The sequence below is a fragment of the Ambystoma mexicanum genome, chromosome 8, assembly GCF_040938575.1.
Source record: "Ambystoma mexicanum isolate Mex_15411 chromosome 8, UKY_AmexF1_1, whole genome shotgun sequence".
Classification (NCBI taxonomy): Eukaryota; Metazoa; Chordata; class Amphibia; order Caudata; family Ambystomatidae; genus Ambystoma; species Ambystoma mexicanum.
In genome coordinates, this window is record NC_090929.1 from 553,437,935 (window position 1) to 553,510,023 (window position 72,089).

Genomic DNA, 72,089 nt, shown 5'->3' on the forward strand with positions numbered 1-72,089 from the left:
GCAGTCACCAGCATTTTGTGGCTATGTGCCGACACATAGGACACAAGTGCATCAAGTTCCACCTCATTAAAGCAAGGCTTCCTTGAGGTACCGGAGTGTGTAGCCGTGTCTGGGGTCTCAGCCTGTCGTGCCAGAGCACCCTTCTTCCTCTTCTTTAAAGGTGGAGCAGAGCCAGAGTGGCTTACGCCGCTCTGGTCAGTAGGGGCAGAATCACCGGTGGACTGGGTAGTAGGAGTGTGGGAATGCACAATGACCATAGGTCTTGATGCAGGCATTGGTTGCAGGGTAATGTTGGCAGGGGGAACGTCAGTTTGATGGACCTGGACTGACACTGTCCTGGCTGGGAGAGTCAGAGCTGGGGCGGATGGAGCTGCAGCTGCCCCTGCAGCCTCCCCACCCTGCATACTTCGGGCAGCAGATGACATAGCTGCCCCAGATCCACGTGGCTTGGTGACAACAACTTTCACCGCCACACGTGGCCTAGACTTGCTGACCTGGAAGTCAGCCAGGGAGGCATCCTGTGCCAGGTGCCACAATGGGCTGGTCCAACAGGGGCAGAGCTGGGATGATGTCAGCCACGTTTCCCTCAACCATGGGGGGGACATGGGTGTCCCTGATTGTTCCTCCACACATGGGGGTATAGGGGCACCCTGCAAATCCCCACCACGTCCTCTACCGTGCCCACCACGCCCACCTTTTGAAGGACGGCCACCTTTGCCTCCCTTACCGCTTGGTCACCTCCCAACCATGGCACTGATGTTGTTGGGCGTATGGGAGTTGCAATAAACTATTGTCCTGGGCAATTGGGTGTCAAAGGGGTAGGATACTAGATGGAATTTGTACCCTAGTGCTCTAACAAGGCTGTCTGTGACCCCTGGGGGAAGATGACGTGTCACGCAACGCACAGGCAGCCCAAAATCAAAAATTAACATGCACGCAACCCCTCGTAGACCACGTGCGTGAAAAAATGAACCTGCACTACGCTGTGGCACCCAGAAACACAAAAATAAGCGTACGCGTAATACACGCAGCCTACAATGACCTCTGAAGGGAAACGCGACACACGGGGCAAGCACAGTTGATAAGTACGTGCAGAACTCACTGTCTGCCTATAAAAAGAAGGTGAAAAATATGCGCGTGTGCGCGTTGGCAACACCCCCCGCCAAAAGAAGAATTGTACGCTGTCTGAGGAGACAGGACAAAAGAAGAAGTGAACTCTGTTTGAGGAAACAAGCCTAACAAAAATTCAGAAAAGAGCTGTCAGAGGTAACAGGGAGTACGAACTAGAAACGCTGTGAAGTAATCGCGTGTGAACTGACAAGAAGTAGAGATTTCACCCATTCGCTCTCCACGAAAAGCACGTACAAGGAAATGGCGTCCTACACGTAGCTCTTAAACCGGCCCACACTTACACGTCAGAAACGCGTGTACGTGGGCGCTTTCCTCCAATTACTTCGTGATGACATTCGGACGTGCAGTTTTTCCACGTGTGCTCTGTCATCACGTGCTATGAGGGAAACGCCGCGCGCGTAATGTAACTTACGCGCTTATGCGCTAAGGGCCTTTGGTCCAATGAAATTGCATGCGTGTGCTGATGCGCTTACGCGCTAAGGCCTTTTCCTCGAATTACACCCTGACGTGCAATTTTTTCACGTGCCAAATCACTCCATAACAAGCTGGCCACACGAAAACACATGGAAGACCACGCTCCTGCCCAGAAGGCCGAATTACTGCCCCCCAGAGCCCCGAGCACGCTCCCATCTGCCATCTGCTACTGCCTGACTGCCTGCTGCCCACGTGCCCTGCCATTTGCTGCCTGCACGTCAGCCAGGGGTGTAGTTGCTGTGACCACCCCTGCTGGAACCGAAGACTCCCGACTGTGATTCCATCGCTCCACAGCCCAGCCCCAGGACCCAGTTGCCCACCCACTCCTGCCTCTGGAGTTGCCATGTCCAGCACAACACCATCTGGCAGCACTGGCAACCCCCAGCCAGAGAGGCAGAGGGCCACCAGCTTCACTGCCACCGAAGTTGGTGTCATGGTGGAGCAAATCCTGGGGCAGTATGATGCCCTCTTTGGAAGTTCGCACGCCGACAATGAAGGACGGACCAGGATCTGGATGGACATCGTGACTGCCAGTAACGCGGAGGGGGTGGCAGTCCACGACTTACATCATGTCAAGAAGCACTGGGAGGACTTCAGGTCCAGGACCCTCAACAAGGCCCGGCACTTCACTAAGGCAGCGGATGCCAAGGGGCGCCGGGGCCAGCTGTCGAACCATCAAATGAGGGTCCTGGAACGCATATGCCCAGCGCTCTACGTCCAGATCCTTGAGAGGCAGACCCGTCTGGAGTCGAGCGGTAAGTGTACATGCATGGTGATAGTATGCTGTGCGTGCCGTGGTGTGCCAGTAGGGTGCAGGTTGCACATCTGTTTAAGTAGGAGCATGTAGGGATGTGTATGAACATGGGCATGAGGCAGCCACATGTGAGTCCTCTCAGTTGTGAGACACATTGATGGTGTTTGTGTTGATAAGCATGCTGGGCAAATGCATGTGTGGGAGCACACATGTTTGAATTTCTGTGTATGTACATTGGCATGGTTGTGGCACGGATGGTGGTTCATAATGCATGTATCTGCACTGTGTACATGTGCATGTATGTGTACTGACAAGTTTGCAAATGTGATGCAACAAGGATGCACGTGACACTGATATGTAGAAGGATGAATGGCAGATGTGACATGTATGGCGATCTCATCACTGCAACAGTTGGAGGAGATGTAGACATGCATGTAAGTGTGGTGGTGTGTGTGCATGTCTAGTGCACTCCTTGTGTTTCATGTGATGTCAGGCTCACCTTTGGCTGTTCATGCTGTTGTATTTGTATGGATGGTGCTGCCTGGTGCAATATTGCTGTTGAAATGTTCATGTGTGTGAGTTAAAATGACATGTGTGTCGTGGAGTGTGATGCCGTGTCTGTAGTTAAACAACGCCACTCATGTGCAACTGTCATGTGTGTATCAGTCCATTGTACAGTGCCCTGATGCCTGTGTTTTATCTCTCCCTGTCTGCAGCGTCAACTGAAGAAGAGGGTGGAGAGGGTGCTGTGGAGCACAGCGGCAGGGATCATCCCGCCAGCCGGAGAGGCAAGGCCCAGCTCCCCTCCACGTTGTCATCTTGTCAGGGAGTGAGGAGTCCGGTGCCACGTCCCAGGCCGCAGCTGCTGAGGGAAGGTCCAGGAGGCGGAGGTCGGAGTTGGACTCCTCGGCAGCAGAAGGGGCAGCTGAGACCCCACAGGGTCCGACGGAGGAAGATGGCACGGAGTCATCCAGGTTGGTGGGGGGTTTGGTGGAGGAGGAGGCCGTGCAAAGGACAGACACGGGGTCTGGAGGTGCGGATTCCACTGGTGCTAGTGGTGCAGTGCAGGGACAGGAGGCAGCAGAGGCCACCGCGGAGGTGCCTGTGTTTAATCATGTCCCCAATCCTGTGACTGCATCATCCCAGACCAGCAGGGATGCATACGTCCAGACCCGTTTTCAGGGAGGGGATCCGCTTACAACAACTGGCCTTCCTCTCCCTGCGGATGTGGCTATCTGGGACCGGGTTGAGCCTGTCCTGGGTGGGCTGGCGTTGTGTCAACGGGCCATGCGAGGTGACCTGCAGTCTTTTCATGAGGAGACTGCATGTCATCTCGAATGGCTCGTTGACCGCGTTGACCTACTGGGACAGCTCACCAGGGCCGGATTCCTCCGTTTGCTGGACCTTGTTCCGACCCCCTCCTCAACTGAACCCCCTATGCGCCAGTCGTACTCCATGCCATCTTCCCACCCATATATCATCTGGGTACACTGTGGAGCTGACTCTGACCCTGCGGCCAGGCTGGTGGAGGACACATCCCTGCCACAGTTGGGAGTCGGACGTCCAGAAGGGGTAGCCACATCAACAACTGCACCCCAGCCGGAGGAGGATGTGCAGGCAGCAAGAGCCAGGGCACAGGCAGAGGCACAGCAGCAGCAGCAACAAGGTGGGAGCCATGATGGCTCGGGGCCTTCGTCATCGGAGGGGCAGGCATCGGCCAGAGGGCAGGAGGACCCAGGACTGGAAGTGTCTTCCGTGTGGCAGCGGTTAGGCCATGCTATAGATGCAGAACGGCAGCAAACAGAAGGGGCACGGCTCACAATGGTCAGGGCGGAGAACTCCATGCGGAGGGCCCTGAGGTGGGCAGAGTGCCTCGAGACAACTCGCAGGGAGTTGGAACAGGCCATGAGTGCCTCCCTCCGAGACCTCGGGGCCAGGACAGAGGCCCGCCTCCAGGACATTGAGCAGGAGTTCGATGATGCCCTGGCCTGGGACATTCAAAAGTGAGCCGTCGGACTAGCCCGCTGCCATTGTAAATAGTTTTTAGAGTTAGGTTTCCTTTTCGTTTTCCTTTTATTTGCGGTCAATGGACAATGCCACACACATTTGTATATAGATATATTTTTAGGTAGTTTCTTAGGTAGGTTTCATTTGTTTAGTTGGACTCATAGACCTTTTACATCGTTGGACAATGGATTGATTTATTTTTTGGATTTTTGCACATGGATTAATGGATTTTTTTTTTGACAATGGAGTGTATATAGTTACATCATGGATTCATTTGGATTTTGTTTTTTCATTATGGACATGGAGTAATGTTTTTTTTTTCAGGACAATTTATTGTAAATAGTTGGACTATGGATTGCTTTCGCATTTGTATTTATCATTATGAACATGAAACAATGGATATCTTTTTTTTACCTTTTTTTGGATTTGCGTTGGTGGACTGTTTTTCTTTCAAATGTTTTGCATTGCTTATCATTTTCATTCTTTCATCTTTTTCACATGTTTTTCATTTCATGTTTGATATTTTGGTATGCTTTCATTTCATTTATTTATTTATGTACATAATACATTTTCATATTTTAGTTCCATGTGTGGTATTTGCTCATTGGGTTGATGCATGTGAAATTGTGGTTTTACACAGGCAATGCCAACCAGTGTAAGTGTGTGATGGACATGTGTTGATGTACATAGTTGAGTTTTGATTTGTGTCTTGAGATAGGCATGTCAGTGTGGGGTGGATTGGGAAATCATTGCATCTCAAGAATGGGGTGGCGTGATGTGGTATTTTTTGGTGTAGAAGTGGGCCATGACTGTGCATCTTTATTTCGTGTAGGGGGGACATGAGTGGGACATGAGTGGGGGCCTGCTGGCAGGTGCCCTGCACTGCTGGGTGGTGGATGTGCCAGGGGACATGAGTTGGGGCCTGCTGGCAGGTGCCCTGCACTGCTAGGGGGTGGGGGTGCAGGGGGATATGAGTGGGACATGAGTGGGGGCCTGCTGGCAGGTGCCCTGCACTGCTGGGGGGTGAGGGTGCAAGGGGACATGAGTGGGGGCCTGCTGGCAGGTGCCCTGCACTGCTGGGGGTGGGGGTGCAGGGGGACATGAGTGGGGGCCTGCTGGCAGGTGCCCTGCACTGCTGGGGGGTGGGGGTGCAAAGGGACATGAGTGGGACATGAGTGGGGGCCTGCTGGCAGGTGCCCTGCACTGTTGGGTGGTGGGGGTGCAAGGGGACATGAGTGGGGGCCTGCTGGGAGGTGCCCTGCACTGCTGGGGGGTGGGGGCACAGGGGGACATGAGTGGGGGCCTGCTGGCAGGTGCCCTGCACTGCTGTGGGATGAGGGTGCAAGGGGACATGAGTGGGGGCCTGCTGGCAGGTCCCCTGCACTGCTGGGGGGCGGGGGTGCAGGGGGTCATGCGTTGGTGATCAGTAGTGCAAGCTGACATGTGGCTTGGCTGGGGGGCATGCCCATGGTGGATGGGCTGCCTGCGGGACATGACCAGGGGTGCAGGGTAGTCCCCTGTGGTGTGGGCTGCCTGCAGGGGCCGTGGAGGGTGTAGAGGGAACCCCCATCATCGAACTCCATGTCTATTTGCCAGAGGCGGCCTCTGTCCTGGCCCCGAGGTCTCGCAGGGAGGCACTCATGGCCTGTTCCAACTCCCTGCGAGTTGCCTCGAGGCACTCTGCCCGCCTCAAAGCCCGACGCATGGAGAACTCTGCCCTGACCATGGTGAGCCACGCCTCTTCCGCCCGCCGCCGCTCCGCACCTATCTGCTGGCCCAACCGGTGCCACACAGAAGACACTCCCATTCCTGGGTCCTCCTGCCCTCTGGCCGATGCCTGCCCCTCCAATGTTGATGGCCCCGAGCCATCATTGCTCCCATCTAGAGCCTGCTCCTGCTGCTGCTGTCCATGTGCCGTGTCTGATGGTGCCTGCACATCCTCCATCAGCTGGTCTCCAGTTGTGGTGTCCACCCCTGCTGGGCCGCTGACTCCCGACTGTGGCAGGGATGTGAGCTCCACCAAGCTGGCTGTGTTGGTCAGGCCAGGTCCACAGGGGGCCCTGGTGGAATCTGAGCCGGAAGACGGTGTGGAGAACGACTGGCGCATAGTCTCCACAGAGGAGGAGAGGTCCGCCAGAGTATGCGACACATGTAGGAACCCACCAACCAGGGCCCCTCCCAGCAGTGCCACGTCACGACGCTGCTCTCCGTGATGGCATACGTTCTCCGCCCAGGAAGAACGCACGTCATCACGAATGACACGCGTGCGCAACGCGACACCAACCAGGACGGAGCCCATACGTTTGTGGGACCCCTCGTCCACAGGTAGTGGAGAGGCAGATGACATGGCACTCTTCTCCTACCTGCGGACGGGCCTGGGACGGGGCCTCCTTGCTGGTGCATGGTGGTGCAGTCACAGGGTCAGGGACAGCGACAAGCACAGGCCCCTCCGCGGTGACCTGTGCTGCCTCCTGACCCTGGCCCTGGACTGCATCACTTGCACCAGTGGTACTATCCCCACCAGGCCCCATGTGCGGCTCAGTAGCGGGCTCCTCCTCCTCTGTGGAGACCACCAACCTGGATGTCTTCACAACGTCTTCCGACATTGGAAGCCCCTGTGGGGGCTCACCCGGCCCTTCCGCCACAGCCGTTGTGGCAGACGCAGCACCAGCCCCCTCGCTCCCGGATGATGGTAATTCCTGGGAGGGTGGCTGGGCCTTGCGTCGCCGCCCAGTGGAGGCATCCCCGACACTTGGCTCCACAGCGCCGTCTCCGCCCTCTTCTTCACTTGACGCTGCGTAGAGGGAGACATAGAACACAAGCATCAGGGTACAGTAATAAATACCCTAGACAGGAAGCAATAACACATGAGTGGCACTGTCAAATGTCACTTCCATTCTGTCATTCCACAACACATGGGTGAATGCACTCAACACACATGCAGAAACAGTCCTGGCGCCTGCAATCAACATCAACATCCATGTAGAAGGGCCCCTGTAAACCAAGATGTTGCCTTCAAAGTCACATGCATCCATGGCATTTCAAAGTCACACACACACTTCTCAGGCATACACACACACACACACATGTGCACCATACATGTATATGACATCAGCACCCATTCCTCACCCCCCCTTCATATCCAGGAACAGAGACAGCCATGCTTTCATGTGTGCATTCCGCATAGAGCTCCCCATGTTGCATTAAAACACATGCACCAACCATGTGGTTCACACAAGACTGGTCTCACATGAATGACCATAATGTCCCTGCACACACATATCCATACATGGCCTATGTCACACATACAGGCAAGCATCAGACTACCAGCACACTGCAACATGCCCTGTCTCACACAGCAATGCTTGGGCACTTACCTCTCAACTCCAAACGGGTCTGCCTCCGAAGGATCTGGGCGTGGAGCGCTGGGCCTATGCATTCCAGGACCCTCATCTAGATGTTACTCATGCGTGCCCGGCCCCACTTCGTGAGGCGCCGGGCCTTGTGGAGGGTCCTGGACATGAAGTCCTCCCAGCGCTTCTTGACGTGCTTGATGTTGCGGGTTGCCACCCCCTCCACTTTGATGGCAACCACTACATCGTCCCAGATCCTCTCCCGTCCTTCCTTGTTGGCGCATGATGTTCCGAAGAGGGCATCATAATGCCCCAGGACATGCTCCACCAGGACACCAACTTCGGTGGCAGTGAAGCTGGGGGCCCTCTGCCTCTCTGGCTGGGGGTTGCCAGTGGTGCCAGATGGAGATGTGCCCGACATGGCAACCCCAGAGGCAGGAGTGGGTGGGCAACTGGGTCCTGGGGCTGGGCTGTGGAGCGATGGTATCCCAGTCGGGAGTCTTCTGTTCCAGCAGGGGTGGACACAGCAACTGGATCCCTGCAGATGGCTGATGTGCAGGCACCAAATAGCAGGGCACGTGGGCAGCAGACAGTCAGGCAGCAGCAGATGGCAGGTGGGGGCGTGCTCGGGGCTCTGGGGGGCAGGAAAATGGCCTTCAGGGCAGGAGCGTGGTCTTCCGTGTGTGTATGTGTGGCCAGCTTGATACGGAGTGATTTGGCACGTGAAAAAATTGCACGTCAGCGTGTAATTCGAGGAAAGGCCCTTAGCGCGTAAGCGGGTGAGCACACGTACGCAATTTCATTGGACCAAAGGCCCTTACCGCGTAAGCGCGTCTGTGACGTATCGCCACGAGCGTTGCCTATTTCGCGTGTAAAACTTCACACGAACCCCAGGAATACACGTACCACACTCGCACATGGCCCTTTCACGTGTAAAACTTCACACGAACCCCAGGAATACACGTACCCCACTCGCACAGGGCCTTTCGCGTGTCAAACTTCCCGCGCACCCCCGGAATACACATACTCTGCCGAAATCGCGTGTGAGACTTCCCGCGAACCCCAGTTATACACGTACCCCACTCACACAGGCCCTTTCGCATGTGAAACTTCCTGTGAACCTCGTAATAAACGTACCCTGCTCCAATCGTGTGTGAAAATTCCCACGAGCCCCAGTAATACACATACCCCGCTCGCACAGGGCCTATCGCGAGTGAAACTTCCCGTGAACCCCAGTTATACAAGACTCCACCTATAGTTTGTGGCTGATATGACTGGCTTATGTACATCCAGTAATCTAAATGCCAGATTAGGCACCCCTTCCCTTCAACGTGCAAGGAAGGAATCACTCATTATATTTTATACACACACATCTTCATACCTTGTAGATATTTACTACTGACTTTCTTTTGTTTGCTATTTCAACTATAGTGGTAAATTGGTAAATGCACTACTGCACTGATATAAACATCCCCTCTGTGCTTCACTTACGTAAAAAATTCACAGATGCATGAATGACACTAAAGTCTCAGTTGTTTTTATATACACTTTGTATTACATGCCATTGACAAGCCGCAAAATCTTACCACATGATATTTACAGCATCACCTGCAAGATATAAATAACAACAGAAACAAGCATGTATTTTGCAAACACAAATTTATATTCCCACACATTGAGCATAGAGAGAGAAATAAACATGCAATTTTTTTCTAACCTCCCTGAACTGCAATAAATCCTAGCAACACACGTACTGCATTATATTTTCATCACTTGGCACTTATCTTACCAAGGCCAGTCAAATCTGAAGTTCCCACATGGCCTTGCTGTCTTCGCAGACACAGATTCAGTGCCAAACTCCCTCATATGTGGGACTGCCAGCTCTCTATCTCACAGCCAACGCTCAACCCACATGGAGTTCGGTAGATAAGGCACTGTCCGTCTCTTGGTCCCAGCACAAACTGCCCACTCCCCTCACTTTATATCTTAGGAAAACTCTCATTCAGCCCTCTGTTGATGTGGCTTGTCTGCCTACACTCCCTACCAATCAGAATAAAGGAGTATGCCCCGTGCTAGCCTTCATTTTTCAAAACAAAGAAGACTTTATTTTTCAAAGCAACTGTTTCATTTCCCTTCCTGCATTTTATATATGTCTGTTCTCCACAAGCTGAAGAAAACGCTAGTGTGCACTTCCTCATGGAAAAATTAATTTGAAACAGTGCACCCAAAACATGGATTGTATTTGATTGTGCATAGAAGACTGCATTATCATGTTAGAGAAGTGCCATGGCGTGCCACGGGTGCCAAAGTATCTTTACAGAAAGCCCAATGGTTGAGTGATTTCAGCATAATTTTCAATACATTTTCTGTTATATCCTGTCATTCCTAATAAGCTTTTAAACCTTTCATGTTTCTAGGATCTTTAATTTTTGTATGGCCTCCACTTTTTTCTTTTGTGGATTTAACCCAATGTTCAGTTATTTCATGGACTAGAAAATTCACCTTTTTCTTGCACCATTGGGCTTTCTGTAAACATACTTTGGCACCCACCTTTTGTAATTGGTCAAGTACATGTCTAATTTCATCAAAATGACTTTTTAAGTTTTCATTTTTATTAGGACATCATCTACATAAACTATGGTCCCTCTTTCTGCTGCATTGGGCATAGCCTTTCTGAAGAATATGCCAAATTCGCTCCCACTATTGACATACCCAAATGGTGTTCTAGACCAAGCGTATTGCGTTTTATCAAATGAAAATGCAAATAAATTCTGAATGTCCTCTGCCAATGGCACACACCAGTACGCAGATGTAAGATCTAATGTGGTAAATACCTTTGACCCATGCACTTGAGCAAGGCCTTGATCAATGAATGGCAGCGGCCATCTAGACACTGGCACTCTTTTATTTAATTCCCTCAGGTCTGCACACAGATGCCATTTACCATTTGGCTTTAATACACCCCAAATAGGAATGTTGGAGGTACTATGTTTGGGTCTGATAATTCCTCTAGACTCCAAGTTTTTAATTATCTCTGCCAATGACTCTAAACATGCCAGTGGCAATCGATATTGGTGCACAAATACGGGATTTCTACCACACCCCTCTGGTAATGTGGCAACATGTAAATCAGTTAGGCCGCAATCATACACGTCTTTGGCAAAAACATCCTTAAATTCCATAAATATTTTTCTCAATTAATTCTTATTCTCTTCGCTCTCACAGGCTTCTGCTAACAGGATTTGCTCCTCTACCATTTTTGAAAATTCTGGTAAATCCTCCAGTGGAGGAACCAAAGTGCTTTCTTCCAACTCTGTGGCTGTATCTCTATTCAAATCTGCCACTTTTAAATATTTTGGCATGTCAGACTCCATTTCAATGTGCTGATTTTCTGTTTCATTCTCATTTAATTCAAATACTATACAATTCTCCTGGTGACAGCACACTGTCCCATTGGAATCATATGGGTACACAGATTGAATCTTGAAGATTCATGGGTTGAGAATCCAGGTACTCTGGCAATACACCCTGTGCATCTACATATCTCTCAGGGATATTTCCAATCACCATGTTATTGAAATCTGCAGTATAATGTGATTTTTGTATGGCCATTCCTACTAAGGAATTCTCTTCTAACTGAATATCTTGACATCCTTTATTATTCACCATGATTTTGACGGACCCCTCCTCAACATCTATCAATGGGCTATATTCATAATCCAGCCCTTGCTGTTTCATGGATTCATTCAAGCACACAAATTGATTCTCAATTGTTACTCCTATATTGCTAATTTATACTGTCATACTGCTTAATCTTTGCTCACTACTAACACTATGTAAATTGTAACCTGCACCAAGCTGTACGTTTTCTTATGCCTTTGCGCCCTTATACTCTCGGGTCCGGTGCGCATAATAAATACTAAACAAACAAACAAACAAACAAATGCATCAGAATCGTTCATTTGCTGTCCACTCTTGCACTTTAGTGTTATAGAAACCTGCTTGGTGAATGCAGGGATAGTAATATCCTTCTTCACCTGTAATTCAATTGCATATGGTACCAATTGTCCACAATGATAAGCCTTTCTCTTGTCTTCACATTTGGCCACAGGCCCACCTAGCCGGGACCATATTTTTTGGTTAAGGAATTCTAACACCATGCACATCCTGTGCTTGATATCCTTGCCCAAATAAAAATCATTTTGTGTCCCACTCACTATCCATGCATTGTGGTAGATGCTTTTTGTCCAATATTAATCTTTAGCATGCACCTTCCTGCAATTCGATATTCAAAATCTGGACTGTCCAAATGAGAGATATATTGATTTTTAATTCTAAATTTTGGGATCTCCTCCTTTTCCATTATTCTCTACAGTAGTTTTTCATTAATAAAACTCCTTTCCTGTTCAAGCACCAAAGTGGCTTTTATCATTTTAGAATGGCCATTTATACCAATGTGAATCCATGGCTGCTCATCCTCCATATGTATTTCAGCAAGGGTGGTGATGTGTTTTTCTGTGTCTGCTTTAGGAATGGTGTTCTGTTTGCACTTCTTCTCTTTTAAATAGAAGTGCAATGTGTGTGTTCATCTATTTCAGTTTGCCATTTCTTCCTAGGGTCCAAATAAATCTGCATAGATTGTTTTTCCCTTTCATTTTGTGTTTTTTCCTGACACATCAAAATAACGGTGCCACCAGGCACACAGCTATTCTATAGGTACACCTCCACTACATCATTCGATTTGGCAACAGTATGGCATTCATTTACGCTGCTGTTTTGTTACTTTATTTTCTTAGGCCTTAATGGTTTTTTGGTTAAAGACCACAGTACCCCATTTACCCCATCAATGAGAGGAGACAATCTTTTCAGGCAATCTGTTCACATCAAGAATGGAATTTCACAAATAGATGTGATCATTACTTCCTGTTTCATTCTGTGTTTTCCTATCTTCATGTCAACCTCGGTGACACCCGCAATAAGCACCTCCTCACTGTTAAAGTTATGTACTGGGCCTTTACTCTGCCTCACTTTGATCTGATTCTGTGGAGACCTCCCTTCATTGATACTTTTTACCAATTCTTTGGACATAATTGTGGCCTGTGCGCCTGTGTCAATCATGGCAAATATATTGCACTTCTCTTCCACAGTGATGGGAACATAATATCTGGCTTCAACTTCCTCTAATACACACAAAAAGTGCAAATTCTTACTGATTTCAGGATTCACCTTTCTCAGACCCTTCTCACTCTTGGCTAAGCACATCGGTAAATGAAAGTACATCTTTCCCTCTTTCCTGTCCATTTCCATTTGAGAAACCTTACTCATCTCCCCATATTCACAGGTCATTTGGTGTGTGACCACTGTTCGCCCTTCCATCCGGGGATCATTAGAGTCAACACTACAATCCTCCAACTGAATATGCATATAAACATCACCTGATAAGCTGTCATTTTCTAAATCTGGCCATTTGTGGGTATTTGACATGATACCAGTCTTTTTAATTTCCTCAAAAATCTGTGGCTTAAAGAATTCTTCAGGTGACTGACCTGTACCCTCCTTTTGAGTACTTATTCTTCCTGTCTGTATTTTATTAGCATCTTGATTGTCTAGGGAGTGCATTTTAACATCCACACTTACTCCCTGATCAATTATTTTATACATGCATGAGTTGTCTTTCTTAAATCTGTCTCTTTGTTCTTCTGGAATTTCATGTTTTTCTCGTTTTCCTTTTTCATTTGTGCAAATTTCCAACGTTTGATTCAACTCCAGGTTAAACCAAACCTCTTTTTTAGATGTATTTGCAATTTCTGCCTCATGTTCATTTGCATGTATTTTCGTTTTTAAATCATTAAACAGCTCAGAGTCATTATGCTAAACCGGATCAGGGAAATCTGTCTTGTTATCATTGCATGTGTCCTGAATATTTAGTCACTTATTATCAGAAACCACCAGGCCACTTCTATGACCTTCTGCCCCTTCATTTGACGACTGTTTTTGAGCTATATAGAGTTTTCCTATTTGTTCACCCAACATTTTTACTTGGGCCACGAGGCACTGGAATCTTTCCATCGCTCTAGAATCTCCTCTTTGCGGCTTATGCCGATATTGGTTATTTTCCCCCTGGTTAAATCTATTCTGGTATCTCTCAGGAGAGTGATTCCTATTGGAGTTGTTTCTGAACTCTTGATTCATGTGGGGCGGGGAGCAGGGTGTACCTATTCTTTGGATGTAATCCCCTGCTGGCGATGATTGAATGTATTGATGTGGAGCATAGTTCATATTCTGCCTCATGTCCTGTCTCTAATTTTGTGAGTATTGTCCCCTATGCTGATTCCCATTTCCAGTAAATCGATCCACATACCGGCGTCTATCCTGTTTGTCATATATCATGGTGTTGGGGTCAAATCTGCTCTGTGTCCCCAATGTCTGGTAGGGACCATTACTTCTTTGATCCTGATTTTGTCTCTGATTATTGTTCATACCTGACATGTCGTATCGATATCTGCCCGGGACCTGCCTCCTATGTACCTAGGGCTAATGTAGCTCTCCCTATTACTAGGATCATGTGACTGAAACATCGGGGCAGAGGGCGGCATCCTCTGTGGAGTACCCTCTGTTCGGGTGTCACTTCATTTTTGCCTGGACTTTGAGCGGACTCAAGTGACATTTTAGCTGAACTGGTCTCCATTACTGTTGCTGAGGATTCTTTAGATTTTGATCTGTTATCTTTCATTTTATCACTCTCTCCAATCTGACAGTAGAGCACATCATATAGTTCTGTACTTTGGTGCACAATCCATTCAAGGGACTTCTCACGATCAAATTCCCAGACTAATTGTGATATAATGTCTTTCTGCAAACCATACAAATAGGCAGTTTTAAACTAATTGGAATTGGGATCAAAAGATACATCAAAATGAGAAAAAGCTCTTTTTAAGTCTTGCAAAAATTGGCGAGGGGATGTATTTGGCCCAGCTGTAATTGTGTATGCAACTTATTTTGCCTCTTGTAATGACTGGAATGGAGAAAAATGACATCTAATCTCTTTTTCAAATTCTGCCCATGAAATGTTCTGCTGTTTATTTAATCCTCTGATGATGTTTGCTGTGGTAGCATCCAGAGTTAAATGAAAGTATTGTCTGTATTGTTCCTTATGTATATGGAGGGCTTTAAATATATCGTGCAGTGCTTCTAAGTGGTCCTCTATACAGCACTCCCCTCCCTTTTTGAAAGGTTTGATCAGGGCTTTGATTGATTTCATTATCTTGATAGGACTACTTGGCGCTATGTTTGGGATTGCACTACTTTGTGGTTCAACCCTTGTCTCAGGTTTATGGGATTGGTGGCGACCCCCAATGGGTGTGTCAAACCCCCCAAAGGCGTTGCAACCAAACTCAGACACCGGCACAGCCACTGGGGCACTATCTCCCCATGTAGAGATGAAATTCACCTCAAACCCATTGAATGTGGTGCCCTGTCGTTTGTCCTGGGACCTGAATGTGCATATCTGCTGTTCTAAATCCCTGCACTTTTTAAGGAGTCCAGCTCCCTCCTTACGCAAGTAATTTTTTTCATCGCCTATCTTATTAATCACATTTTGCATATCGCTCATTTACATTTGGCATTCATTAAATTCTTTGGGCCTAATTACGAGTATGGAGGCAGCCATGCCCTAAATAAGGGCATGGCTGCCTCCATACCGGGTTCTAGCTCCGGGTTCTGTGAATGAGGAATTACTGGGTCATTCCAACCTTGGAGGACCCGGTAATTCCTCATTCACAAAACCAATCCCCATTCCCATTGAGCCCCCATGGGGCTCAATGGGAATGGGGATGGAGCTAATAACGGGCCCGTACCAGAACCCTTCAATACGGGAGTGCCAGCCTCATAATGAGGCCTTTTCTCTCGCTTGTCTTTTTCTTGAAACATTTTAGCTATCTCTTGTTCAGCATTTGAAGCTCACCTTCTTTCTCGAAATGTTCTTTTTGTAAAATTTGCATTTCCAAAATAATTTTGTTTTTATCATGTCTAATATGACCTACCATTACTTTCAAGTGTTTTAATTCCGGCTCACTATCCTCAAACTGTTTCTTCCTTTGGGACAATTGAGTGTTGAGTTCTTTACACTTTGATTGCATGTCCTTTTGACATACCTCCAGTTCTGCTCTTAATTTTTCCTCCTGTTCACTAGCTACATCTAATTCAACTTTCAGGATCTCATTACGAGTTTGGAGGCAACCATGGATCTATTAGCTCCATGTCTGCCTCGAAACCATGCTCCTTTTCCGGGTTCCTGCAATGAGGACTTACCGGGTAATTCCGACATAGGAGGACCTGGTAAGCCCTCCTTGCAGGAACCATTCCCCATTCCCATTTGAGCCCCCATAGGGCTCAATGGGAATGGGGATGGAGGTAACAACAGGCACATTATGAGTGTCCCGTTGTTACCTCCTTCTTCCCCTCGCGGGACCCGGAAAGGATGCCTGATTTTACCAGGCGTCCGACCTGGGTCCCGCGATGGGAACCTTGTAATCGGCCCTGACGGAATGAAGGGGCTGGTCCCGTACCAGCCCACTTCATTCCATGAGCACCTGCCTCGTAATGAGGCCCTTAGTCTGCTAATCAGCTTGGCATCATTTTCCTGCATTCGCAGGGACCTATGTAAAATGAACCATGGTTTGGCACATAGCCGTATCAGACAATCGTTCTCTGCATGTTTATCAGCAGCATTTAATAATCTCAGAAGACAGACCTGAGTTAAGCTACCTTCTTCAAAATGTTGTCCAATGGTTCTTAATGAACTTCCCCATAGATAGGGTCATGCCACTCTGTGGCGTTATTTGATGACCATGTTCAATGTGCATATAATTTTGCCTCCAGATATTGCACCAACTCTGGGAATGTGGCCTCCATTTGAGACATTCTGAGATTCACTTCCGGTGTCACACTGCTCTTACAAAATGAGTTCCCTTTAATGCACATACGGTAGTGTTAGACACACCTGCCACACCCAGTAGATGCCCTACAGTCTATTTTCCTGGCCAACTCACCATATCTGTGAGAGATTATGTCTTATTGGGGTAAATTTGGGATTTGGCAGTATTTTTCTTACCGTAAAATCTTGGTGGTAAATTGGCAGTACACTGGCCTTATATTTAGACATGGTTTGGTAGTAGTCTATTTTGGTGATTATATATTTTTAGCTGGTATTGGTGGTAATTTTAGTGGTATCTCATTTTGTGGTATTTTCAGAATTACCTCATTTTTATGGTATAGTGGTGAGCATGTTTTTTTTCTTTATACTACGAACCCCACCATAAACTAACCTTTCATTTCTATTTGAATGCCTTCTAGACGCCTGTAGAGAGCCACAGACTTAGAAAACTTCAGAGAACCCAATGAGTTTATTCAAGGTGCCACCTATAGTTTGTGGCTAGTATTAATGTCATATGTACATCCAGTAATCTAAGTGCCAGATTAGGCACCCCTTCCCTTCAACATGCAAGAAAGGAATCACTCATTATATTTTACACAAACACATCTTCCTACCCTGTACATATTTACTACCGGCTTTCTCTTGTTTACTATTTCAACTACAGTGGTAAATTGGTAAATGCACTACTGCACTGATATAAACCTCCCCTCTGTGCTTCACTTACATAAATAATTCCCAGATGCATGAATGACACTAAAGTCTCAGTTGTTTTTATATACACTTGGTGTATGGAATGAAACTTTCACAGAGAGACTATTGGGCACACTTCTAAATGCAACATTCACAGAGAGGCTTATTGGACACATTTCTAAATTCACAGAGAGGCTATTGGGCACACTTCTAAATGCAACTTTCACAGAGAGGCTATTGGTCACACTTCTAAATTCACAGAGAGGATATTGGGCACACTTCTAAGTGCAACTTTTTCACAGAGGGGCTAAAGGGCACACTTCTAAATGCAGCTTTCACAGAGGGGCTTTTGGACACACTTCTAAATGCAACTTTCACAGAGAGGCTATTGGGCACACTTCTAAATGCAACATTCACAGAGAGGCTTATTGGGCACACTTCTAAATTCACAGAGAGGCTATTGGGCACACTTGTAAATGCAACCTTCACAGAGAGGCTATTGGGCACACTTCTACATTCACAGAGAGGCTATTGGGCACACTTCTAAGTGCAACATTGTCACAGAGGGGCTAATGGGCACACTTCTAAATGCAGCTTTCACAGAGGGACTATTGGGCACACTTCTAAATGCAACTTTTCACAGAGGGACTATTGGGCACACTTCTAAATGCAACGTTTCACAGCGGGGCTATTGGGCACAGTTCTAAATGCAGTTTACACAGAGGGGCTAATGGGCACACTTCTAAATGCAGCTTTCACAGAGAGACTATTGGGCACACTTCTAAATGCAACATTTCACAGAGGGGCTATTGGGCACACTTTTAAATGCAGCTTTCACATAGGGGCTATTGGGCACACTTCTAAATGCAACTTTTCACAGAGAGAGACTATTGGGCACACTTCTAAATGCAACTTTCACAGAGAGGCTATTGGGCACAATTCTAAATTCACAGAGAGGCTATTGGGCACACTTCTAAATTCAGAGAGAGGCTATTGGGCACACTTCTAAATGCAACTTTTCACAGAGAGACTATTGGGCACACTTCTAAATGCAACTTTTCACAGAGGGACTATTGGGCACACTTCTAAATGCAACGTTTCACAGCGGGGCTATTGGGCACAGTTCTAAATGCAGTTTACACAGAGGGGCTAATGGGCACACTTCTAAATGCAGCTTTCACAGAGAGACTATTGGGCACACTTCTAAATGCAACATTTCACAGAGGGGCTATTGGGCACACTTTTAAATGCAGCTTTCACATAGGGGCTATTGGGCACACTTCTAAATGCAACTTTTCACAGAGAGAGACTATTGGGCACACTTCTAAATGCAACTTTCACAGAGAGGCTATTGGGCACAATTCTAAATTCACAGAGAGGCTATTGGGCACACTTCTAAATGTAACTTTCACAGAGAGGCTATTGGGGACACTTCTAAATTCACAGAGAGGCTATTGGGCACACTTCTAAATTCACAGAGAGGCTATTGGGCATATGTCTAAATGCAACTTTTCACAGAGGGGCTAATGGGCACATTTCTAAATGCAGCTTTCACAGAGGGGCTTTTGGGCACACTTCTAAATTCACAGAGTGGCTATTGGGAACACTTCTAAATGCAACTTTCACAGAGAGGCTATTGGGCACACTTCTAAATTCACAGAGAGGCTATTGGGCACACTTCTAAATACAACTTTTTCACAGAGGGGCTAATGGGCACACTTCTAAATGCAGCTTTCACAGCGGGGCTATTGGGCAACTTCTAAATTCACAGAGTGGCTATTGGGCACACTTCTAAATGCAGCTTTCACAGAGGGGCTAATGGGCACACTTCTAAATTCACAGAGAGGCTATTGGGTACACTTCTAAATTCACAGAGAGGCTATTGGGCACACTTCTAAATTCACAGAGAGGCTATTGGGCACACTTCTAAATGCAACTTCCACAGAGAGGCTATTGGGCACACTTCTAAATTCACAGAGAGGCTATTGGGCACACTTCTAAAAACAACTTTTCACAGAGGGGCTAATCGGCACATTTCTAAATGCAGCTTTCACAGAGGGGCTATTGGGCACACTTCTAAATTCACAGAGTGGCTATTCGGAACACTTCTAAATGCAACTTTCACAGAGAAGCTATTGGGCACACTTCTAAATTCACAGAGAGGCTATTGGGCACACTTCTAAATGCAACTTTTTCACAGAGGGGCTAATGGGCACACTTTTAAATGCAGCTTTCACAGAGGCGCTATTGGGCACACTTCTAAATTCACAGAGTGGCTATTGGGCACACTTCTAAATGCAGCTTTCACTGAGGGGCTAATGGGCACACTTCTAAATTCACAGAGAGGCTATTGGGTACACTTCTAAATTCACAGAGAGGCTATTGGGCACACTTCTAAATTCACAGAGAGGCTATTGGGCACACTTCTAAATGCAACTTCCACAGAGAGGCTATTGGGCACACTTCTAAATTCACAGAGAGGCTATTGGGCACACTTCTAAAAGCAACTTTTCACAGAGGGGCTAATCGGCACATTTCTAAATGCAGCTTTCACAGAGGGGCTATTGGGCACACTTCTAAATTCACAGAGTGGCTATTGGGAACACGTCTAAATGCAACTTTCACAGAGAAGCTATTGGGCACACTTCTAAATTCACAGAGAGGCTATTGGGCACACTTCTAAATGCAACTTTTTCACAGAGGGGCTAATGGGCACACTTTTAAATGCAGCTTTCACAGAGGCGCTATTGGGCACACTTCTAAATTCACAGAGTGGCTATTGGGCACACTTCTAAATGCAGCTTTCACTGAGGGGCTAATGGGCACACTTCTAAATTCACAGAGAGGCTATTGGGCACACTTCTAAATTCACAGAGAGGCTATTGCGCACACTTCTAAATTCACAGAGAGGCTATTGGTCACACTTCTAAATTCACAGAGAGGCTATTGGGTACACTTCTAAATGCAACTTTTCACAGAGAGACAATTGGGCACACTTCTAAATGCAACTTTTCACAGAGGGGGTATTGGGCACACTTCTAAATGCATCTTTCACAGAGGGGCTATTGGGCACACTTCTAGATGCAGCTTTCAGAGAGGTGCTTTTGGGCACACGTCTAAATGCCACATTCACAGAGAGGCTATTGGGCACACTTCTAAATTCACAGAGAGGCTAGTGGGCACACTTCTAAATTCACAGAGAGGCTATTGGGCCCACTTCTAAATGCACAGAGTGGCTATTGGGCACACTTCTAAATGCAGCTTTCACAGAGGGGCTAATGGGCACACTTCTAAATTCACAGAGAGGCTATTGGGCACACTTCTAAATTCACAGAGAGGCTATTGGGCACACTTATAAATTCACATAGAGGCTATTGGTCACACTTCTAAATTCACAGACAGGCTATTGAGTACACTTCTAAATGCAACATTCACAGAGAGACTATTGGGCCCACTTCTAAATGCACAGAGTGGCTATTGGGCACACCTCTAAATGTAGCTTTCACAGAGGGGCTAATGGGCGCACTTCTAAATTCACAGAGAGGCTATTGGGCACACTTCTAAATTCACAGAGAGGCTATTGGGCACACTTCTAAATTCACAGAGATGCTAATGGGCACACTTCTAAATTCACAGAGAGGCTATTGGGCACACTTCTAAATTCACAGAGAGGCTATTGGGTACACTTCTAAATGCAACTTTTCACAGAGGGGGTATTGGGCACACTTTTAAATGCAGCTTTCACAGTGGGGCTAATGGGCACACTTCTAAATGCAGCTTTCACAGAGGGGCTATTGGGGACACTTCTAGATGCAGCTTTCACAGAGGGGCTATTGGGCACACTTCTAAATGCAACATTCACAGAGAGGCTATTGGGCCCACTTCTAAATGCAACATTCACAGAGAGGCTATTGAGCACACTTCTAAATTCACAGAGACGCTATTGGGCCCACTTCTAAATGCATAGAGTGGCTATTGGGCACACTTCTAAATGCAGCTTTCACAGAGGGGCTAATGGGCACACTTCTAAATTCACAGAGAGGCTATTGGGCACACTTCTAAATTCACAGAGAGGCTATTGGTCACACTTCTAAATTCACTGCGAGGCTATTGGGTACACTTCTAAATGCAACTTTTCACAGAGAGGCTATTGAGCACACTTCTAAATGCAACTTTTCACAGAGGGCTATTGGGAACACTTCTAAATGCAACATTCACAGAGAGGCTGTTGGGCCCACTTCTAAATGCAACATTCACAGAGAGGCTATTGGGCACACTTCTAAATTCACAGAGAGGCTATTGGGCACACTTCTAAATTCACAGAGAGGCTATTGGGCCCACTTCTAAATGCAACTTTCACAGAGGGGTTAATGGGTACACTTCTAAATGCAACCCTTCTTATGTATCGAGCACAGTTTACAATTGCAAATATATTACGGATATAACAAGCTTACAATGGTGGTTGGCTAGTCTGATGTGAAGTAATTGCCTCTGGCCCCGCCCTTCCCACACTTATCTTTTGTTGGCTTCTTGCTTCTCCTGCAGATACCTGCAGATGCGATCAGGTGCCGCCTTTGTAGGAGCCGTCCTTTGCCTCATGTCCTTAGCCGATGGGCTGCCGGGCAGAGGTCTGCCCTGGGAGGACTTGCAATGAGTGCAGATCTTCTTGTTAGGACCAATCAGGGGAGAAGGCAGGCTGGGAGGTGGGAGGGCTCAAGGAAACAGGAAGAGGGAGCGGGGAGGGAAGGGGAGTGAATCAGGGGGCTATGGCAACATAGATTGCCTTAGATTTACAGACAAATGGGGGCACCACGCACACACTGGCACACACTCACCTGGTCAGGGCCAACACAAAACACACGGCCCAAACTAGGACGGGTTGCTAGACCTGGAGCGTCGTGGCTGTGCAGCCAATGAAAGCACGGGGCGGGCTCGAGGAAGCAGGAAGAGGGAGCGGGGAGGGAAGGGGAGTGAATCAGGGGGCTATGGCAACATAGATTGCCTTAGATTTACAGACAAATGGGGGCACCACGCACACACTGGCACACACTCACCTGGTCAGGGCCAACACAAAACACACGGCCCAAACTAGGACGGGTTGCTAGACCTGGAGCGTCGTGGCTGTGCAGCCAATGAAAGCACGGGGCGGGCTCGAGGAAGCAGGAAGAGAGAGCGGGGAGGGAAGGGGAGTGAATCAGGGGGCTCTGGCAACATGGATTGCCTTAGCTTTACAAAAAAATGGGGGCACCACACACACACTGGCACACACTAACCTGGTCAGGGCCCACACAAAACACATGGCCCAAACTAGGACGGGTTGCTAGACCCGGAGCGTCGTGGCTGTGCAGCCAATAAAAGCACGGTGCGGGCTGAGAGGCGGGAGGGCTCAAGGAAGCAGTAAGAGGGGGCGGGGAGGGAAGGGGAGTGAATCAGGGGGCTCTGGCAAAATGGATTGCCTTAGTTTTACAAAAGAAATGGGGGCACCAGGCACACACTGGCACACACTAACCTGGTCAGGGCCCACACAAAACACACAGCCCAAACTAGGACGGGTTGCTAGACCCTGAGCGTCGTGGCTGTGCAGCCAATGAAAGCACGGGGCAGGCTGGGAGGCAGGAGGGCACGAGGAAACAGGAAGAGGGAGCGGGGAGGGAAGGGGAGTGAATCAGGGGGCTCTGACAACGTGGATTGCCTTAGTTTAAAAAGAAAATGGGGGCACCAAGCACACACTGGCACACACTCACCTGGTCCAGAGGAGGGGGAGTAGCATTTGTCTTCAAGTCTCTCTTCCATGCCGTAATCATCGACAGCCAACCTTCCATTCCTTCCTGCGAATCTCTCCTTGTTAAACTATCCCTCTCCCCGTCGCTCTCACACAGCTTCCTAATAATCTACAGGCCCGCTGGCTACGATAGAGAATTCGCAAACAACCTCTGCGACACTATTGCCACCCTTCAACTAAACCACCCCAACCTCACACTTCTTAGAGACTTCACCATAGGCTCGACATTCCCTCCAACCCTATGACACACTCTCTGGTTGACGGCTTAGACGCAATTAACCTCCAACCCCACATAAATGGCCCGACTCACTATAAAGGACACACTCTTGATGCCATCTTCAGCTCCAACACTCAGATTCATTTAAAACCCCCCAGCCCCATCATCTGGTCTGATCATTTCATTCTCTCGTTCGCCATTAGCTCACCTGACCCCCCTCCCCTACTCGAATCCAAACCTCCGAATCTACGCAAATGCTGGAAAAAACTAACTATCGTCCCGGACCTAGCCGACGTGCTTCTCCAATCACCACCACCCTCCTGCCAACTCAATAAACAACTAACCCCTGACGCCTTTGACTCATGGCTCAACGCATCTCTTATGCGGCTCACACCCCTTGCAAACCCTCAAAGCGTCATGGCCTCTTCCCCAAATGGTTCACTCCCGAGTTGAAGACTACTAAACAACGATATAAATACCTAGAACGCAAATGGCGGATAGACAAAACCCTGGAGAGCAGGGCCACCTTGGCCCGACACCTTTGTCAGTACAAGGCCGAAATCCGGAAAGCAAAAAAAAGCCCACTACAACTCACAAATCCTAAACTGCAAAAACCCGAGCAAAGAACTCCACAAAATCATCTCTGAATTCACCAACCCGGCTTGCACCACGACCATCACGACCCCCTCACAATCACTATGCGACTCGCTCTCCCTCTCCTTTTACACCACAGCTCTCGAAAGAACAAATACTCTAGCCACCAAAGTAGTTCTCCTACATCCATCAGGCAATACTCCCCCCATTCAGACCTGCCGACCAGCTGCAACCACTACGCAACCAACGTTTGAATCCTTTAGTCCAATATCACCAGAACAATTTCTCAAACTCCTATCTGCCCGCAAACCATCTGGCTCTCCCCTAGACCCTTGCCCAGCCACGACCCTGAAAGAAATGTTCACTTCAACCTGTGCAGGAGAACACGCAAGATCCATCATAAATGCCTCCCTTTCCACCAGCATCTTCCCCGACGCATTCAAAACGGTTCATGTCAAACCTCTAATTAAAAAACCTTCCCTCGACCCTCTCGAGCCCAAAAACTATCACCCCATCTCAAACACCAGGTTCCTTGCCAAACTCATTGACCGAACCGCCTACTCCCAACTAAATGCCTTTGTCGAAGCCAACAATCTCCTAAACCCCGCACAATCAGGTTTCAGAGCCCGTCACGGAACTGAAACCACCCTAAACTCAATCTGGGATGACCTTAAGATGACAGCAGACTCCGCAGGATGTGCCGGACTAATTCTTCTTGACCTATCCACCGCCTTTGGCACAATCAATCACTCAAACCTCCTAGACCGCGTCCACTCCCTAGGAATTCGTGGAACCGCTCTTAAATGGATAGCTTCATTCCTCAAAGATAGGCACCAAATAACGATACTTCCACCTATACCTCCCAAGCCCGACCGGTCGACACGGGAGTCCCTGAAGGAGCATGCCTATCCGCCCTCCTTTTCAATCTCTACCTGATCACCCTCCCACCAATAATTCGTTCACACAACATCCTGTGTTACAACTACGCCGACAACACTCAACTAATTCTAAAACTCCTGAACTCGAAACCCAACTCCCGACCGGACCTGGCATCCTGCCTCCTTGACATAGAACTCTGGATGACCCAAAGCCACCTCTTGTTAAACCTCTCCAAAACAGAAATCATGGTTTGCGGCAACTCCGAACTTCTTCCGCACCCACTAGCCTGGACACCCGCCATGGGCAACTCACCAACCCCCTCCAACTCAGTGAAAAATCTTGGATGCACTCTTGACTCTGACCTAACACTCTCGCGCCAAGTCAACAATGTCTCCAAGTACTGCCACTACCACCTTAAAACCCTCAGGCGCATCTTTCCATATCTCTCATTTCCCAACAGACTCTCCGAGGTCCAATCAATCGTTATATCAAGACTGGACAAACCCCCTATACCTTGGAATCCACGCCTACCAACTGAATAAACTCCAAAGAGCACAAAACGCGGCGGCCAAAATGCTACTTGCGCTCGGTCCAAGAGACCACGTTTCCCCAGCCCTTAAGACACTGCACTGGCTTCCTGTAGCCCGTAGGGTGGCTTTTAAAACCTTATGCCTCTCCCATCGAGCACTGCATAAAACTGGACCTCAATATCTTCAAGACAAACTAAAACCTTATCATCCCACTCGCACCCTAAGATCTAGCTCAGCCGGCCTCCTAGTAATTCCTAAGACAAACTCTTCCGCAAACTACTGAAAACCTGGCTCTTCCCCTAAAACCAACCGGTTTTCCAAACTAACAGCATCACAATGACAATGACCCTACGAACTACCTGATACGAGAAATTGGCAGCTAATAAACTCGAATGTAAACTAGAAAGACAAACAGAACTAAACAAGTAATGTAGATCAAAACAGTGAAGTGGATAATATGAATGAATCATTGAGAATGTAAGGAGATCTAAACCGCTGAAATAGACATAATGAATGATGAAGGAACGAAGTGACTTGGCGTTGATGAAATAATTGGAATGGATGAAGCATATAGAACAGATGAATGCACTGAGTGGAAGAACAAACGACTAGATAGATCAAATGAGTATAGAGACCGGATGAGTGTACAGAATAGATGAACATACTAAAGCAGATGAATGTGAAGAGCGGTTAGGTGTGTAGAGCGGACAAGCGTGTAGAGCAGATGAGTGCGTAAAATACAGAGAAGCGAATAGAACGCAGGAGTGCATAGAACTGATGACTATACAGAACGGACGAACGTATAGACCGGATGAAAGTGTAGAGCGGACCAGTCTGTAGAGCGGACGAGTGTGTAGAGCAGACAAGTGTGCAGAACGGACGAGTGTGGAGAGCAGACGAGCGTGGAGAGCGGACAAGCGTGCAGAGCGGACGAGCGTGGAGAGCGGATGAGTGTGGAGAGCGGATGAGTGTGGAGAGCGGATGAGTGTGCAGAGCGAATGAGTGTGGAGAGCAGATGAGTGTGGGGAGCGGATGAGTGTGGGGAGCGGATGAGTGTGGAGAACGGATGTGTGTGGAGTACGGATGATTAAGGAGAGCGGGTGAGTGTGGAGAGCGGATGAGAGTGGAGAGCGGATGAGTGTGGGGAGCGGATGAATGTGTGGAGCGGATGAGTGTGGGGAGCGGTTGAGTGTGTGGAGCGGATGAGTGTGTGGAGCGGATGAGTACGTGGAGCGGGTGAGTACGTGGAGCGGATGAGTACGTGGAGCGGAGGAGTACGTGGAGCGGAGGAGTACGTGGAGGGGAGGAGTGCATGGAGCGGAGGAGTACGTGGAGCGGATGAGTACGTGGAGCGGATGAGTACGTGGAGCAGATGAATATGTGGAGCGGATGAATGCGTGGAGCGGATGAATGCATGGAGCGGATGAGTGTATAGACTGGATGAGTGTGGGGAGTGGTTGAGTGTGGGGAGCGGATGAGTGTGTGGAGCGGATGAGTGTGTGGAGCGGATGAATGTGTAGAGCGGATGAGTACGTAGGGTAGAGCGGATGAGTACGTGGAGCGGATGAGTACGTGGAACGGATGAGTACTTGCAGCAGATGAGTACGTGGAACAGATGAGTACGTAGAGCGGATGAGTATGTGGAGCGGATGAATACGTGGAGCGGATGAATACATGGAACGGATGAATACGTGGAGCAGATGAATACGTGCAGCAGATGAGTGTATAGACTGGTTGAGTGTGGGGAGCGGATGAGTGTGGGGAGCAGATGAGTATGTGGAGCGGATGAGTGTGTGGAGCGGATGAGTGTGTGGAGCGGATGAGTGTGTGGAGCGGATGTGTGTGTAGAGCGGATGAATACGTAGAGTGGATGAGTACGTAGGGTAGAGCGGATGCGTGAGTAGAGCGGATGAGTATGTTGAGCGGATGAGTACGTGGAGCGGATGAGTACATGGGGCGGATGAGTACGTGGAGTGGATGAGTACATGAAGCGGATGAATACGTGGAGTGGATGAGTACGTAGGGTAGAGCGGATGAGTACGTGGAGCGAATGAATTTGTGGAGTGGATGAATACGCGGAGCGGATTAATACGTGGAGCAGATGAATAAGTGGAGCGGATGAGTGTATAGACTGGATGAGTGTGTGGAACGGATGAGTGTGTGGAGCGGATGAGTGTGTGGAGCGGATGAGCGTGTAGATTGTATGAGCGCGTAGATTGGATGAGCGTGTAAACTGGATGAGCGCGTAGATTGGATGAGCGTGCAGATTGGTTGAGTGTGCAGATTGGATGAGCGTGCAGATTGGATGAGAGTGTAGATTGGATGTGTGTACAGAGCGGACGCGTGAACAGAGCGGATGTATATACAGAGCGGATGTGTGTACAGAACTGACGAGTGTACAGAGCGGATGAGTGAAACGCCTGATCTTGAACGCCTGAAACGAATAAAAGTGCATAGAACGGACTTGATCGCATAGAATTGCGTGACGTACATAATATGCCTTGGAATGCAGAGTACATTTGAAAGAGCACCATCCCATCATACCACACCCCACGCTTACTCTCTTCCTTACACCACCTCTCAACTAGAACACAGTGATACTATGACACCATTCGGTATAACTGTTCTCATATCAACATCTCCCGCTCACTCCCCATCACTCTATGTAAACACTGCTGGTTACACACCCCCAGCCAGGCGTTCTCCTCAGGCCTAACACAGCCACACTCGGTCTGGATAAATCCTGCCAGAACGAACACATACTCCTGACCTCAACCACCACACCTACCGCTATGAAGCAGCCACTACACAAATTCTGCACCAGCTGCACACATACCTGGTGCGCACACGCACCTTTGGACTCTCTACTCTCTCTACTGACCCGAACTTCGGTTCCCAAGGGCGTTCAAGCAACCAGCGCCTTCAGACCATACCAATGGTATATAAGGCGCTATATAAATGCAAAATCACATAACATAACATAACATTACATGCCATTTACAAGCTGCAAAATCTTACCACATGATATTTACAGCATCACCTGCAAGATATAAAGAACAACAGAAACAAGAATGTATTTTGCAAACACAAATTTATGTTCCCACACTTTGAACATAGAGTGAGAAATAAACATGCAATTTGTTTCTAACCTCCCTGAACTGCAATAAATCCTAGCAACACACGTGCAGCATTATTTTTTCCTCCCTTGGCACTTATCTTACCAAGGCCAGTAAAATCTGAAGTTCCCGCAGAACCTCGCTGTCTTCACAGATCCCGATTCAGTGCCAAACTCCCTCGTATGCGGGGCTGCCCGCTCTCTATCTCACAGCCAGCGCTCAACCCACATTGAGTTTGGCAGATAAGGCACTGTCCGTTTCTTGGCCCCAGCACGAACTGCCCACTCCCCTCACTTTATTTCTTAGGAAAACTCTCATTCAACCCCTGCTGACATGGCTTCTCTGCCTACAATCCCTACCAATCAGAATAAAGCAATGTGCCCTGTGCCAGCCTTTGTTTTTCAAAACAATGAAGACTTCATTTTTCAAAGCAACTGTTCCATTTCCCTTCCTGCATTTTACATATTTCTGTTGTCCACAAGCTGAAGAAAACGCTAGTGTGCACTTCCTCATGGAAAAAGTAATTTCAAACAGTGCACCCAAAACATGGATTGTATTTGATTGTGCATAGAAGACTGCATTATAATGTTAGAGAAGTTGAAATTAGTATTTTAGTAATGTTAGTACAAGGCTAATCAGATGTATTCTAATGCAGTTTTCACACATGAAACATAGCCTCTTTATTTTAACTGGCAGTACACTGTGTTTTTTTTGGTTTTTCTGAATGCCTGCAGTTTCAAACTGGGCCTGGCTGTGTTTCTATACTGTATATTGTATGCTGGAAAAATGCTGTATATTTTATGCTGGCAATAAAATCCCATACATGTCCTTACAACTAGTAAAACTGTTTACCTTACCTGTTCCAACCCAAGGGCCAGGCAAATTCAGGCAATTGACCACAAACACACACACCCAACAGCCCTTTCCTTTCCCCACAGGGATCAAAAGTGGAGCAAGAGAGCACAATACGAGCAAGACAGACCACACTACATGAGGGCTAACTCAGCACAGCAATTCAAGAGGAGGAGAAAGACGATGCATACAGAGAGGGTGACAAGGAGAGAAGTGACCTTGCCATTTCCGACAAAGGCCTGTTAAACCTCTGCAGAAGAATTCCTAAGAACGCAATCAATAGCCTGTCTGTGGTGCAGCATATGTCAATGGTACACAAGACCCTTCTCCGCTAATTACAAAGCCGTGGTGAGACGCTTGTCTCTCTGGTACCAACCTTGACTCCAAGAAGAAAGACAGCCAAGCAGTTCATCACAGCCTGTGAGTCAAGGGGAGAGTCGATAAGAAACCGATTTGTGTTGAACAAAAAGTAATAAATGGCAAATTTGAACTATGAAATATTGAGACCATACCTACGTTGTAACTGTTCTGGCCTTACTGCACCATATAGCTAAGTGTCTGTATGGTAAAAACTAAGTATTTTAACTGTAAACACTTTCTTAAGTACTAGCGCCCAGATGTCTGAGAGTTAGGTGCGCTATATAAATATAATAAATAAATAAACAAATTGATAGAAAAGGGGGAAAACCAGCAACAGAGGAGTCCGACACCATGTGGGTGCTCACATAGGAAACTCTGGACAATTACCTTATGGAAGAAACTACCATAATGAGAAGGCCTGAGAAAAGGCAAAAGGAGGTCAAAGTGGTCATACAGGGGTCTTGTAAAATCCTCTGTACACTCAAAAGTCTTTTACCGACAGATGATTGTGAAGAGAAGGTAAATTAATCCCTCTTGGCGAAATTATTTCATGAACAATGTGTTGCAAAGGTTAGCAATCGTGAACCCGGTGGAGGGATGCTAACATGATGGGACGAAGCTTGAAGACCCATGAACTGTGTGTTGACTGGATCCGAGCCTGACCGATGGAGATCCAGGGGTGAAAAGTCATCACCCACAGTTCATTCAAAAGTTGGCAAGAGTGAACCCAGCAGAGGGTAGCCAACAAAAAGGGCAAAGCCTGAGGAGCTGTTTAAAAAGACAATGGGCCTCATTATAAGTGAGGCATTAAGGTGTTAACGGCGCCCGTAAAGGTGCTGGCGCAGTCAACCCCGTCCCGCCTGATTACGAGGTCCCCTCGTGGGACCCACTCTACACGTCTGGTTTACCAGACGTGCAGAACGGGTCCCGCGAGGGGAAGAGGGAGCAAACAACGGGCTGCTCGTAATTGGCCAATTGTTTGCTCCCTCTCCCATTCCCATTCAGCACTATGGGGGCTGAAATGGGAATGGGGAAGGTCTGGGCCCGGGTTCCTGAAGGGAGGAATTACCGGGCCCTCTGAACTCGGAATGGCCCGGTAATTCCCCATTCTGGGAACCCGGACCTGGACCCGATTTTGGCGGCAGCCATGCTGCAAATAGCGGCATGGCTACCGTCAAAGTAGTAATGTTGGCCAATAAGACTTGTGAATGTAAGAAATATTGTAAGACCAGGGGAAGTGGATTTTCCCCCTTGACATTAGGATCCGAGCCGTGCAGAGGGAAATCCAGGGGGTGGAAAGTCATCACCCCAATGTTCATTTCAAGATTGGGAACGTTTGTTTTGTTGAATAAATCAGGCCCTCGAAGACAAGTGACTTTTATTGAAAAGAGACTTAACCATCGAATAACCTAATAACTTGAATGGAACTGTTGGCTCGTGCTGGGAAAGGTTGAGCGTGTACTGCGCTCAGGAGATCCACTTTGTCCCGTGCTCATAACGTGGGGAAGGGAGACCCCTGGAAAGCACACCCTGGCTTATTATTTGTGAACATGTCTTTATTTATTGAAAACCCTATGTTAGGCAAGATTGTATGCAGTACCTTTAGGGTGCACTACAACAATGCTGACCTCCGGCAGTAGTAACCCAACCTTTGGTATAAGTCTGTAATACACAGGTTGGTAGTGTGGACGAGTAGCCAGGCTTATCTCAAGAGGGGTCAATGTGAGCTGTAGGGGAGTTACACAGAGGTTCACAGTGACAAGTATTCAAGCAGACACTTACACACAGGGTTTCTTGATACAACAATTATTAATATATTTACAATTCAGTTAATATGAGCCTTCTTCGGAAGGGAGCACTGTAAAACACCACACAAATATACTTCAAACTTACACAACCTCTTAGTTTAGAATCAGTAAATACCCATCAGGGATGGCATTCAGCAGAGACCTACACCCTCAGGCGACTTCAATTGCTAGGGTGCTGTTGACATTAATGTATTACTGTTCAGAATGTAGGGGCACAAGCTGTTAGACTTGTGAGTAGTAGAAGATGCAAGCAACTCTACAGCAAGAGGTACGTTCTCTTAGACTTTGTACAGTACCTTTAAAATGAAGAAAAGATGCAGCAGAAGACTCCTGTGCAGCTAAATAAAAATGACTTTTATAGACTTTGTTTGTGAATGAAACTCACTTTGGGCCTGGAATGCAAAGTGACATTGTCCTGACCTCCTCCAAGACAGCAATTGAGGGGGAATGCCTTCTTTCCGATGATAAAGGAATGGAACTATGCTTTGAAGCTGATGATACAATCTTCTGACTTTGCTTGGATGCTGGTTCTCAGACAAACAAAGGCTGCCGATTTACAACTTCCATTTGACACATGGACTGTGCAAACATACCCTAAAATTACAATGATTCATTTCTGACGAGTTGCCCCCTATAAATAATGTAATATTTTCATCATCCAGAAGAAGGACATTGGCATCTTTGGAGACTTGATGTCTGACACAGGGACAGGCAGATGCTGAAAAAACTAAAAGAGGTGTGACTGGGTTATAAATGGCCCTTGCCAGCAGCCTAACTTCAAATACCTTGCATAATTTGTTAACAGATGTTCTGTTACCAGGCAGAGGAACTGGAGATGCCATTTAATATTTCATAAATAAAAAATAAAAAAAACAATTTAAATTGTACATTTGGAATCTCCTTATTGCTTTTAACTTTTTAAGGAATGGCCTAGAGGCATATTTTTTTTTTAAATATTCAGGCTGAAAATCTCTATCAGCTGAATGAAAATGATATTTTTTGTTAAATGATGTTAATTATGCAAATTGGGCAAATGTGAACATTTTCATGCAGAAACTGTGCACACCTATGATTCATAGATTCTAGCGGCAAACTTGTTATTCTATCAGAGAGAGAAGGTCAAAATGTGTAATAATGGCGAGATGGGAATTGCATCATTTGGCTCACCTGAATGAGAGCAATCTGATGAACTAATTAGTAACATGATTGCATGTGATCAATATGACGTTTTAGAAAGTTAAACTTTGTACTTGCACCGATGAAAGGTTTCTGTAATCTAGCCTCTTATGGTCACTGCAGGACGATATTTTGCTGATAATATTTGTTTTAATGGGATGTGGAACAACATTTTTTAGAAATATGTTTTAACTGGTATTCATTTGGAACTAAGTGCTTTCACCAATGTATTCACGTTGCCAGTGGCAAACAGTAGCCTGTCATAGCTATTTTCTTGAAATGACCCACCCCACTGCCATCCAGTTCTTCACAGTTAGCTGCATACATTCATACACGTTAGCTTTAACCTAGGCATACTAACAATGCGGCACAATGGACATAGCCTTTTTAGAGGGCCCCTATTAGATATGATACCTCAATGTACAGAGTATGAAAATAATAGGGCATAGTGTAAGTGATTGCAGAAGATAACACATACTAGTGTCTATCAGTTGGATAGATATTAGTTGGTGGTGTGTAACTGTATAATCATACAATAACCCTGGCTGTCAGTGTTGGCATGTATAGAAAATACACTGGACTCGTGAGGTGCCATACTTTCTATTCTTAAAAATAGGTGTGATTACAGTGCTGCAAAACTAACATCCAGGAGCAATCCTTCCTTTTGCATTTACTTCAATATTTAGGAACTCCTCCCTTTATCATTATTATTATAGAAATCATGTGTCAATGATAATACCCGAATACAGATATGTACCAGTCTTTACATTCAATAAGTGCTATACTCAGGACCTCGTCTGAATGTATGATTTTCCTTTGTAGTCTAACCACATGCCATGTGTCTACCTGTAACTGCACCATTCAGGCAGAATGAGTGTGGGCCATAGTGTTCATTAGAATGTGGCACACTTCTGGAGGGTCTGGAAGGGTACTGGTACATTGTCACTGCCCAGTGACCAAGGCATCTTACAATAAACACCTGATACCTGAGAGAAGCAGAAGAAGGTGAATATGATGTGCACAACTGAATAACTTCTAGGTATAGATTGAATATGGAATATGAACACAGTACAGAGTTGTGATAATCCAGAATAAGATTGAGGATGTTATACGTCAAGGTCTGATCAATAGCTCTAAAATACACTTAAAACCAACCTTGATGAAAGCATTTTGACTAGTAGACTAGTTAGCTTTATGAAATGTACCCTACGTAATACATGTATACTCTATAAAACACAGATGGGATTTGATGAGTACCTTGATGAGATAGACATTTTAGAACTGAAATTATTGGATGTAAAGCTTAGACTCTGAATATGTCCTTTGCAGTTTTTGTTAGAAAGCAGCTGTTTTGAAATCTGTTGGCATGCATCTAAAGAGGAAGTAGTTAATTTCTGATCCCTTTCCCCATAATATAATTACATTAGCGGTACAACCCGGCATTGCCTGGGTTTGTAGCTGACATGCACGTGGGGGTCTGCTGTTGCCTTGTGTATGTTTTACTGTGGCACAACTTCCTATTTTAAAATTTACAAAATCAACAATCTTGCAAAATTGCCTATACTGATAGCACATGGCCGGACCCTGCTCCATCCCTGTACAGGGGAATGGGTGGAGTTGGCCAAATTTCACTATCTCCTGTACACCCTATACTGGTATGCCGACCTTGTGTCCTAACTTCCTATTTTTGGAAAAGTAGCACAATCGGCAATCTCCCGAAATTGTAAATGCTGATAACACAGGGCCGGACCCTGCCTTGTGCAGGGCAAATGGGTGGGGTTGGTCAAATTTCACTATCACCAGTACACCCCGGGCAAAGTTTGTGGGTGAAAGTACACCACCTATACAAGTACAAACGGGCATACGCCAAGGTTGTGTTTAGGCCCCAACCCTGTTACTACTGAATATGAATGACCTAATAGCTACATTTTTGGAAATTCTGACAGATGCCCCGATTCTGGCATTAAAATTCCAGTATTACTATTCGTGGATGACACCATTTTGATATCACAAATGGTTTCAGGCTTGAAAATCCAAACAAATGTTTTTGCAAATGTTTGCAAATCTAGAGCTTTATCCATTAATACCAAAAAGACAACAACCATGATCTAAGAAAAGGACAAAGAATAGATGTAAGCTGAGTGTGGACAGAAAGAGTATAGAGAACATCAATTATTACAATTATCCTGGTGTGCAATTTGTCACTTCCCATAGCTTAGATCAGCAACTTGCAAGGACAGTAAATACTCTTGTGAGACATAGTGGTGCTATCACCAAATTTTCATACAGACATAAAGCCTCTTTTGCACGTTTATAAAGCACAGGCCAGGCAGGCTGCCCTTTATGGTGCTGATCTTTGGGGTATTCTTAATTGTAACAAGCTTGGGACCATGGAGAACAGGTTTCCAAAGAAAAATGTGGGCCTTTCACCAGGAACATCTACTGCTATAATTCATGCAGAAACAAGTTTAGCTACCATTGTTGATGTGGTGGCACTTATGCCAGTCTTGTATTGGATTAGATTATGGAGTAGCGAGGAGCTCGTTAAATTTAAAGAATCACCATTGATATAATAGGCCAGACTGGGGGATCGTCACTGAAATGATTTTTAAATGTTAAATATTGTCTTCGAGTATTAGGGTATGTTGATGTATGGCACTGTCCAGTAGATATTGTACCAGCTGTTAAGCATAGACTTAAGACAAGTTACTGGGAGAAGTTTGAACAAGAAAACCAGAATACGGCTCAGAATTACTGTACCTTGGAGAACATACTGGGAAAACAAAAACCAATAGGAACTATGCAATATATTAAGATACAATGGGACCTAGGCTATTACGGTCACTACAAATAAGATTCTGGTCTGAGACCTTACCAGTGGCGGCATTGTGTAATGCTTGGGATTCCAATAAATCTCACTTTATTTTGGCCTGTCCCTTGTATATGGTATACAGAAGGGGTTACCTCAAACCCAGATTCTGGGAACTATAAATACAATCAGAGAAGCCATGCTGCTTTGCAGAAGGGCAAAAGTACAACTAACAGCCCAACCATCTTTTCTGTTGCAACATGTATTTTTAGAGCATGGCTAAAAAGGTATGCATACCTGTTTCTTAATCAGATCATCTCTCTTGTATTTTAAATGTATTTATTGTATTTATAGCTAATCAACCCTGCCAATTTTTAGCTTTATATGTGTTATGTTTACATATTCTCTTGTTTATGGTCAATTGAGAATGTATTTTTGCTCTCTTTTGGTTTTATCCATTATATTTGTATTGTGATGCTGACTTTTATGGTGTACCATCAAATAACTTTTATTAAACTGAATGAAAAGCGTCTGTTGTTTGCAATAGCCAATTACTTAAAAATAGCCTCTTCTAGAAAGATAAAATGGCTTATTTGTGTAAGGGAACAGCTGGAAAACTAGTGTCATGTAAAATTAGTGGTACCACCCGTCGTTGCAAGGGTCTGTAGCTGACATGCACGTGGGGCTCTGCTATAGTCTTGTGTATGTTTTATTATGTCGTAACTTCCTATTTTTGAAAAATTGCTAAATCGTCAATCTCCCAAAATCGGCTATACTGATAGCACAGGGCCAGACCCCGCTCCAACACTGTGCAGGTCAAATGGGAATGGTTGTTCAAATTTCACTATTGCCAGTGCACCCCAGGCTGGTATCCAGACCTGGGGCCTGATCACGAGTTGGGCGTTAGCCCTTAAATGCGGTGGTAACACTGTTACCTCTGCATTTAAGGGCTGTCCCTATCATAAGTCTGGCATGTTTACCCAACACGCCAGGAAATGACGATTTTTCGGTGCAATTGCCGCCAGCAGTATTACCATGCAATATTTGCGCCAAAAAGTCCCCAAGGTACAAAGGACCCAAAAGGGAATGGCGACTTACAGTTAGCGCACAACCCGTAATCCGGCGGTAATACCGCTGGTAAGGTGGGAGCTAACTCTAATACAGATGGGTTGTATCCCAGCCGGAATACCGCCCAACTTGTGATAAGGCCCCTGGTGTCCTAATTTCCTATTTTTGGAAAAGTCGCAAAATCCACGATCTCCCAAAATCACATATACTGATAGCACAGAGCTGGACCCTGACCTGTGCAGGCGAATGGGTGGGGTTCGTCAGATTTTATCATCACCAGTACACCCCAAACTGGTATGCTGATGTTGGGCCAATATTTCAGCCCACCAACTGTTATGGGGCTGGAGCCAACCTCGAACATACAAACACACTTTCACAAATATAGATGATTGGTACACAATTGATTGTATGACATCTTCATCATGCTTACTTATGGATGTAAGGAATAGTAAACATGATCCACAACAATGTATATACAAATTCTGAATTAATTGAAACATAATGTGGAGTTTCAGTAGGGTGCAATGTTTTTGATAATATTGGGCTTCATTACCATTATTACCTCTTGGCATTGTGGATGTAACACTGGATTGAGAGAATGGCAGTGTGAGACACAATTTTAGAACTTCACAGGAATTTTGGAAGATGTATTTATTTATTTGTTGAACATTTGTATGGCGCCTACACATCAAAAGTGTTTCCAGGCGCCACAAGACAAGGGAGGGGGGGCAGAGGAGAACATAACAAGAAAGGTCCTACTATGCCTCGTGACATTCAGATCATGCAAGTGTCATAACAGGAAGTGTAGGGCAAGGGGAAGAGAGAGAAGTGCAAGGGATAGAGGGAGTGGGCTGGGCATGTGGATAGGGAGGCTCAAGAGGCCAAGTGAGCAGGGAAAAAGGGATAGGGTCAACAAGTGCGAGGGATGGGGGCTGACCAGACTCAGTAGTCTAGTCATTGAAGGGTATCCTAAGGCAAGGACTGGTATGGGTGAGGGGGGGGCTGGTTGAAGGTGGGCCTGGATCCAGTAAGGCTCATGAGGGATACAGACAGCCAGACAAGAGGCAGGTGGAACAAGCAGACGAGTGGGGTGTGAGAAGGAGGAGAAAATGAAGGTCTTGAGTCACTTCTGGAATTTAAGGATCTCTGGATCAAGACGGAGAGGGACAGGGAGGGCATTCCAAAGGGAGGCTCCAGCCGAAGAGAAATATCTACCTCCACTTGATGTTCGCAGAAGCGTCTGTCTTGCAGAGAGTTAGACATTGAGGACTGAATACGTTAAGAAGGGAGGTATTTAGGCAGATAAAGTTGGATGTAGTAAGATCCCAGGTTCCAGAAAGATGTGTGGATGATGCAGAGGGTCTTGAATTTGATCCTTGTGGCCACAGGGTGCCAGTGGAGAGATTCTAGGCCTGGATAGATGTGGTTGCTGGGATTGAGGCCAAGGATAAGTCTCACAGTCCTATATTGGATTAGTTGAAGAGGTGGAGGGAGGAAAGAGGTAGATTAAGTAGGAGGCTGTTACACTAGTCAAGCCTAGAGAGATCTAGAGCTCTGGAGACATTGGGTTTCTAGGGGAAGGTAAGGAAAGGGAGAATGCTTCTGAGGAGGTGATGCTGAAAGTTAGATTTCTTGAATAGGTCCGTGATGTAAGGTGCGTAGGAAAGAGATGAGTCAAAGATGACACCCAGATTTTTTGCCTCACAAGAGCGTGATCGGAAGGGTTTAAGGGGGGTAGCCAGAGAGTAGGAGGGAAGATGGGGCAGGAGCCCCAATGAGAAGAATCTCAGTCTTACTAGCATTAAGGCAGAGATCATTAGAAGCACACCATGCCTAAATAGCAGCCAGACAGTCAGGGATGAGAGAGGAAGGAGAGGAGGCAGAAGAGGGAAGCTAAAATCAGAGCTGTGTGTCATCAGCATAGCAATGAAAATGATGAGAGAAGGTGGAAATCAGGTGGGTGAGAGGGGAAAGTTAAATGTTGAAGAGCCACAGTGAGAGGATAGAGCCCTGAGGGAAGCCACAGGTGGAGAGTGAAACAGAGAAGAGAAATGGTCCCAGTTGCACTTGGGAGGGCCTGTTCGAGAGATAAGAGGTCAACTGAACCGGTGCCTGGGCAGTGATGCCAAGGGTATCATGTAGCCGATTTATGAGGGTGGAATGATTGACCATGTCAAAGGCAGAGGACAGGTCAAGGAGGATGAGAACAGAAGGAGACGGGGAATCAAGGTTTTAGAGCAGGTCATCACGGGAGGTCAGGAGAGCAGTTTCTGTGACTCTGGCTACTATGAAGCCAGACTGGTGATCATGTAGTCAGCCCACAGATTCAGTGCAGTGGATTAGTTGGGGGATGACCAACTTCTCCAAGAGTTTTCCCAAGACGGGGTAGTGGAGGGTCTACTTATTGATTTTTAAAGGGGGGGGGTGCATAAGGGAGTGCTTGAGGGGTGATGGAAAGGTGCCAGTGGCAAGAGAAAGTTTACAGAAATCAGCCAAGGAGAGAGCAAGAGAGGCAACGTTGTCCTTAATAGTTCTAGATGAGCAGGGGAGCACCTGTTTGGACAAGACTTTCATAGAGCAGACTGTCTTGGTGAGCTCATCTGGCGCTATAGGTGAGAAGGAAAAGAGAAAGGGTGAACGAGAGAGGAGGGGCCAAGGGAGGCCTGGGTACACAGGGAGTAGTGAGAAGGGTTCCTAGTGATTGTTTTGAATGGCAAAGTTTCGAATGACCTTTTTTTAATGGGTGGGCTCCCCCCACAACCCCTGTTTTTTTACCCCTTAACACCCATTTCTGTAAAAAAAAAAACGTTACCTACAAAAAATATGCATTTTTTCCATGCATTTTTTAAAAAAACTTTGGCATTCTAAACTATGTATTCGAAACAATGCCTGGATACCATGAGGAGGGGTAGGAGAGAGAGAGAGGACAGGATGTCCTGAGTTTTAGTAGTGAAGTGGGTGGTCAGGCTGTGCCGAGGGCCTGGAAAGGATGAGGAGAAGTAGAGACAGAAGTAGGATTGGCAAGTTCCTTGCAGATTTTGAAAAGTTCTGCTGTGTTTTTTGTGGCCCCAGCAATGCAGGCTTGGATGTGGGCCCATGTCTTGGTGCAGAAGGAGAGTCTGTATTGCCTTTGGGGCAGGCGACAGGCCAGTTTGTCAGAGGATGTGATAGAAGCCAGCCATTTTTGTTCAGGAACATTTAAGCAAAGATAGCCTGGAATCATACCAGCTATTGCACTTGGAATCAGGCTTCATGCAGATCCTCATGGCAGGGGTAATGGCAACAAGAATGTTGGAGATGGAGAGGTGAAGGTTAGCAAGGGAGGATTCAGTGTTGCAGTTGATAGCAGGAGTGTCGGGAGGAATGAAGGAGGTGGCAAATGCAGCTACTGACACGCGCTTCATCGGTCGAATGACCGAGAAGGAGACTGTCAGTGAAGGCAGAGGCTTAGCCGGGGAGCCAGGGAGCTCAAGATGGGAGGAAAGGAGAGAATGGTCAGACCAGGAGAGCGGGATATTGAGAGGGTTAGAGAGAGAGATATCAGCTGTGATGAGCAAATTCATGGTAGGTCCGGCTGAGTGGGTTGGGCCAGAGGGAAGAATGGTGAGTTGCATATGTTGTGGAAGGTTAGAGTGGCTGCATCAGAAGAGTTTAGGCAGATATTGAAGTCGGCAAGGAAGAGAAGCTTAGAGTTAGAGGTCAGAAGAGAAGAGGCAAGGTCAGCCCACTCCGAGAGGAAGAGGGAGATCGGCCCCGGGGTCCAGCAGGTGGTAGCGAGTGTGAACGAAAGGGAAAGCGGAGATGGAGAATTTACAAACAAAACATTCAAAGGAGGGATAGGATTGAGTGAGAATGAGGAAAGCAGGGACCCATTCAGGGAAGACAAGAGCCACTCTGTCACCAGAATGATTAGACCTGGGCTTGTAGAGGATCTTGTAGCCCTCAGGAAGGAGAGTATCCAGAGCAGTGACAGTGCTGGCATTGATCCACAGCAAGGACATAAAGTTCAAAGTCTTCAAGGAGGTGACAGATGTTAGAGGGGTGTTTGACAGCAGAGCTAGAGTTGACGGTAACAAGGTGAAGTAGGTTGCCACCTTTAAAGGTCTCCTGAGGCGGGGTACAGGGATGGGGTACATCCCTCTGTGGGGGAGAAGAGGCCCAGGGTATGGCAGAAAGAGGAGTAACAGGAGCAGGAGGAAGATAATGGAAGACATCTTTCAAGGAGGAGGCTGGCCCATGATAGTGACATTCTGATATGTATTAATGGATGAAAAGTATGCCAAGAGCACTTCCCATCTGGTACCACCATTAATGAGTGAGGTGGAAAAATGGGATAGGGTAGAAACCATGTGGGGAGTCAATAGGTTGGGAGAGGGGACAGCAACGAGGATGTCAGTTATAGTCTGTCTGGAGGAGAGATTGACATAGGTGTCAGCAACGGGCAATCCTGGGTTGGAGGCCAGGAGTGCTTTACATTTTTTTTCTTTCCAGACTTCGAGTGAGGGGTTGGGAATGTGATATAATAGCAAGTACATTAGATATACGAGATGGAGAGCACCATTGTTGAATGGTGTTGGCTGTAGAGCAGGCAAGAGGATTGCACAATAAATGCCAAACTACCCAGGTGGCCGAGCAGCAATCAGAGATGAAGCAATGCAGTAAATGAAAACAGTTAAAACACAGGGTAAGACGGAACAAAGTCCTAGGTTACAACAGGAAGCAGCGGGGCACAAGCAATTCACAGGAATAGAAGCACAGATAGTAAAAGAGCAACCAAGAATGATATCCAGGTAAAGGACAGCCTCGCTAAGTCATAGCAGTGTTTTTAGAAGTACTAGGATATGAAATTCAAAGATAGGTAGAGAAGCCTAGCATATTAGCACAGTTAACAAGGTTAGCTTTTCAAACACGGTCAAAATGAAACACGTGACGTGGAACCAGTGATTTAAAGCTTCTAGGTTTGAAATGCAAAGTACAGTCATGGGACAGGCAGTTGAGTAGAGCAAGCAGGCCTTGATTAGGCTTTAAAATAAAGGTAGAGATAGAATTTCACTAAAAACAGACAGAGTTTAACCACCAGGATGCAACTAAGGAATAATGACAACGCAGAAGGCAGCACAGAGGGTAAGGGTTCAGAATCACAATTGAAGTGAAGAAAATTCAATGTGCATAACTTACTTGTGATGATGGGACCAAGACACAGTTGAGGAAGACAATTCTGTGCACTAAACAGAACTGAAAAGGATAAGGCTGGTGAGGAACCAGTAGAATTGGGGAAAAAGTAGGTACAGCATCACGTGACGATCAACTGCAAAGATTTGCACAAGGGACCAGCAGAACAAAGACAGGACCAACAAAGATAAGGCCCAACACGAGTATGGAAAAGAGTCCAGCAGGGCCAACAAGAGGCTCAGATGAGGTGTGGGGATCAATGGAGGCCAGGCCTAGATTGAGATTGCTGCAATGTAGGGCCAAACACGCAGGTGCAGGCTTTGGCATTGTGGGGCCAGCAGGATGCCCAGGGAAATGTGGCCAATGGAGGCCAGGCCCAGGTGGAAGTAGAGGGAGAAGTAGGGCCTAGCACACAGGTGCAGGCCATGATATAGTAGGGCCAGCAGGAGGGTCATGTGAGGTGCAGGCTGAAATGGAGGCCAGGCACCAGTGCAAGTAGAGGGCAAAGTAGTGCCTATCACGCAGGTGTGGACCGTGATGTCATACGGCCCGCAGGAGTTCCAACTGAGGTGCATGCCACAAATCGAGGCCAGGCGTTGTGCAATGGGGCCAAGTGCACCTTGCTGAGTGTCTGCACAATGGCGCGGTAGATGAAGACAGGTGACAAGACCAAGATGGCTTTTGTGGATTTACATGAAAAGTAGTTCTGCCACTGCAAATCTTGCAATGTTTTGAGGGAAGGTGGCGGATATGCCTCTAGCAGTATGCTCGAGGCAAATCCTCCAATTTGACTACAAGGTCAGAATTCAGTGGTGTGGTAAAACTGCTAGTAATTGTTTTACTGACCAAAGCAAGTGGCCATAATAAAATTACCAAGACAATCCTACAGCAGTCAAACTCGTAAAGTGGTCCATTTAGTTTGATTTGACATTATTGCAGGGATGTGGGGTTGATTTAAATCTTTTTTATGGAATGTTTTTAACATTGTCTGGATAATCAGTGTGTTGTATCCTTAATGTTTTCATGATTTTGTTAAGATTTTATGGATAATGTATCTGACAGAAACATATAATGAATTTAAAAATACCTATCGATCGAAGAACCTAAGAAACACAAAGAGATTCTACTTAACACAAACATTTGTGAGTCTATAACATTTCTATAAGGATAGGCGATGTAATTAAAATCAACAACAACAAAAAACTCAGTTGAACAAAGGTGTAAGGCAAACCCAGGAGAATGTCCATAGAGAGACATCACGCATATAGAAGAGCTGTGTCAATACAAGGACTTACGCCATGCTAGGCAACATGCCACCTTGACACAGCCCATCATTACAATACGCCTAGATGTTGTATAGGTATGTCCAAATTAGACCCCAATCCATATGGACCTTGAGCAGCTGCTTGTTATTACCTTATTGCTTGCAGCACCTTCTGCAGAGGACATCAGGGCTTCATTAAGAGTGCAGTGCTAAAGGTAACAACCTGACGTATTTTACACAACACTTGTTATTACAATGCCACCTTATTTTCAGTTGGGAACCTATTGAATAGTGTTCAAACTCCTAATGTTTTAAACGCAGGAGGCATTTAATGTGCCACCCGTCTGTACCATGAACACCATACATACTCATAATATAGCACCTTTGTATTTAAACACCTCCTAATTTTAAATTACCACGCACATTAAAAAGAAATGTTAAATGGATTATGGCCAGTGAAACAAACCTTTTACACTATATACAATTAAAAAACATGCACTTCAGAAAATAAAACAGAAAAACCTTCATTCATAATACAACAATACTTAAAAGAAAAAGAGGATTGAGATAGAAAAAATGCATCAATTTCATGAAAGTTCGAAGAAATAAAATTGACAGTGATTCAGCCTAAAAAAGTGTATAATGAATTAATTACATTACATTTAAAAGATAAGGTAAAAGGTTAAGAAAAGATCCAAATCAAGTAAGGAGTGAATAGAGATTTATCTCTGCCTGGATCTAAATCTTATACTGCAGTCACTACTAGGGATTTAGCCCCAAAAATAGACACCCAAAACTCTTCAGTCCAATAGGTGATAAATTAGCACAGCGTTTCTCACATTGCTGAGTCAGTGAGGGACAGGCAGTCAGTATGTGCCTGGCGATTTCAAGTTTTGTTTACAAAGCCTGCATGTACGCTGATCTAATGGTATACCCTTCCAGGCTCCCAAACATTCTAAAAGTAGGAGAATATCCATATGTAAATACATTGTAAATCGTATTAAAGCTGTGCTATGCAATTTACTCAACTACGTTCACAGGGTTTCAGAACACATGCATGGTGTGTATATAACAGATACCTTCTAGTTTTAGTCAGTATTGAGACTGACAGCGCCTGATCATGTACGGCGGGCATGGGCAGCATAGTCAAATATAGATGAGTTGTTATGGTAGCTACCAATTCCTTATCCATTATATGCGTAGATTTCAAGTTAGCACAGGCCACTGTCAAACCCAGTAGATATCCTTCACCAACATGTTCTGTGTTCATTTTAACAAAAACGTACACTTTTCTATTTCCTAGAGCACTTGCCTCCAGCTTACCCTCAATAGAGTGACCCCCTGTTGTAAATGTATACCTGTGACGCAGTCGTGGAACCCAGCTAGGAGTTCCAGCCCTGCGTAAGAGAACGTTCCTTGTATTCATTTTGCGGTTGGTCTGACCTCCGGGGGCCCTGCATTAAAGCTCCTGCATATAGCTTCCGTGCCCTGCCTCTTTATTACATCTGGCGATGAGGCAGCGAACCCCTGGCCCCCGGAGCGTACCGGACTGTGTTACCTGCCAACCCACGGCCTGCAACGACTGCAGCACCCACTGCGAGGCAGCGCCGTGAGCGCTGCCGTTGTGCCTCTCCCCGGCCCCGAGAGAGCGGCACAGCCAGCCTCAAGCGACCCTCCCTCCAGCAGTGAAAGCCAGCGGAGCGGCCCCGGCGTCCATCCCAAAGGTACCATTTAATCTTATTTGGGGGTTTCATGCGGCGGTGCTTGCCGTGAGGAAAGCATCTTACGAATCGCCGACTAACAGCGTTTCGAGGAAAGAACCTTGGAGCATAGCATTACGTGCGGCCATTTTTGTCTTTTAATTTCGGTAACCATGACAACAATGTCAACGGGCCTGATCTCGCACGAGTAGTAGGCGGTTCTGAAAAATATAAAGGAAAAGACTACACACGGAACTGAAAGCCTTTTAATTGGGGCCAAACCGATCTACAACTGAAACTGTAAGGCTGAAACTGAAAGCAAACTGAAAGCCTGAAGCAAACTGAAAGCCTGCAACCTCTTATTTAGAGCCAAGCTGGTCTAATCATGCTCCGCAAGCATCCCACCACCGCCAGAGCACCACAAACCTCACCTATTATCCACGAACTTCACAAAGCGCAGAAATTGCCCCCACTCCAGCCACAAGTTAAACCAGCATGCAGAACATTCGTCATCCTGCCAAGTTCCTTCCTTGTCCTGGAACACCAACCTGCCCTTGGGAACAGTGGATTGACGGGTTCCACGTCTACCTCTGGGCTATATGGGGCAACAAGTTCAGCGACAACCTCAAGGAGGTGACCCTCCTGAATTGCATTGGGGCAGAGGCTCTGAGACTATTTAGAGCACTTCCAGAAACAGATGACCTTGGGGGTGATAGCAACCGCAAGTTTGACACAGCACTAACCAAGCTCACCAAACATTTTGGCAACAAGACCAACATAGTTCTGGAGAGGTATAGATTCTTTTCCAGGAAGCAACTGAAGGGTGAGTCAATCGACTCTTACATCGCTTCATTGATGGTCCTAATGTCAACTTGCGAATTTACTAGGGTCGGTGACGAATATTTAAGAGACCAGCTTGTCCTCAATGTGGCCGACCCACGCATTCAACAAACATTGTGGCAAACAAGAAACCCCTCCCTAGTCCAAGCCACCGAAATAGCCATGAGCATGGAATTCGGCGACCATTGCATGAAGGAGAGGCTGACCCAGAGAGAAGGCGTTGAAGTCAACTCAGTCACAACATATCCTGGAGCCGACCCCACAGATAATTTGCTGGCCCTTGTGAGAAGAGCCCCCCCCTCTCGAGGTTCAAGACCTAACCCCAGAAGAGGAAGGATTTCAGCTAGCGACAACAGGGATTCTGCTCACTGCCCAAGATGTGGATGGTTCAGACACGAGGGTGCTGATAAAACCTGTCCCGCAAACAATGCTGAGTGCTACAAATGTGGCCAGTTTGGACATTTCACAAAGGTCTGTAGAAATATGCGAGGAAGGCCTGATAGGCCCAACAGGTTCAGCAGGAGACCTTTCAGCAGATCGGGGTCTGTCAGATTCATAGAAGACGATCCTCTTCACGATGATATGTTATTTGTTGACCAAGCTAGCCTACCAATACAAATACTCACCATCACTTCTTCACGGGAACCCAAAGGTCCCTGGGTAGACATGTGCATAGATGAGACACCATTGCAAGTAATGGTAGATACAGGCTCCCCCTACACTATGGTGGATGTCCAAACATTTTTGGGGACACTGTCTAAGAAGATGCAAGATCTGCGACACACCCAGGTGAGAGCCACTGGCTATGGAAAGACTCCTATCGAGATAATCGGATATACATGGGTGAGACTCAAATTGCACGACAGAATGACATATTGTAAACTTTTTTGTGGCCAAGAAGGGCTCTTCAGTTGTAGGGTGGGAAGAACAGGCCGCTTTGCAAATAAAGATCCATCCTGGAGAAGAAGTCCCTGTGTTGGGGGTGCTCAGTGATGCCACTAACTCCGATGACATTAAGTCTACCTTGGCCAAGAAATGTCCCAAAGTCTTCAGTGACAAGGTGGGACTCCTCCAAGGTTTTCAACACAAGATAATCTTGAAGAAAGGCGCCATTCCCGTAGCCCATCGTGTCCGAGGAATTCCCTTTGGTACGAAAGACGCCCTGAGGAAAGAACTCACCCGCCTATGCGATGAAAACATCATCCAGCCTATTGAGAGCTCTGAGTGGCTTGCTCCAATCGTCCTGGTGGGAAAACCCGACAACTCCATAAGAATGTGTGTCGATTTGTGAGACTTGAACAAGAACATATGGGTAGATAGACACCCTCTTCCCAATATATCTGAGCTCCTGTCAACCATGAAACCGGCTAAATACTTCAGTACCCTCGACCTCTCATCAGCATACCACCAGATTGCATTAGAGGAATCTTCAAAAAACCTCACATCATTCGTTATACCATTAGGAGCATTCATGTTTAAAAGGATGCCCTTTGGTCTCGCCTCGGCTGCGGCGGTGTTTCAGAGGCTAATGTCACACCTATTTGGAGGTCTTGAAGGCGTAAATTGTTTTCAAGACGACATCCTCATATGAGCCGGTACTGAAGATGAACACGACGCAAAACTCATGGGTGTTCTACAAGTGATCCAGAAAAGCGGCCTCACCCTTGAATTGGAGAAGTGCAATACAAAATGCAATCAAGTATCATATCTTGGTCATTCCATCAACGCCAAGGGAATCAGTCCCAAGGAAAATCTCATGAATACCATATTAAATATTGCTGAACCTGAAAACAAAGACCAGCTCAGGAGTTTCCTTGGCATGACTGAATACTATTCCGAATTTATAAGCAATTATGCCAACAAGACTAGACACATGAGAAACCTGATGAAAAAGGCCACTAAGTTTGTCTGGACCACTGAATGTAAAAACGAGTTTGAAGAAGTCAAGGTCAACATCAATCAAGCTCCTGCCCTAGCGTTTTTTGACTGCAAAGCCAAAACCATCATCTCTGTAGATGCCAGCAAGATCGGGCTTGGTGGCGTCCTTGAACAACAGCAGTCAAGGGGCATTGTAACCATCGCCTTCGCTTCGAGAGTACTGAGAGGTGCAGAACTAAATTATTCCACCATCGAGTGAGAAGCCCTAGGAGTTAAGTGGATTTTACAACACTTCAGGAACTTGATATGGGGCTTACCCGTAACACTCAAAACAGATCACAAACCTTTAGTGAACGTCCTTCAGTCCAAGACACCCCACCTCATTTCACCGAGGATTAGGCGTTGGTTCCTCGACATCATGCAGTACAATCTCCAAGTATGCTAAACTCCCGGCCCTTATAATCAAGTCGCCAATTGCCTCTCCAGGTTGTCCACCAACCAAGAAGATGGGACCACGTGCCCGGATGAAGATATCATAGCCACTGTCAATCCCGCCATTCCCAAAGATGACTGGATGAGCACCACCAGCACCGATCCAGAGCAACAAGAAATTAGGAGAGCCATAGCCAATGACTGGGTTGAACCTAGTCAAGCTATAAGAGAATACATACCTATCAGAGACAAAATAACCATGAATGAAAAACACATTTTCAGGGGCGACAGGCTAATTCCACCTGTATCAATCCGAAAAAAAACTGCTTGAACTGGCCCATGAAGGACATTTAGGTAGAAGCCTAACAAAAAATAGAGTGAGGAGCAGCTATTGGTGGCCCAATATGTGGAAAGAAGCTGAAGAGGTAGATAAAAACGGTTCCGCCTGTGCCATGAGTGACAAGTCTAAAGCCCTGAGGAAGACCCCCCTTCAACCTGTGGACCCACCCAAAAATGTATGGTACAAAATCGCCATAGACATAATGGGTCCCTTCGAAAACGTTAAAGCCGAAAAAATGTACATAATAGTGATTGTAGACTATACCTCTAAGTGGACAGAATGGGGAATTGCTGAAACAAACTTTACCACCAGAAAAGTCATAGAGTTCCTGACAGAGATCTTCAACATGGAAGGAGATCCTAAGGAAGTAGTCTCGGACAATGGGTCTCAGTTTATATCTTCTGAATTCCAGGAATTCCTCAAAAACAGAGCCATCAAACATGTGACACATCTTTGTACCACCCAATATCTAATGGATTAGTGGAGAGAATGAACAGACTAATAAAAGCATAGTCCAATTAGCTGTCGCTAATACTCTCCCATGGAGAGAAACTCTAAAAGAAGCGCTGTGAGCGTACAGAACAACGCCACACACCACAACAAACATCGAGCCATTCACCATGATGCGTGGCAGAGCTGCTACCAACCGTCTAAGACCAGCGTGGATCTTTATGGACAGCGGAGAAGCCAAAATAGACATGGAGCAGATTCAGAAAAGAGTTTGAGAAAAGCAGGCAAAATATAAAACATATTACGAAGCAAGAAGTGCAGTAAAAGGAATGCAAATTCGAGAAGGCGACTGGGTCTGTGTCAAAGAGCCTAAAAGGGTGCACAAGGGAGAAACCAACTTCAAATCCCCACAAAGAGTCATCCGTTGTCAAGGCAAGTCTGTCTCATTAGACAATGGAAAGAAATGGTCTGGAGATAATCTTGTAAAGATAACAACAGACATTCACAGACCCAGTACATCCGAGCACATAACATACGGTACTTCATCAAGGGAAGACTCTACTCTTGCTCAGGAAGGCACACTTCATCACAGCCAACTGGAAGAAAATGATATATGTGGAGACATCGATGAAACTTCCACTGGAAGACTGTCGAGGAGAAATCGGAAAATCATCCGAATTTTCAACAACAATTTATCTACTACTAGCCCATTTACTGTGTGCAATCTGTTATTCATGTTCCTCCCTTTCTCATTTCACCATGTTCTTTTTCCCTTCCTCCCCCCCCTTCTCCTTTGTTTTTTTTTCTTTCTCCCAGTAAGGGAGATGTTGTATATGTATACCTGTGACGCAGTCGTGGAACCCAGCTAGGAGTTCCAGCCCTGCGTAAGAGAACATTCCTTGTATTCATTTTGCGGTTGGTCCGACCTCTGGGGGCCCTGCATTAAAGCTCCTGCATATAGCTTCCGTGCCCTGCCTCTTTATTACACCCCCACACCTATCACTCACCCTCCTGATAGCCAGACATTTACACCATGACTATGGTGGGAGGATCTCGGAGCAATAAGTGAGAGAACGGGAACCCCTAATGGGGAACCCTGAGTAGTTATATCTTGTAACTTGTTCTAGAGGTTTGTCACCAGTAGGCCATGTGGTACCTTGTCAGTCTTGAGGAGGTAGAGGAAGAGCTTGTGAAGGATAGGCGCCCACAATAGGGGTTCTTTCTTAATAACTGTATTAGAAGGCCTGTCAGGGTCAGGGCCCCTCAAGCCTTGTGCTTTTGTTATCAGCCTGACCATGTCCTCCTCCTTAAGATGAGGCCGAATAGATTTACCCAGTAATTGCAGCAATATATTTACCTCATGTAGGAGGTCATTCTCCCAATACATCCCTGAAATATGAGATCCCCAAACCTCTTCTGTGATTCTGCAAATTTCACGGCGGCGTCTCCTGTTCTACAATAACAGAGCAAATGCCAGAATATTATAGTATATGTTTTTATCAAAGTCTGATTCATCTTCCAATTAGCTGAGTCATATCAAATGTATGGCTGTGGACCCAATTCTTATATTGGGCGTAGAGTCCTGCCCTCGCCTCCTGATCTTATGGATAGCTGCAGGTAAAACACTTCCTCTTAGCAATGGTCATATCATAAGGAACCACCAGCTTCCCCGAAGATTTATGTGCAAACAAGTGTCTACATTCTGTCGGCCATAAATTATTTGACATCTCCTCAAGATCACTATTTCTGCTAGATAATAATTTCCTGGGGGTACAACCACTTCTGGATAAAGAGGAATTTAGGCTATTGATGTTCTCCTTCGTCCATATTACTTGATTTCCCTGGATATTAACTGTGATATTCGCAAAGGGCTTCTATCTTGTTTTAGAAAGATTTAGGTTAAGAGACATTCTTAGCAGTGCATTATCACTCATTTCAGTCGTCAGAATAAAAAAAATCTTTAATTAATAAATAGAAAGTCAATATAACTCTTTGTTCGACCATTAGTCTAAGTAACCACAGGAACCACAGGGACCGGCCCTTGCACTCGAGACAGGCTATGTCAAACTCTGATAAGAGGTCCAACCATCGGCCGCCTCTTTTTTATGTCTCATTCATTACTTCACCTTCTTCATCTGGGATACCTCACCAGACCTTAGTGTGCGTAGTGCTCTTAGAGCAGTCGGCATTGAAATCCCCCGACAAAATTATATCCCCCCCCCAGTGCCTTGACTCGATCAAGATATTTTTCTTAATGAAAGGTCCGAATTTGTACCAATGCAGAGTTCCCTCTTTGGACGCCCCCCAATGGAAGACTGTGCCAGGTGAAAAACAAGAGAAAATCCATCCACTTCCAACAGTGTCAAGAACCAGGTCTCTTGTGGTCAGAACAGTTGTGCTTTCTGCAGCATTTCTTTTCCCGTAGGATGTTGCAAGAAGCAGAGAAGGCCCCCAAGTGTTGCATGAAAGAGCAGAGGTCGTTTGTGGGCTTCGTCCGTCAGGATAAGGCTCCCATAAGGTAAACCCAAATGACTTCCATTCGCGGCGTGGGCTGCAATGATCTCTGTCAGCTGAGATGTGCTGGATGCTGTGGGTCATTTCCGTAAGCAGCCATGCTATTTCACTCCTGCTCCTCATATTTCCCACGCATCGCAGATGGTGGGGCAAATAGCTAGTCCGTACTCAGTTTTGGCTTGAAGAATAAAATCTCAAGGCCCAGTTTCTGCAGGGCCAAAGAGCAAATACATATTCTTTCCACCACAAGTGGAAAAACGAAAGTTGCCAGGACCCAATTTGTTATGCTGTAATAATCTGATAGTTCTAGACATTCAATGTCATTTCATGATATCATCCTCAATTCAGGAATGAGGTGGAATATGCCCAAAAGTCTTGATCGATTTAGAAAAGGGGTCATTTCCGTAGGCTGAAGCTCAATGATCTTTAAATGACTGATGCCCACCAAACGAGGGTAAACTATTGTGGATGTTGGTTTAGGAACTCCTTTCACTGGGCAACCCTCTGATGCTGTCAGGCTAGAAACTCCAGTCATGTCTCCTACCTCATTCTTCGGATCAATGCTGGTGCGCTCTTGTGGTGGAAGAGTAGTAACTAAGGGGATAATATTAAAGTTACTATGCATACCTAGTGTGCTGAAGATAAGTGTACTGTGCCTATGTGCAGATGAGCTATCCGCACTCTAATTTCTGATATACCCCTAGAGCCAATTTTTCTGGTTTAATTTTGGTACATGGAGCCATCTCTCCAGAGCCCCAAAATCCTGGGTCAGTTCTATGTACCTTTCATCCAGCACTTTACTACGGACCTTATGACATTGATAGTCAATGCTGCTGGATGCACTAACTCTGTGGGGTCCTGTGCCCCGTTGCATTCCAAACTCTGGTGTGGGCCTTAGGTCCTCATTACACTGGTTTGCTTTAGGCACTTAGAGCCTTTGTCCAGTGACCCAAAGAAGGGTTCATTTCTGAACATTACCTCCTACTGCATTTGTGAGTTTGGTGGTATTTTAAAATAGGAAGTATTTAAAATATCTCAAGAACATGAATATGAATATTGTGGAAATAATAACACATGAGGTGAATAACCTGCCCTATATTATGTATTACTATGTACTCAATCATTTAAATATCTATGCATTGCCAAATCAGAACGATGCTATTTTAAACACAAGGGACTTTTAAAATACCACACGTGTTTAATATTATCACCATACCCACAATGAGTGCTCACATATTTTTACCGTTTCCGCCACACTCATAATGAAGCCTGAAAGCAGGGTGTTTCATGTTCGCGAATTAGGCGAAAGGGAAGTAATACATGGACCTCGTTGCCAGAATCTAGTCTTAGTTCAAAATGTCTCTTTATGAACATGGAAATGGGCCGAGGTAGCAAATGCAATGCATCTATTTTGAATACCGCTAAATCATATTCTTGGAAGTTGAATATCCTTCCAGGCTTTAATGTGGGGCAGAGGAAGAGATCACGATTCGAAGAGAAGAGAAAGGATTCTGCGCCATGTCTCGGGCGACTTGCTGTGCTTCAATCGTTTCCTGCTGCAATAATCCCTTGGATACGTATTTAAGCTTCTGTTGGGAACATTTATGTGATTCCTCATACATTGTGTGCAGAAGCTAATTTCCTATTCATTGTAAGGACACTTTATCTGCAGGTGTCCTGTGTTTTGCTGGAAGATACGAGGAGCTTTGGAGAGGAACGTTACGAATGAGAAATGCATGTCTCTTGCACTGCCTTATCACTGAACTTGCTTGCATTTTATTTACCTCATAATACATGTGTGCCAGTGGCTTGATCTGTTTTCCCAAAAGCAAAGGGAGGAGTTAGATGCACTCCAGCGGGTATTGTAGGTAAGAACAAATGAGATTAATTTTTTTAAACGAAAGTTCACATTTACTAATCTCAGCAGTGAACATATTTGTTTTCACCATGAGCTGGCAATGGTTCAAGGCAAGGATGTACACACTTTCGCAGAATTATTTCAAGATCTCCCCACCTGTCACTCATCCGGATTTGTTTTACTCCTATAAACTTGATTTGATACTTGTTGTCCATCTGATGTTCCAAAGCCCAATGCTCTTGTAGGTATGATAGGTTATTTATAACACGCTTAATACCTGGAGGTTTCTGAGCTCGGACCCGGGGATCGAACCTGTGTTGCTCCATGCCATCTTGCTTCCAAGGCGAGCACGTTGCCCCTGAGCTATCCTCCCGGTCTTTTATCAGGTATTATTGACATAGTTAGATGTTCTCTGATGCAGAATCTCAATTAAAGTATGGTAGACCCAACATACAATTTGTCACATACACACATCACAATGAGGACTATATATTTAGTTCTGCAATTAATCCGATTCTGTATTTGTATAATTTGATTGTCACTGGTTACAAATGTGTGAACATTATTAAATGCATATTTACATAAAGTGCAGTTCATACATTTATAAAAAGCTTCTAATATGCAGTGCACTCACTGCACTTCTTTGTAGTAGATACGTTTTAGAATTCATAAGGCTCGGACACAAAATTGATTTCAATGTTGGTGCTCTTGTATAATTTATATTTTGGAAATTTGATGGGGTAATTGCTGGGGGAAATGAGGACAGATGCAAGAAGGACAGTGAGCATCAACATTTTTAATAACATGATTTTTAAGATGATTTTAAAGTTCCTTAAAGTCATTAATAAGTTTATTCAATTTTGCAGACAACAACATGATTTCATTATGGGCAGTTGGGGATAGAGATTGTCTTTGTGACTCTTGGGATTCTCCATAATCAAATTGGGGTAAACTATGTACTATGAGAAAATAAGAAATTATTATTTCTCTGAGGTCTTTAGAAATTACATGATTTCATGATATTAAAAGATATATTGTTTACCATTGAAGATGTTATCATCACTAATTTCTTCTGTTGGAACGTTTTCTTCCAACTACTCAAGTGTGTTTGCCATTTCTGGTAAAATAATAAAAAAAATGTAATATTTGCTTATAATAAATGTTTACTAAATGAATGGTAATTATAAAGAAATAAATACAGTGTACTTACTGTTTGGTGAGAGACAGTTTTGGAATAGGTGTTTGGTGTATGTGAGTTTCTATGAACAGTTGTAATGAAGTGATAATATGAGGTGTACAGTTATGGTTTATGTTGGTGCATTCAATTATATTGGGTTATAAATAAAACATAATTTGTACATTTTGAAGTAATCATTTGTACAAAAAGGTATATTTGAGTGCAACAAATATAAGTAAAGTTGTTCTATGCACATGTGTTTGTTGGTTGATGGGTAGAACATTTTCTGTTCTCCGGGATTTGTGAATGCTACCTTATGTCCATGATGTCATAAATGATATTTGTGATGTCATCTTTGATGTCCTGGGTGTTAATGTTAGCAGTGCACAGTGGTGGTGCAAGTTATGGTTGCTTAGCTTACCATAACTGGTGAATTTCTGTGGGTTTTCTATTTTACTTGTAAACGTAATGTCCCTTTAACAGAGTCTTTTCATTGAATTACCGGGCCTGAGGTAGCAGCCCTGAATGTATGGTTACGTTGCCCAACCCATAGGAGGAGTACTGTTTTGGTGTTTATAACTTAGTCCGCATAACTTGGACAGATCCTCAACAAATTTTGCAAACAGTGTATATGGCCCTCTCGAATGAATCTGCAATGTTTGGTGCAGTTTCGTCAAGGAGGGGCAAAGTTGCAGGGGGCCCCAAATCTTGTGGATATCCTCATAGACACAATGGAAAAAAATGCTCACGCCTCCAGACCAAACCGCTGGATGGATTTTCATTTCCCTTTTCGATCTGCGGACACCACACTGTGCCAATCAGGGTCTGGTGTGATGTCTGCAGACATCAAACGCACCCACTGATTGGATGGGGAAAACTGTGAGGTGTGTCATATTTTTCAAAACGGTCGCCATGTTGGATCCACAGTTAGTGGCCGTTGTCCACAGGTAAGTCAGTGGGGGGGAAAGACATTTGGGGTTATTTGGTGGCTGAAAGTGGGAGTGGAATGAGTAGCGGAGTGGAATGAAGTTAATATGGAGCTGTTTTTCTAGATGAAAAAGGAATGTGCATGTGCCCCGAATCCGCGGTCACTCCTTACTGTCTGTAGACATTATATGGATGGTGGGGGGTTCTGGGCGAGTCTTGTTATTTGAAGTAGTACTGTATGTAGTTATATGGTTGAAATCTATTGTGGAAGTTGTGGCCACTGACAACACATAGTTTAGTAATATGGCTCTAGTAATTATAGGTAATGCTGGGGGTGTATACAGTATTTGTAATACAGTGGAATGATATAATATGGTGTATAGTATTTATAACTGTACATGATTCCATTGTCATGTTAATGACAGACAGTTTTTCTTAACCTTTCCTAAATTAATTAATTAATTTGTTCTCTTTGTTCTTTATTCCTGATTGTCTGACCGCCATTGAGGCATTGTGTGCGCCTAACCATGTCTGTCTCAATAGTGTATGTTATTTATGATTGTTGTACAATTGAGGATAGTGCTTCTTGATGTCTCGTCCACCTTTCACATGGTGAACCATTGTATCCTTACTGCACGGTTATATGATAACTTTAGCATCATGGACTGGCTCATCTGTTTTACTGACTAACCGTCCTTCGCAGCTACAACTGGGCTGTTTGTACTCCACCACCTCACAGTGTACCTGCAGAGTACAGCAGAGCTTTATCCTATAATTGTGGTAACATATGTACTTCTTCCCTCTGGCTCACCTGATGTCTTTCTTTGTTTCTCATTTCCAGTCTTACGTTAATGACACACAGCTTTTCTTTAACCTTCCATGAACTAATTTGTTCCCTTCGTATGTACTTCCTCCCTCTGGCTCACCTGATGTCTTTCTTTGTTTCTCATTTCCAGTCTTATGTTAATGACACACAGCTTTTCTTTAACCTTCCCTGAACTAATTTGTTCTCTTCGTTTGTTATCCCTGATTATCTGCTATTGAGGTATTTTGTGAGGCTAACAATATCTGTCTCAACCTGTACCATGTTTTTCTCCTACCCTGTGGCTGCTGTTTTTGGGCCATGTACTATTACCATTCTGTGAGGCCAAAAACCTTGAGGTTATCTTTAAATCTTTTTTCTCGTTTACTCCTTACATTTTGGAGCTTGTACAGAAAGTCAGTGGTTTCAGCTTGACCTCTCATCTGGCATTGGACTGTTCCTGACCTTCCCCTAGAAGCTCAACGTCTTTAGAGCCCTGGTACTCTGTAGACTGGACTACTGCAACAGCCCCTTCTTTAACCTCCCCATTTTGTTTCTATACCCCTTTCGGCTAATATAGAATAGGGCTGCAAGACTTATCCTTGGCCTGAAAACCATGGATGGCATTGCTGCAGCCCGAAAATGTGTAAATTGGGTCCTGACAATATTCTGCTTGTGAAATGCTTTTTGAAACAGAGAACCAGAGGCATGTCTCTGTCTTTTGCCTCTCTTTGGAACCACCTCCCTGCTCCTTTTATACTTTAGCTGGCCTTCCTTAAGTTCTGGAAACTTCTCAAAAGTCTGTTTTTCTCTGACTGTTTCCCGCAATCCCTTCCCTGCTAACCCATACCACTTCCAGAGATTGGTGGCCTGATTCCTCATGAACATCACAGGTTCCAGGCCCTATATCTAATTGAGGGAAATGGAGATGCATAGGATTTCTAGAACATTGTTAAGTGGCAGTTGGTGTGCGGAAGTATAATATGTTGATAGAGTTATATGTAGAGTTTTTGGAAGTGATTGGTGGACAGGTGTGTGACTGTTCGAAAGCAGCCAATGAGGGAGTGTTACAAACATAAAAGTAAAAAGGGAAGAAAGGCTGTCCTGTGTGATGGTGTGCACAGGCCATCCTGGTTTTTTAATGATGCATGGCCTGGAAAGGGGACTGCAGAGACCGTGGATAGTCATGAAGGTCCATGGATTTGGAACAGAACATTGTTTCTGTACTTTTTTCTTTTTCTCTAGTTTAGAGTTGTCCGTTATTTCCATTAGCATAGTACAAGATGCTAATAGAGATGTTGGAGAATCTTACTGAGTCTAACTACTTTACTGAAAAATGAAAGTAGATGAGTCTATAAGATTATTTTTTGTTCTATTTTTTTTTACTGTGAAAGGTGGCTCCTAAAGGAACCATTTTTTGTGTTTTGTTTTTATTTACAGGAATGGCTAGACAGTAAAGTGGGGAGGGAAATGAGGGAAGGAGTACCAACTACAGATATGGAGGGGTAGGTGAACAGGGGAAGATGTTGGGTGTACATTAAATCTAAACTAGGGGGCAGTGTTTCTCATGCTCCTTGATTACAGCCTGGAAAACACTACAAAATTGCTCCACCCTGCAAAGTGGTGTGTTGCAGTATATACAGAGTACTGTTGCCTTGGAAAGATATGGATCAACAGCCTCTTTTATTGATTGGTGTGATCTTCTGCCCCACAGGAGTAGCCTGTGTGGTAACAGTAGCGGTGGAGGAAGATGAGGTAGAGGAAGCCATCCTACTACTTCCTGAGAAAGGAACAGCCTTTCTCAGAGTACCTGGGTGGTGTCAGTGGGTGTGGTGTCGCATGGAGGTAGTACCAAAATAATATTGTTTGTGTTGGTCACAACTGAGTATTATTGCACACTCAATGCATTGAACATGGGTAGCCCGAGCCTTTGGTACCCCTCGTAGGGTTTTTCAAAAAAACTGCCACACCCATGATTCTCTCTGGGTGCTGGGGGGAGGCATTTCCTCAATCTCAACTTTCTGGTCCTCTTGAACCTCCTATGCATTTTTGCACCTTCCCTTTGTCCAGGCATTTGAGCTGGTGGTGTTGGTGTTGGTGGCCCCTGGGGAGGAGAGACGTCCATGTCTGATGCCATTTTTGAAGTTAAAAAGCAGGTGTGCCAATACTTTCCCAAGCTGGAGATTTCTCCTGGATTGCAGATGGAAAATGAGTAAGAATGGGTCTAGGAGATGTGGAAGGGTATACTTTCAGCTTAAAACATCCTAGATTGGCTGAAAATGCAGTTTGTTTATGTATTTATGTATGTATTTATTTATGTATTTATTGCATTTGATTAAACACCTAAACCCAGGGGTATCACAGCATAGGTTACATGGTTATGGTGAAGCTTATCTGGTTACAGGGTGAATCGACAGGTGACATAAACAACAGCTTATCTGATTCCAGGGTCAGTAAGGATGGATCAGTTATGACAAAGCATAATTTGCAAGACAGAAGTGGTGCTCGGATTATTATTGCATGGAGAGTTTACAAAAGTTAGAACTTGTTGAATAGCCAGGTTTTTAACAGTTTCTTAAAGCGGGGGTGGGAGGACACATTGCTTATGTTCAGTGGAAGCGAGTTCCAGAATCTTGGTGGTGCTAAAGGAAAACTGGTTCAACCCGCCCTGGAGTTCTTAAATCAGGGTGTGTGTAATGGGTTGCTAGAGTGTGATCTTAGTGACCTGGGTGTGTTTTTGTGCGCGAGGCAGCGATTGAGGTGAGTAGGAGCCTCTTGATTGATGCATTTATGCATGATAGTGGAAGTTTTGTGTTATATTCTAGTTTATCTATATTTTAGTTTATAACCGATCACGAAGCACAGACCCATTGTGAAGCACGGATGCTTTGATGAAGCATGGACACGTTGGCGAAACACGGACGTGTTCACGGTCACGTCATCACGGCGCATGCGCACGTATCGTCACATAGGGGCTTCCAGATGTGGACACCATGCTGACTGTGCTCAGAGAGGTACAGCTCCACCTCACTGATGAGGCCTAACAAGGCTGAAACAGGTTTATGGGTTTGCTGTTGGTACTCTTGTTCAAAAGAGAATTGCCATAGCATTTCGTTGCTGGACTACCCATGTTGGCGGGACAAAGACTGATATGCAAATGGATATTTCCCTTCTGTGAAAGGTACAGTGAGCTAAAGTGTGGCTGCGGACTCTCGAGTGTGTACCTTCCCAAAGAACAGGAAATGTAGCCATGTTTGTTCTCGCTAAGGGGCGGCTATGATTATTTTTTGATTGTTTAAGGAACTTAGATTTAGTCACTCTAGGTTTTCTAGGGTTATCCAGACGTAGACCACTTGCTCACTGTGCTCAGAGAGGCACAGATCCACCTCACTTATGAGGCCCAACAAGGATGAAACACATGTCTGGGGTTGCTGTTGGTACTCTGGTTCAGAAAAGAATTGCCATAGCATTTTGGTGCTGGACTGCCCATGTGGGCTGGACAAAGACTGATATGCAAATGGATATTTCCCTTCTGTGAAAGGTACACTGAGCTAAAGTGTGGCTGCAGACTCTTGAGGGCGTACCTTCCTAAAGAATAGGTGATTTAGCCGTATTCGTTCTCACCGAGGGACGCCTATGACTAATTTTATATACCAGTGTGAACAAGCAGTTTGTTACCGCGAAACGCTTCGCTGCCTGCAGATTTTCGCTTTATCCACAGCACACCTAATAAAGGATATTTGTTGATGCAGATCATTTGGTCGTTTGTCTGGCAGTGTTGGATATTCATCCACACTGCTGCTCCTGGAGTGCTGTCTGCTTTTTGTACTCTGTGCAAGGTTTTTTCGAATATATATTACACAGCCCACGGTAGTGGCTGTGTAGTTATGGTTAAGTTGCTCATCCCATAAGAAGAGCATTTTTTGGGCGTCTCATAACTTTGCTCCCCCTGGACGAATCCTCACCAAACTTTGCAAAAAAAGTATATGGCCCACTCTGAATTTTTTTGCAAATTGTGGTGAGGTTTGGTTCAGTGGGGCAAAGTTATAGGGGGGGTCCCAAAATGTCTTTTTTTCCCATAGACATAATGGGAAAAAAACTTTGCGCACACCTACAGCTCAAACCGCTGGCCGGATTTCCACCAAATTTGTTGCAGGAGCAGCGGCTTATTTCTGAAAGTGTGCTTTTGTTAATTTGGTGTAAATCCATCCAGTAGTTTTTTATTTTTAAATGGTCAAAAAGTAAGGCAACAAAAATTAGTGATATCTATGTCCGCTCCGCAGACGCGCTTCACAGTTCGCTCCACGGACAGGACACCAATTGGATAATTGGCTTGTGTCATGTCCGCGGACATGCAACGTGTTTGACGATTGGCTCCGGTGAGGCGTGAGGTGCGTCACATTGTTTCGATGCACCCACCATCTTGGATCCATCGACAGCACGGTGGCGAACAGAGGCAAAATGTAATTTTGGGTAGTGTGTTGGTGTGCAGAATTGCTTGGGGAGGGTTGGAGAGTAAGAGATGGGTCGAATACTGTATTTGTTTAGGTGGCAGGTGCCACTGATGTGTTCGCCATGTCCACAGTGTTCACGTCTGTCCACGGATATAACAAATTCACTACTGGCTATTTTACTTTAGTATGATGTTGGTTTTGGGTTGTTAGTAGAGGATTGATTGTAATTAATATCCCCTGTAAGCAGCCCATATAACATAGTCAAAATGTTTGGTAGCATAGGTGTGTTATGCTGCAGTGGTTGTGGCCAGGGGCTAGAGTCTTTGGTGCATGACCGAAGGCCGCAGGCTGTAGGCCATGCACCCAAGAGTCTAGGCCCTGGCCACAACCAACGCAGCATAACACACCCTTAGAATCAAACACCCATCAAATATCCAGAACACAAAGTTTGTGTACTGTTTCATTTGTACAGTTTGTATGTGAAGGTTTGGCTAGGCTATGCAGTTAAGATTGTAGAGTTTGTAATAGGACTGCGTTATAAGATACGTTTGGAAGTAAATATTTTGGATTGTGGTGAATGAGTGTGTACATTTTCTTTGAAATCTAATAGTAATTAAACTACTTTGCCACAAATGCCTTTCACTAATTTAGAGGGAGGTAATTTTGCTGTTTTTGTTGAAGGCGTATGATTGCTTGAAGTGGGTGCACTGTTTGAATTATGATGCTCTCATATACATTTAGTTGTTGCACGGGTTTTGGTAGTGGGAATAATTCCAAGTTATTTGTGATAGCACATGAAGATGTTTGGTTGTTGTCAAGTTTTGCAGTGCAGTATTTGCATAGTGTTAAGGGGTCAGTTATTTCGTATTTGTTTCCTGCTATAAGGTAGAGAGGTAATTGGAACCATTTGGAATCTTCATTGTCTTCTATTTTGTATGTCATGTCTACAGTTTTTGTGCTATTTTTATAAAAAGTCTTGCGGCAACACACTAAAATAAGGTTCTGTGATCGTGGTGTGACTCCAATCACCTCCACAGGTGTTTAAGGAGATATTTTTGTTGAGATTCAGTTTATTGAGAAGTGTTTTTTTGTAATTTAGTAGTTAGTTTTGTTAGTGGTTTCATTCTGTTTAAAATAAAACAAATAACTTCCTTTTGAGGATTGCACTGGCTATGAGAGCAATGTCTAAGGGTTGTCCATTACTTCTCTCCTGTTTTTATAAGGTTCTGAAGGACTCTGTGGCGGAACATTTTTTGTAAATAAATGTTTTGGTGTGGTTAGTTGCTACTATATTAAGATTTATAGGTGCAGTGTTAGCAGTAGTGGTAGCTGAAGATGTGTTAATCAATTTTGTTTTGTTTAAATTTTGATAGAGGAGGGAAAGTTTGTGTACTGGAAGCTTGTTTTGTTTTGTGTAATGACTTTATTAGCTGTTTTGTTTGAAGTTTGTGTACAAAATCTGGTAGAGATGGATGATTATTTTGGACACTTATTTTGATTTGTTCTACTTCTACATTGCTTTCTACAGAATTGCTTTTTGGTAGGCATTTTCTGGGGTTTGTTGGAGAAAAAAAGAAAGTGTGGGTTGGGCTGTTGTGCCGTGTATGCATGATTTGTGCATGAGTGTCTGAGTATGATGCAAATGATGATTGTGGAGGTGTGTGATTGTGCAATGGGCAGCTGTATCAAGTTGGGAAAGTTATTCTTGTATTTGTGTGTTACTATACTTGGCTTCAGATGACAATATAAAGTATGCAGCTGATAAGGGGAATTGCTAATAGTACATCTAATGAGAAAGGGTTAATGCACTTCTTTGTTGTACAACAGTAAAACACTAGTGTGTTTGAGTAACAGTTAGAACATCATGTTAGTATTGTAATTACTTTTTTGTATGGAAAGAGTAGGTTTCTTCGAAGTTGTTGTTCATACTTCAGACGCTGCTGCTTTTCAGGAGAGTGGTCGTCACTGCAATTGTAAAAGAAAGAAGTTAGTGAATATGTGTGTTTATAACACTTTTGTTAATGTAGACACTGTTATTTTTTTTGTTTTTGTAGTAGTAGTGTTTTCTTAGAACTGAGCATAGTATGCATATGCACTTTCATTGCCTATGTGCATCCTGTATATTTTATTTAGAATCTGTTAGTTGACTATGTTTTACAAATGAGTATAATAGTAAACGTATAAAGCACACTTGTTTTTTTTAATGTTATATTATTGGATGGTAAGAGGTAGAACAAGTAATCATATACATTTTTTGCTATTTTTACAGGGTAAATGGCAGAGCTTGTACAGCAAAGCATGCAATGTATGCATTTGTGAAGGTGTGGGAAATAAAGGAGTAGGATTTCATATAGAGGCAGTGGTGTTGTTTGAGGGAGCCTTTGTAATTATATTGTCTGTGTGTGTGCTTGAATGATGATGCATGTACTTATCCTGGCTGCGTGTAATTTTATAACACAGTGGACAGTCTTTTTATAATTATACTGTTATTTTTGCCATCTTTTAATATGAAATATAACATTTTTACATAGCTGTGTGAATAAACAAAAATTTGGAGAGGAGACAGGTTTGCAATTGACACGTCATCATAGCAGATGGGATAAATGACAGTAAGGTCATTTTAAAGTTTATACAGGGTAAGTGGTAGTTACTCTGTTTATATGTATTCTTAGAAGAGCTGTACATGTACTGCGTAGAAAATATTCATACCTGTAGTCTGTGTTCATGCATGTGGATGTGCATGAATCTGCAAGTAGAAATATTGGCCAGTTTTATAGTAGTTGTTGCTGTAGGTCTGTTGCAGTGACAGTCCAATTGTACTGAGAGTGATCAATAGTACATCTTAAGTGCTGATGTGTGATAATAGAGTTAGATGTAGAGTTCTTGGATGTGATTGGTGGATGATTGTGTGAGTGTTTAACAATAGCCAATGAGGAAATGGTGCAGAAAGTGAAGTGGAAAGGGTAGAAGGGCTGCCCCAGTGTTGCACGCTCCTCGGACATCGCAGGTGTCCGCGGGCAGGGTGTTGCACATCCGGGGTTTCTCAGCAAATGCAGCATTAAAGGGGACTGTAGGGATCAGCCAATCAGATGTTGTGGTTGTGGTTTGTGTTGAAAGAGTCTGTGTATAGTGAGGATGGTATAGTTGGAGAAAATCAGGGTGTTGGTGGTTGGAGATATGTTTGTGTATGGTTTGGAGTAGTATGCTAAATGTAGGAATGTGGCAAACAATTTTGATGTTAAAGGAGTGGAGGTGGTGTGGAGCACTGTGCCTGGTTTTAATGTGCAAGGAATTGTTCAAGTTTGTGGAGATATGGGCAGGGTCAATATTGCACATGTAGTTGTTTTGCACTGTGGTGCTTTGTAATTGGGGTCTGTCAGTGCCCCTACTTTGTTGGCAGATTTGGAATATTTGTTTCAGGCAGTAATGAAAATACTTCCAAATGTCAAGGTTATTTTTTCTGCTTTAGTACGTAGGGCAATATGGGACAATAGTTGTGTTTTTTGTCCTCAGCAGGTGGAAAGAAGAAGATGTAGGGTGTGGTTTATTGAGGTAGGTCGCAGACCTTCTCATTCTCTCTTGTACAGTAATGTTGGTATCATTATATTTGACCCATCCACACTTTCTTTGTATATATGTAGTTTATTGGTTGTGGCTGGTGCATGGTGGATTATACCTACTGTTGTGAAGGTTTTGTTTTTACCAAGTGATATTTTACCATGTGTAAATCCAGTTAGCTTTCAGTTGTTTTTGGTACCATGTGTATTCTAACGTGAAAGCATTAGTATTATGTATTTGCTATGTGTTTGTATTTATAAGGTAGCATGACGCCAACATCATTCATCTCGCTAGTGACCAAAAGTGGGATAGTACAAATACACGTGTGCAAATTATAGGCCATTAATATATAACTGGGGTCAGGGTCTGTGGTGTGGCCTGAGGGGGTTGTAGCAGGGTTTGCTCAGACTTTCTCATACAACCACTTTTTGCCAGGGCTCCAGACTTGCTCCTTTCAAAAATGTTAACGTGATTTGCCGTGTGAAGAGGAGATGGGATGAGGTCACACATGGTGTGGCCTGACTGTTGGAGTCGCTGGGAGAGTGCACAGTTGTGCAGAGGAACAAAATAAATCCGTAGAAATGTCTCCCGCATTGGTGAATGGAAGCAAACATTTGATATGTTTTTCAAAAATATTTGTCATGCCACTGTGGTCTGAAGGGCTATCGGCTACCATTCTGAGTGAAGGTCAGTGCCGTTGAATTTTTGTTTCCTAGCTGAGAAACCCACGCATAGTACACAGTATAAGGTTGCATTGTTTTTTGACCTTGAAACAAAGGGAGGATTCGAAAGGAATGTATGAAGGGAGGGATGTAAGACTTTCAAATATAATAATGTTCACCATTCAAAAATTGGACAAAGGAACATGTAATTTCATTTTATGAAAATGTGTTTGAACTGAACGGAGTGTCTGAGTTACACCGATAGAATGGAAATGCCGAATGTTATGTAAGTTTTACTTTGGACGATTTTATACACAACCTAGTCAAATTATCATTCAGTGACATTATTGGTGGGTTACATTGTATTGTTTGTTGTGTGTGGCATAATGCAACGACACGCAATTACAACTTGTGTGGGTAGTTTCTTTTGTCCTAGGCATATGGGCAGTGGATCATCGAGAAGCGTGTAGTCCAGTAGTGGGATTCCCTATGTTGCACAAACGCGTAATTCAACGCGAATATTTAATTAAAATTACATCTATGTGTTCTTCTTGGTTTTATCTTGCGCCCTAATTGCAGCGTTAGCCTCAGCATTCCATTTCGAGCTAACCATAGTCCATAGTCCATAGAGTACCTTCTAAAGCAAACTGAAGAGCACTTTGCACGTTGTTTTGTCTGAGTTCATATCGTTTCACGTCCGTGTTTATCAATACTTGTAACAGGGGGCCAAATTAATGGTTAAATTGTAAACTGTAATAAAGATTGGCTACTGAGACACATGCATGTTTTCTTTTTTTAACCGTCAGCTACAGATATACGTAAATGGGTGGATCACAGTGACGGTTTTTTGGGATGATCGCCACAGACCCATATGCACATACTCCATGCTAGCGATAAGGAGCAACTTGACATTGTTTACGGTGGCCTAGCGCCAAGTTCATGGCAAAGGCTTGCGATTCACAGTTCATCCAATGCGTTCTTATACCCAAAAGGAACACCGCGTGACTTATGATAAACATTTGTGGATCGAGAACGAAGAAAAAAATTACCTATTTGCTTGAACGTGGCAATCGCTGGATGTTCTCGGAGCGCTTATTGTGAAATAAAAGTACTTTACAAATTGTACAGTGTTGCTATTTCCTTTAAAAGTATGGTTTTATATTCAAAATTGGGAGGAGCTGTGTTGTGAGATGAAGTGTGTTGATATTCAGGGTTCTGCGTCAAGTAACGTTATCACATAGGTGATGATTGATTGCTTTTTACTATGCTGTATAGTAAATTCCTTGAGATAGGTGGAGAATATCACTAGGTTTGGTGATGTCAGCCTAAGGGGTGGAGCATATGAATTAGTGCTGCCAGGGGGCGATGCGGCAACGGATAAGATTATCACAAGATGGCCGTGCCTGCTGCCTGATTTTGCATATGTAAAAAAGAGGAACATTACGTTAAGGTGCATAGGAAATGTTTGTACGATCAATCAACATATGCTTAGAAGCACATGCCCGAACACTTGGGAAAATAATATTTCTGAGTGCACTATTCTTTTAATAGATCAATTTATTGCTGCATTTGCTGCAGATGATTTTCTAACTTCTGTTTCTGTATTATTTTTAATGTCTGTATGGTGTGTTTAAAAAAAAGAATTGGTAAGAACACATAAAGTAATGGGTAATAACTTTCTTATATATAGAAGTGTAGAGTCTTCCATTGGTATCAATGTTTTCACATATTTCATCACAAGGAATATTTTCTTCCTGCCATTCCAAAGTAGTAGATATTTCTGTGTAAAAAGAAATAGTATATTATGTTTACTGTACCTAATACAGAAAGTTTACAAATATATAAAATAAACGTTGTCTACTCACTAGTTTTTTGCTAAGTGTTGGTGTTACTGCTGCATATGTGTGCTGCTGATTTTTGCTGTTCAGTTTGTATGAGGTAATTCTGTTGGAGGCATAATTATTTTGTTTTGGTATATTCCATTATGTTGCATATGTTATGTAATTGGAAGGTTGGTGTGTTACATGTACAGTTTGAACTTTTTATTTATTAGTGAATGTAATGTATTTATGTGGTGCTTTCTGAACCTTTTTGGTGTTATTATTGTATGATACAATAATGTAAGATACCTCCTGAGTTTTTGTAGTCTTGATGGTGACCGTGTCAGTCTGGGGACATGTGCATGGTCAAAATTCAGGTATCAAAATGAATAGCATATCAGGGGGTTTAGTATTTTCTGTGTTATATGTATGTAAGCTAAGGGAGTTTTAGTAAACATTTATGATATTTACATTATCTATAACTATATTCAGTGAAAAAAACTTTGTTAAAGGGACGTTATGGTTAAGTTGTGCTACTAAAAACCTATACAATTCAGTGAAAAAAACTTTGTTAAAGGGGCATTAAGGTTAAGTTGCGCTACTAAAAACCTATGAAATTCAGTAAAACCGAAAAACCCCAGAAATTTGCCAGTTATGGTAAGCTAAGCAACCATAACTCGTGCCACCACCATGCACTGTTAAGACTAACACCCAGGACATCAAAGATAACATCACAAATGTCATTGATGACATCACTGACGACATCACAGTTCTGGTTCCCTCTTTTTTTTGCCCTGATATGTGTAGGGCAGGTGGTTTTCTTCACTAACAGCCAGCAATACTATATTTGTAGATCTTACCTTTGTCATATGTTGTTACACTGCTTTCCTTAGGTTTCAGGCACATCATATGATATATATACAAAGGAGAAGAAATAAGCCTGAAACACAACAATCATTTACATGCATGAAGGTAATTAGTGAGGTTATGAACACTAGTGATAGAGCTGTTTTTTTGCTTACTTTACTTTCCCTGCACGTACTCGTATTTGTATGCATTGTAGTCTCGTTATGGTTTGTGTGTAGTAGAAAACAAAAACTTAAACAGGCTCCAAATAGTGCAAAATAACGCTCTCCGCGCCACACTGCATATTTCCAAATTTGACCATGTTTCACAGGCCAGAAGAAACGTACACTGGCTCCCAGTCAAGGAAATAATCAATTTTAAAATACTCACCCTAACACATAAATGCATCAATCACAGAGCACCTTCCTACCTATCAGAAACCATAACCATGAATTCTTCCCTCCGTCCTAAAAGAAGCCACCATTCTAACCAACTCCAAACTCCCACTATAAAAAGAGCCAAAGCCGGTGGCATTGGCTTCCCCCACATAGCACCTAAGTTCTGGAACGCCCTTCCCAACTCACTCAGAGCAGAACCCTCTCTGTATTCCTTTCGTAAATCTCTTAAAGCACACTATTCACATAACCCTCTACTTTGCCTTCACCCCTTTTGACCTTCAGCTGTACCATATCGAAATGAATCTGCTATGCCAGTATATGTAACCAAATATGTTCCTGTAATGAAAATTGCCTTGAAACCATTATGCCTTCCTCGGTAACCAGCTTGATGTCCTTATCTGTAACAGCGCCACGATGCCCCCGAGCTGTTATGCGCCTTAAAAAAATACAAATAAATAAATAAATTGAACAATTATGCAGTAAGGGAGGCATTGTTAGGTACTTATTACATGTTTCACACTATCCAAAACTCTGAAAGGAAAGAATTCATCATTTTACTATCCAACATGGAATGTTTTGAATATTGCACCTATGGCACATGCTGCAGAAAATGCCTACGTGGGTACATGAGTGCGTTCATGTACTAGAAAGAACTCAATAATGCATCGGTGTTTATAGCAATGCAGCGCTTAATGAAGTATTTGCTGAATGATAGTTCTTCCAAAGATCTCTGAATTTTTTTTCCAACATTACAATGACAATCCTGTTTGGAGGCTGTGCATGAAAACTAAATGCACATGTGATGTCATCAGTGATGTCATCAATGACATTTGCGATGTCATCTTTGATGTCTTGGGTGTTAGTCTTAGCAGTGTACGGTGGTGGCACGAGTTATAATTGCTTAGCTACCATAACTGGCAAATTTCTGGGGTTTTTTGGTTTTACTTCGAACCATAACCTCCCTTTAACAAAGCTTGTTTTACTGAATTTCATAGGTTTTTAGTAGCACAACTTAACCATAACATCCCTTTAACAAAGTTTTTTCACTGAATATATATATGTACATATATTCACTGAAAAAAAGTTGGTAAAGGCACATTATGGTTATGATGCACTAATAAAACCTATCAAATTTAGTGAAAACACTTTGTTAAAGGGATGTGTTGGTTAAGTTGCAGTAACGAAAACATACCAAATTCAGAGAAAAAACCTATTAAAGCAACGCTCAAAAGCTAAGCAACCATTACTCATGGCACTGCCATGCACTGCTAACACTTAACAGCCAGGACATCGAAAATGACATCACACACCACATCATTTAAACGTAGGGCTTTGGCCATGCCACATGCCCCAATAAGTAAATCAAAGTAGGCATTTGTCCTTGCAGAGGGCCAAGCCCACTGTCACGGCCCTAAAGTTATATCACTATTTTTTGTACTTACATTTTGGCACTTTGGAAAAAACAAAACATAGGACAGATTTGCAAAGCCATGCTTTGAGGTCCTTGCTGACGCCCATTGCACAAGTTTGCTACAGTCCCGTGCAGCACTTCAAGCTGTACCCATGAGCATAATTTGTTTTCCCATTCAAACCTACCCCAGTTTCGAAAAACGTTACCCCATAGCCAGTCCCTGGTGCCAAGCCCACTTTAACCACATTGCCAGTCCCTCATGGTCATGGCCAGGAGCCAAATTGTCCACAGGCTATAGCTCAGTCCCCAAAGTTATATCACTATTTTGGTATCTACAGTATGACACTTTTCAAAAAAGAAATAGACACATTTGCAAAATTATACTTTTGGCTCCTTGCCAATGCTCCTTGCACTAGTTTGCTGCACATCCATCCATGTTTTATTTTTGAAAAGTATTAATATGTATGTGATGTTATGTTAACCGCATAACAGCCATGGGTTCCCCGCCCCCGTGCCAAGGCCTTTTTTGGTGATTTTGTTATGTGGCCATTCAATCCCTTGTAACTTTTTTGTTACATGGGATATCTCAGCCACATTTGCCCCCTTTTTGTCCCACATGAAAGTAGTCATAATGCTACCAAAGAATCCTAGTTTGCTGTAGGAGGGTGAAAGAAAATAACTAAAAAGCTTGTCTGAAGTTTTTTTTTTCCTTCAGAAAATGCCAAAAGAATGATGTACAAAGAAGCCTGTGTTTTTTTCCTTCTAAGAGCTAGGAGCAAATGGTTTGCTGAATTCAGCATTTTCCAGGCTTTCAAGAACAGGTTGAGTGGAAACCAAAATAAATATTTTAATATGCTAACCAGCCGTTTTGTGAAAGGTAGGCGATTTTGTCCTTTTTTCTCCAATAGGACATGTGTGGACGGAATGGAAGAGAAGGGTAGGAAAGCTGAAGGGGAAGACAGAAAGGCATACATTTCTGAAAAGTAGACAAAATTCCAAGTTTAGGAAGGGGTGATTTGCGCAGGTCAGACAACAACTATGTAGGGAAAAATTCCATAGTTTGGGGAAAAATCGGAAACATGACAGAAAGAAAGGTATGGGGTGGACATGGTTGGGCTGGTAAGGCAAGTGCTTCTGTGAATTTTGAGAAAAACAATTCTCCGCTACATTCCCCCGACTCTTCCAGTTAGGAAATCTCACATTTTTCATAATGTTTCCCAAAACAAGCAATGCCACAAGCCAAAAACTAAGCCATGGAACACACAATTCTAATGTTTACAGTCTAAACAGACGTACTTAGCATGTATAAATAAGGAAAACAAATGTGATGAGGATGGGCAAGCATACATTTTTTTGTAAGAGCACAGGAATACATTTTGAAGGTAGGTAACTTGTGCAGGTTACAAAAGTGTATAGTGTCTAAAGCAGTGACTAAATGTAGGTCACATTTTGGAAATTAAAGGGTTGTGTGATAAAGTGCAGCAGCAAGTGTGTCGAAACGTTATGAAAACCAAGCAAACACAAAGAATGCCGTACCTTACCGCATTCCCACAGGTGTCCCAAAGTAAACGGTACCTCACATATGTGGGTGTACCTACCTGGGCGCAAAGGGAAAAGTCTAAACCAGTGGAAACCCCAAGTCTTTCGGTAGAGCAGATTTGCAGGAATTCTGCTCATGTGGACAACCTACAGATTTGGGCCTAGGGTCTCGAAGCCACTAAGGAAAACAGGGAACCCCATGCATTTTTGAAAAGAGGACACCCGTGGGAATCCCCAGAATTCTGACTTGTGCGAATCCCCCCAGAATATACTACCCACAATCCTCGGCAAAGTCCAAAATGTGGCAAAAAAAACAAAATTTTCCCACACTTGACTCTACTCACCCACTGAAACACGGCACCAAAAACACATGTCCTACCTTCCTGCGTTTCCACAGGTGTCCTGATGAAAACAGTACCTCACATGTGTGGGTGCACCTACCTGGGCGCAAAGGGAAAAGGTTAAACCACTGGTAACCCCAAGTCTTTTGGCAGGACAGATTTTCAGGAATTTTGGTCATGTGGACAACTTAAAGTTTTGGGGCTAGGGTGTCGAAGCCACCAAGGAAAACAGAGAACCCCATGCATTTCCGAAAAGAGGACACCCGTGGGAATCCACAGAGGTCAGACTTGCGCAAATCAGGCCAGAATGTATTACCCACAATCCCCGGCAAATTCAGAAGTTTGTGACAAAAACACAATTTTCGCACATTTTTCTCTGCTCACCCGCCGGGACACGCCACCAACAACTAATGTCCAACCTTCCCACATTCCCACAGGTGTCCCAACTAAAATGGTACCTCACATGTGTTGGTGCACCTACCTAGGCGCAAAGAGAAAAGGCTAAACCACTGGTAACCCAAAGTCTTTCGGCAGAGCAGATTTGCATGAATTTTGCTCATGTGGACAACCTACAGATTTGGGCCTAGGGTGTCGAAGCCACCAAGGAAAACAGGGAATCCCATGCATTTCCAAAAAAGGACACCCGTGGGAATCCACAGAGGTCTGACTTGCGCAAATCGGCCAAATATATTAACCACAATCCCTGACAAAGTCTGAAAATTTGGCCAAAAAACCACAATTTTTGCATATTTTACTCTGCTCGGCGACCAAAACACACAGCCAACAATACATGTCCTACCTTCTCGCATTTCCACAGGTATCGCAACGAAAATGGTACCTCACATGTGTGGGTGCAACTACCTGGGCGCAAAAGGAAAAGGCTAAACCACTGGTAACCCCAATTCTTTCGGCAGAGCATAGTTTCAGGAATTTTGCTCATGTGGACACCTACAGATTTGGGCCTACGGTCTCAAAGCCACCAAGAAAAATAGGGAACCCATGCATTTCCGAAATGAGGACACCTGTGGGAATCCACAGAGGTCTGACTTACATGAATCGGGCCAGAATTTATTACCCACAATCCCCGGCAAATTCTGAAGTTTGGCAAAAAAACACAATATTTCGCATATTTCACTCTGCTCACCCACCGAAACACGTAGTCAACAACACA